A 72,089-nucleotide genomic window follows, 5' to 3' on the forward strand; every position below is an offset into this window, starting at 1 on the left:
AATTTGAAATAATTTTGGATTTACAGAAAAGTTGCAGAGTCCTTTTACCCCGTTTCCCTTAATGTTGATTTTTTTGGCATAATTATGGTAGACTTGTTGAAACATTGATGAATTACTATTAACTAATCCAAACTTTATTTGGATTTCATCACTTTTCCCTCTAATGCCCTTTTCCTGTTCCAGGATCCAATGCTACGGTATAGCATTCAGAAAATTTTATTTTTGTGTGTAAATTCCTTATGCCAGGTACTGTTTGGTTGAGTTTATGAATCAAAGAATGGTTCATGGCCCCCACTCTCCAGAAACACATGAGCCTGGAGGTAGAGCCATATGCACAGAAAAAGTCAAGCATCCTTGTTCCTAGATCATCAAGACATAATGCATGAGGTTTGGGGGCAAATGGTTCAACCTGGCCGGGTAAGGCCTTGTGTATTGGCAGCCTTGAAATGTGGTGGGTATGTGGACTTCTTCGCTTCAGATTCTCTGACCAGGACCACTAAGTGTATGGGGTCAGTAAGTCAAATTCCTGAAAAATAGCTCAGCAAGTTGCTCTCCACCATGTATCCAATATATCTTTCTTTTGCTTCTTTGCATTAGGCAGACTCAACTTGGAGTGTATGGATAATTACTCATTTTCAGAAACAATACCCCAAATAAAATTGGCAAAACTTTTTAAATGATTAACATCAGTTGTAGTTAGTGTGGGAAAATGGACACTCCACTGAACAGCCTTTGGAAGAAAAACCTGATGCATTCTTCAAGGGAATTTGTATTTTATGTCATCAAAATATGCCTACTCATTGACCCAGTTAGCCCAAAAGTTACTCAGTATGGTATTGTTTACAATAACAACACATTAGAAGAAACAAACATTTAGCCAAGATTATTTAGACAAAGTATAGAATACACATATAAAATTAATGCATACCTTAAAAATGAATTATAAAAAAAATGTTTCATGACACAAATGGTTATATAATACTACTTCAAAGAAAGAATTTTACAACTAGTTATATACAGTATTACTTATTCTTATTTATATATATATTTGTATCTTGAACATTTCTCTTACTAATTATATCAGTAGTGCTTTTCTCTGGGAAGTGGAAATTATTAAAACCAGCTTTATTGAGATAAAGTTCACACACCACACAATTCCTACAATTAAGCTTTTCAGATTTTAGTGCAATTCAGATTTTAGTACAAGGTTGTACATTACAACCTGTAAAAGTGAACATACACAGGTTGTACATTTTCATCAAAGATGAAAAGATGGTGGAGTAGAAGGACATACACTCATCTTCTCCTGCAAGAGCTCCAAAATTGCAACTCGCCACTGAACAACTGTAGACAGGAGAATGTTGGATCCCTGAAAAAAGATACCTCACATCCAAGGGCAAAGGAGAAACCTCAACAAGATGGTAGGAGGGAAATTCTAAATGTTCAAGCTGGATTTAGAAAATGCAGAGGAACCAGAGATCAAATTGGCAACATCCTTGGATCATAGAAAAAGCAAGAGAATTCCAGAAAAATATCTACTTCTGCTTCATTGACTACACTAAAGCCTTTGACTGTGTGGGTCACAACAAACTGGAAAATTCTTAAAGAGATGGGAATACCAGACCACCTTCCTTGCCTCTTGAGAAATCTGCGGGTCTAGAAGCAACCAGACATAGAACAATGGACTGGTTCCAAATTGGGAAAGGAGTATGTCAGGGCTGTATATTGTCACCCTGCTTATTTAATCTATATGCAGAATACATTGTACGAAGTGTCAGGCTGAATGAAGCACAAGCTGGAATCAAGATTGCCAGGAGAAATATCAATAACCTTAGATATGCAGATGACACCACCCTTATAGCAGAAAGTGAAGAGGCTCTAAAGAGCCTCTTGATGAAAGTGAAAGAGGAGAGTGAAAGAGCTGGCTTAAAACTCAACATTCAAAAAACGAAGATCATGGCATCTGGTCCCATCACTTCATGGCAAATAGATGGTGAAACAGAGAGAGACTTTATTTTCTTGGGCTCCAAAATCACTGCAGATGGTGACTGCAGCCATGAAATTTAAAGATGCTTACTCCTTGGAAGAGAAGTTATGACAAACTTAGACAGCATATTAAAAAGCAGAGACATTACTTTGCCAACAAAGGTCCATCTAGTCAAAGCTATAGTTTTTCTAGTAGTCATGTATGGATGTGAGAGTTGGAACGTAAAGAAAGCTGAGTGCCAAAGAATTGATGCTTTTGAACTGAGGTATTGGAAAAGACTCTTGAAAGTCCCTTGTGCTTCAAGGAGATCAAACCAGGCAATCCTAAAGGAAATCAGTCCTGAATATTCACTGGAAGGACTGAAGCTGAAGCTCCAATATTTTGGTCACCTGATGCAAAGAACTGACTCATTGGAATAGACCCTGATACTGGGAAAGATTGAGGACAGGAGGAGAAGGGGATGACAGAGGATGAGATGGTTGGATGGCATCACTGACTTGATGGACTTGAGTTTGAGCAAGCTCCAGGAGTTGGTGGTGGACAGAGAAGCCTGACATGCTGCAATCCAGGGGCTTGCAGAGTCAGGCAAGACTGAGTGACTGAACTGAACTGAGACTTATCATCACAATCTAATTTTAGAACACTTTCTTCACCCCAAAAAGAAATCTTGCAATACAGTTGCTCCCTATTATACTTTCCTACAAGTCCTGGGAACCTGAACCATTAACTTACATTTGTTCCTATTGTTTTGCCTGTTATGGACATTCCAGATCAGTGGAATCAAGATGTGGCCTTTGGGGACTGACTTCTTTCAGTTAGTCAGTTCAGCCATGGTTCAGCCATGTTGCAGCATGTATCAAGTAATATATTCCTTTTTATTGCTGGATTATAATAATACATTTTTTGTATATACCACAGTTACTTTTTTTATTCATCATTTGATAGATGTGGATTGTTCCTTTTTGTAGCTATTATGAATAATGCTGCTATGAATGTTTGTGTACAACATTGTGTTGGAGCTCTACTTTTACATATTGGGTATATACCTAGGAGTGAAATTGTGGGGTCACATGATAATTCCATGTTTAACTTTTTGAGGACTTCCATACTCTTTTGTAAAATGGCTGCAGAGTTTTACATTCACACCAGAAATGCATGAGGGTTTCAATTTCTTCACATTCTCATCAACACTTGGCATTGTCTGTCTTTTTAAATACATTCATTGTGTTATATGCCAAGTGGTTTCTTAGAGTTTTGGTTTGTAGGTCCTTAAAGTCTAATGATGTTGAACATCTTTATATGTACTTATTGGACTTTGTGTATCTTCTTTAGCAAATTGTCTATTTGGATTATGTGGCCAATTTTTAATTGGGCTATTCATCTTTTTATTATTAAGTTTGTTATTAAGTTGTATGAATTCTTTTGAGCTTCTCTATATATTCTTGATATAAGTCACTTATGAGACATATGATTTTCAAATATTTTCCCTCATTCTGTGTGTTACCGTTTTACTTTCTTGATTATATAATTTGTAACACAGAAATTTTTACTTTGACAAAATCCAATTTATTTATTTTTCTCTTTTGTCCCTGCTTCCCTGGTGGCTCAGATAGTAAAGAATCTGCCTGCAAGGCAGGAGACCGGAGTTCGATCCCTAGGGTAAGAAGGTTCCTTGGAGGAGGTCATGGCAACCCATCCCTAGTATTCTTGACTGGAGAATCCTATGGACAGAGGAGTCTGGAGGGCTACAATCCATGGGGTCACAAAGAGTTGGACACGACCAAGTGACTTAGACTGCATGCTTTGGGTGTTGCATCTGAGAGCATTTCCTAATACAAATCACAAAAATTATTGCATGCTTTCTCCTAAGAACTTTATAGATTTAACTTTTACATTTAAATTTATTACCAATGTTGAGTTATTTTTTACATGTAAGTGTGAGGTAGGGATACAGCTTCTTTCTTCCGCATGTGGATATACAGTTGTTCTAGCACCATTTGTTGAAAAGACAAATCTTTCTTTATTGAATGGTCTTGGCACACTTGTCAAAACTCAATGGAATCGTTGCATATATATATATACAAGGATTTATTTATTGGACTGTCTCTATATCTTATGCCACTACCACAGTCTCTTGATTACTGCCCTTTGTAATAAGTTATTAAATATTAAATTAATATTAAATTAATTATTAAAACCTTGTAGTAAGTTGTGAGATATGTGAGTTCTTTTCTAAGATTATTTTGGCTATTCTTGGTCATAAATTTCTGCAATTTCTACAAAAATGTGGCTGCATTTTGAAAGGGATTTTATCGAATCTGAAGACCAATTTGGACAGTATTAAGTCTTCTTATCCATGATCATGGGATATCTTTGCCTTTATTTATATTTTCTCTGATTTTTCAACAATGTTTTGTACTTTCCATTATACAAATTTTGTACCTTTTTGTTTAGTTTCTTTCTAAGTAATTTATTATTTCTGATGTTATTGAAAATGAAATTATTTTCTTAATTTCATTTTCAGACTGTTTATTGTCAGTGTATGGAAATTAAATTGTTTTTTGTATACTGATCTTATATCCTACAACTTTGCTGAACTCATTTATCAGTCTTAATAGGTGTGTGTGTGTTTATGTGTGTGTATTCCTTAATTGTTTCTGTATACCAATAGAAAAATTTATGCTTTCTCCTTTCAAATCTTGGTGCTTTTCTTTTCTTTTTAGTCTAATTTTCCTGGCTAAGACTTGAGTAGAATATGTTGTGAAGTGGCAAGAGAGTCCTTTTTCCTATCTTTATCTAAGGACAGAATACATTCCTCCTCCCACCATCAATTTTAATATTCTTGAATTTCTAAAAATCTTTCTTCCCTTGCTTACATGTATTTGTTAAATTTTATATAAGGTACTAGCACTTTTGCAGTTTAAAAGTTAGCAAGAAAAAGGGATAAATGTCAAAGATCTTAACAGCTCATATTCGGGGTTTGTGCTGGGACAAATATAAAACAAGAGTCTGAATGACCTGCTTTTGTTGTGGGGACCGTGTATTGGTGTTTTCATATTTCTGTTTTCCTGCTGATCCAAAGAAGCCAACCAACAAGCAGTAGGCAGAGAGGAGCAGAAGCTATTCATGAATCTGAGAACCAAGCCACACTTTCCAAGGAAGCAAGGGAGAGATAGTACCAGAGTCAGGAAATACACTGCTAAAAAATGGGTGGTCATAAGCAAATGAATTGGGTGTGGCCAAAAGGGCTTTCTCTGGTGGTTTAGTGGTAAGGAATCCACCTGCCAATGCAGGTGATGCAAGAGATGCAGGTTCAATCCCTGCGTCAGGAAGATCTCCTGGAGAAGAAAATGGCAAACCACTCCAGTATTATTGCCTGGGAAATCCCATGGGCAGAGGAGGCCTGGTGGGCTACAGTCCATGGCTTGCAAGAGTAGGACACAACTTAGTGATTAAATCATGAAAGCAGGTTGAGCTTCCCCCAAAGCAGACCCTGAAACAAGAATTTAAGTGCAAGTCACTTATTGGAGAGATGATCCTGGGAAGATCCAGTGTGGGAAAGAGGAGGTAAAATTGGGGAGGGACAGAACCAATGCAGAGTGTGTCAATGTGTAAGATATGTCAGTGGGCAACTGGGGACTCCAGAAAACTATGAAAACACCTCAGGGTGGTCCCATCTGAAGGTCAAGGAAGCTGGGGTGTTTACTGTCAACTTTCACTTGTCCTTTGAGACACAGGAGGCACATACCTTGCCCAATACATCAGGCCTGACTGAGGGGCTCAATGCTCCTGTGACGAGTGAGGACCTGCAGCAGAGTCACAGGGCTGACAGTGAAAGCCCTGTTCCTGTTTGGGAACTGGAAGTGCTGAGGGGACATATCATCTGCTAAGGGAGTGAACTGCTTTTATTCAATGGTCTTCTCTGTTGTAGTCAGTTGCTAAGTTGTGTCTGACTCTTTTGCAACACCACGAACTGTAGCCCACCAGGCTCCTCTGTCCATGGAATTCTCCAGGCAAGAATACTGGAGTGGGCAGCCATTCTCTTCTCCAGGGGTTCTTCCCGACTCAGGGAGTGAACCCAGGTGTCCCACGCTGCAGGCAGATTCTTTATCATCTGAGCTACCAGGGAAGCCTTACCTGGCTCTGGGTCATCCTTAATCAACTGGCTGTTTAAGGAATGTAAAATATAGTGTGGTTTCAGTAGTTTAGATGATCATACTTTGCAACAAACTTTGAATCTTTGGATAAGGGAGCCATTTATTATCCAACTCCCCTACCCACTCCCCTTCATTTGCATTTCACCTTGGGTCAGAAATAGAATGGGGGTGCCATAGAGTTTTGTAGACTTGACCAAGAAAACACAAATGTGTCCAGGTTACACCTCTGTAGTTGGCAGGTGTGAGTCTGGGGCCAAGTTTAGAAATAATGGGAAAGGTTTTAACTAAAACAAGCCAAGCACTGTGTCCCTGCTGCTGAGGTGGGGATGGATACAAGTGGGGGTACAGGCCTTTCAGTCTTTAAGAAAAGAGATCCCTATGTGGCCTATGACCCTGGGGAACTAGTCTTGTGAAAGATCCCTCATCAAGGCTCTTTCATAAACAGAATCATAACTCAAACTCACCTCGAAGGAGAGGGAATCTGTTGGCTCACTTCACTGGGAAGTTCCAGGGATGCCCTCAGACAGTCATCAACAAAGTCACTAGGATCCGGAGTGTCCTCCTCTCTGTTCTCCTTGCCTGTGGGCTTCACTCTCGGGCAGGATGTCCTCCGGAGGTGTCCCCTGGAGAGTCCAGAATGAGGTGCTCCAAGTCTATCAACTCCAACTGGGAAAATGTCTTCCTCCTTAGCTCCAACAAAAGGCAAGTGTTAGGTTACCTTGGCCTAGTTCAGGTCATCTGCCCTTCCTGCAACAGCAACCCTAGGGGGGCCATGGTCTGACTGAACAGGACTAGATTCTGCATTCATTCCTAGAGGGAAAAGATGAGGAAAGTTGAATGAAAACTGTGTGGACAGATAACAGAAGATATCTCCCCACTCCTTACCCCCAAAAAGAAAAAAAAAAAAAAAAAAAAAAACAGAGAGAGAGAGAGAGAGAGCTGCTGTCAGATGCACATGTGACAATGAGCCAGCCAAAATGACCGAGCTCCAGGTTGCAATCAAAGGCAGTGTTCTCCGCCTATGGGCACCATCTTCTGCCTTAAGATCCATTAATCCATTTATTCTTCCTTCTCTATTCTCTGTCTATATAGAGAGACTTAAATTTATATATATGTATATATATACACATATATATTTATACTTAAACCTATTATGTAACAGGCATTGAGCTAGCCAGAGAACCATCAATCATATTAACACAAGGCTAAGTGTATATTTAAATGCAAATGGTGTGTAGAGACCAGAAAGCTAATCTAACCACTGATCACAGAGGTTCCTCCCTTGTTGCCCATTTACTGATCCAGCTGGTACCAGCTGACTCATCTCCAGCAAGAGGGCTTGTTCTCACATTCAACCTCCCATGGGCCAAAGGTCCCTAAGGTCTTCCATGGCTGGGCAGCTGTCATATCCTAGACACTGCTCTAAACAATATAAAATAAATAAGCAAAATATTACTTATAAAGCATTGATGAATATATAATCATAGTAAGCTATTTGATGCAATCTCAGTAATTGCAAAGAAAGCAACAAAAAACATTAAGGATGTAGAGCATTTAAACAAAGCTTTTATGATATGCTCATGGTCATATATACAGAGAGTCCTAAAACCAACAAAAATAGAACATGTTATTTTCAAGCGTATGTGAAATACTAACCCAAATGACAATATTCCAGTTCATGAAGTTTGTCTCAGAAGATGCCAAAGTGTTAAATATCATAGACGCAACATTCTCTGACTATAAAGGAACCATTTTAAAAATTAGTAACAAATATAAGTTAAAAAAAACCCACAGTTTTAGGGGGAAAATACATGTTTCTAAATAAATCATGAGTCAAAAAAAGTAAAAATGGAAATTTGACAATATTTAAAGTTGAGCAAAAATGAAAATGCTACATACTAAGCCAGAGCAAAATATATACTCTTAAAAACTTGCGGTAGAGAAAGAATCCTGGAACATACTGAAAATTAAAAAAAAAAAAGTAGAGTAAATCAAAGAATATAGAAAAATAAGCAATAAAGATAAGAGAAAAGATCAATGAAACAGAAAACAAAGAAGTGATAAAAATAATCAAATCTTTTTTGTGTTTTTGAGAAGATTATAAAAATAGACAAACCTCTGGCAAGACTGAGCAAGGCAAAAAAAGATCAAGTACAAATAATTTTAGGCCTGAAAAAGGAGCCACAACTACAGATATTGTAGAGATGTAAAAAAATAGAAAATACTTGGAAATTTCACGGCTCTAAATTTGAAAACAGACAAAAAATATTTTTTTTAGAAAAAGACTTCTGAAAACTGACTCAAGATGGGGAGAAAATCTTTACTATGTATTTATATCTGTATCTATAAATAGATAGATATAGATAGACAGATATCTGTCAAAGGACTTGTATGAAGAATACACAAATAGCTAACTATCATTATATAAGAAGACAGCTTAATTTTTTAAAAAGGCAAAAGATTTGAACAGACACTTCAAATAAGGAGACATGGTTGCCAATAGTCACATGAAGAGTGCTCAATATTAGTATCTCTGATGAAATGCAAATCAATACAACAATAAAATATCATTTCATACACAGCAGAATGGCTAAAATTAAAATTCCCAAAACATCAGATGCTGGCGAGGATGTGGAACAAAAGAACTCTCTTATATTGTTGGTGGAATATAAAATGCTAAAACTACTTTAGAAAACTCTTCGGCAGCTTTTTTTTTTTATAAAGTTAATCAAGGACCTATCATAGGACTAAGCAATTATACTTCAAAGTAATTATTCTAAGAGTTGTACACCAACGTTTACACCAATTGTATACCAGAAGTACCTAATAACAGCCCCAAACTGAGATAACATAAGTATCTATCAAGAGAGAAATGGATAAACAAATTATGTGTATTCATACGGTGCAACTTTACCTAGCAAGAAAAAGAATGAACCACTGATAAACCAGTAACACAGATAAATCTCAACAAAAATTATTTTGAGTGAAAGAAGCCAGACACAAAATAATGCATACTCTGTGATTTTTTAAGATGATGTTCTACAAGAGGCAAAACTAGCTTGTGATGAAAGAAGTGATAGCAGTTATTGTCTGGGAAGAGAGTGAGGAGCATTAGCTCTGTAGGGAGAGATTTACATGAGGGATTTTTCCATAGTGATGAAAATATTCTATATCTTCATGGGGATGTGGGTTATGTGGGTGTATGCATTTGTCAAAATCTATCAAACTGTATACTTAGAACCTGCATGTCACAATATATAATTTATACCTCAATAAAATATCTTAAAAATGGACTGAACAAAAGAAAAGTAAAATGGTTAAATATCTGCACACACATATATGCACACACACATACATACTGGACCTTCCCAGGAAGCTCAGTGGTTAAGAATCTGCCTGCCAATGCAGGTGACACAGGAGACTTGGGCTTGATCCCTGGGTCGGGAAGAAGATACCCTGGAGAAGGAGATAGCAATCCACTCCAGTATTCATGCCTGGAGAATCCCATGGACAGAGGAGCCTAGTAGGCTGTAGTCCCTGGGGTCATGAAGAGTCGGACACTACTGAGCAACTGAGCATTCATGCATGTATACATACATAGAGTTAGCAAATGCGCCTACATGGTTTTACAAAGGTCTACCAACCCTCAAGGAATAGTGTCCTCGGTGGTAATGATTCCACAAGCTGGGGATACTTCCTCCAGGCCAATAGCAAGGATCATCTACACCTCAGTGTGCGGGGTAGGAAGGCTTATGGACCACAGCTATGTACAGGGAGGGTGGACCAGAAGGAAGCTGGAGGACTCCAAGGGCCATCCCTGCTGGGCCCTGGAAGCACATGGGGCAGACAGACATTGGTGGCCGACTGCTGAAATGTCACATCCCCCTAATGTCCCTTCTTTCTTGCTAATAAAACCTTAATTTCATTGAGGTAAGAGTCACCCTCAACTCCAGGAGATGAAGCTTCATTAGTGTAACCAATGGAAACACCATTCTTCTTACCTTGATTGGTTTCAGGGCTGACAGGGGACATGATTCTGGCCAATGGGATGTGAGTGGAGTCTGCTAGTAGAGAGGCAGGAGTGGGTGGAGAGGCTTTCAGAAATCTTTCCTGGACTTTATAAAGGACAAGGAAAAGGGATAGTCTGTCCTCTGGCTTTGGGCACTGCTGTGTGTCAATGTGATACTCCGAGTGCCTTCCTGCAGACATCTTGGGCCCTGGGGGACTATCCCCCAGCGAAAAGCCAATGTAGAGGATGCCAGGAAAGCTGGAAGGATGCTGCATCCTTGATGACATTACCAAACCACTAAATTAACCAATTCTTTATGGAAGATCATAAATGCTCTTGTTGTTTGAGTCATTTTAAGCTAATTCTGTTACTCTATCACTTGCTGCCCAAAGCATCATAAATAATTCTTCAGAATGAGGATTTGAATACTTATTTGATTTGAGTAACAAGAAACTACTTTTAAATTTTAAGTCCAGGATGGGACTGACATGCTTAGGTTATGGTCTAAAATGATCACTCTGCCTGCAGAGTGGACTGGGGGAGAAGGAAAGAAGAACTGATGTGAATAGCCTCCAGAAGAGATGAGGACAATGACACTTTGGACTTTGATGGTAGAAGTGATAATGGAGAGAAGTGAATGGATTCACACCTATTTAGGAAGAAAAATGTCCTATGTTGCTTCCTTCAGAAAGCCTCTGACTTTCTCAACCAGATTCTGGTTTTAAACTCTCCTTCCTCTAAGCCCTCCAGTGATGGTGTATGACCTTCGCTTTGGGCACCGATTTTGTCTTATATGGACTTCCTGGTGGCTCAGACAGTGAAGAATCTGCCTGCAGTGCAGGAGACCCAGGTTCAATCACTGCTTCGGGAAGATCCCCTGGAGAAGGGAGTGGTTACCCTCTCCAGTATCCTTGCCTGGAGAATTCCATGAACAGAGGAACCTTTCTATCTTATTCGAACATGCTCCCCCATCCCCCCAACATGACCTGTGAATTCTCTGAGGATGGAGAGCCAACCTCTTCCATTTCTTGGTCCCATGTGTGCCCAACACAGTGCCTGACACTCAAGATAAATCAGCCATTGCTCCGCTTGCCTGGAAGAAGACGGGCTCTGTGCAAGCTTCACCTTCACTCTGGTCCACCCACCCACCCATCCCTCCATACTTCTCAACAGGGATCTGTGCGCTGTGAGGCACAGGGCCAACTCAGGGGCGAGAGCAGCAGTGAGAGAGGCCCCCACGCTCCATGCACAGGTCCACGTGGGGAGACCAGCCGTGCCTCTGCAGCCTTGGGAAAATCTTTCCTGTCAAACAGGTGGGGCCGGGGTAGGGGCTGATCGCTAAGGTTGAAGGGTGACCTCCTGGGTGAAGGGTGGCCTGCCTTCTTCACAGGCTCCCGATGTCTCACTTTATTCCTGGGAAATGAGTTCCATTGCAAGAGACTAGGAGTGGCAGACTGAGGAACCTGCTCCAACAGAGATCCAAACGAAGCTTTGCATTGTAAAATGTTTCTTTCTCTACAGATTCACATTTTGTGCTTTCAGTGAGAAATGGAAAGCAGGGCTGTTGGCTTTTGAGGATTGTTTATTTCAAGGAAGCAGGTAGATGGTGGCGATGGATGGTGATGGATCCATTCTCAGACAATAGCCATTGTTTGTGGCCAGGCTGAACTCGTGGCTGCACCCCGGGTTCCTGGCGTCCCCTGGGCCCCTCTACACCTGGGGCACCAGAGTGGACAGACCCTTTGCAGGTTGCCCAGCTCCAAGACACACCAGAAGGACATAAATAATCAGCCACCGATCCTTCAGCTCGACTATAAAAAGCATGCATATGCTCTGTGCAGGTTTTCTTAAGGTAAGGGACAGAGCCTGGGCAACGCTGAGCTTCTGGAGCTGCCCATATGGGGAGGCGGTCTTTCACCGATGATTCTGCAGACAGAAATTGCCCATCTGCACTGTTTGCAGGTGTTTTGAATGATTATATTATTAGCTCTGTCTGTTCAACTTTGCTTTTTTATGGTGGCTTTAGTATTGCAGTAAAAAAAAAAAAGAGAAGAAGAAAGAAAAAAAAAAAAGAAATATAAAGGCAGCCATCTGGTTCTCGGTTTGTGATAGCACTCTGTCAGGGAAGGGGGACGAAGCATCCCCTGCTATCTGGGGGGTGGGGTACACACAGGGTAGACCCTCATTCTGCCCTTTTCCGAGACAGGAGAATTTGGGGGATACGAGGTCTTTCATTACACTGAAGGAAGCTGATTTATTTTCTCATTTCTCTTCTTCCCACCACCTTGATGCTTTGCCATTGCCTTGCAGCTCACCTGGGTACTGGAATTGGTGATCAGCATGTCCCCCGAAGTCTCAGCCTGGCCACGAGAACTGCCTGGGTATGTCAATGAGGCCCCAGGGGGCTGTGCTGAGCTGTCCATCCTCCCAATGGTTCTGTATCTTGATATAATCTGTGCTGTTACCTGGGATGCTTTGCAGGGCTCTTCAACTGCAGGTAGAAAGACAAAGATGTATTGGATTATCCGTGTATGGGTAATTCATCAGGGAAATGCTCTCTGTGTCAGATGGCGCTGAGCGGGGTTATTTAGGGTTGAGCAGGCCATCCAGGGCTGGCAGGCTGCCAGGAGCCCTGAGGCCAGCCAGGTCATGGTGCAGCCACACCGCAGGAGATTCCAGGCAGATCTCCAGTCACACTTGAGCCAGAGGGTGTCACCCAGCTTTCCACTGCTTTGGATGAAAAGAGAATTCTGTAGATTCCTTCCCGCCCCCCAGACAGACAGAAACAATGCTCTGATGTAATCTGAAGAAGCAAAAAGGAGTCTGACACCCAACCTGCTCTTCCCTCCAGGCGCCCCAGGCCAAATGTGCCTGCATGTTAAATAGCTTCAATAATATCCAACTCTTTGCAACTCTGTAGACTGAAGCCCAGGAGACTCCTCTGCCCATGGGATTCTCCAGGCAAGAATACTGCCATTTTCTTTTCCAGGGGATCTTCCCAATCCAGGGATTGAACCCGCGTCCCCTGTGGCTCCTGAATTGGCAGGCAGATTCTTTACCACTGAGCCACCTGGGAAGCCCCCCGGACCAGACAACCATTGAATTACATGTATCATTGATCCCTGTGGATTCTCTTCTGCAACATGCAGGTGTGCTGGTAGAAGGTGACGGGTGAATGCATAAGTCAGCGGAATGGCAGGGGCAGCATTAGGCCATGATATGTCTTAGAGATCCAAAAGGAGGAGGTGGGAGGAAGGGTCTAAAGAAGAAAGAGGAGATTCCTTGAAACCATACTTCCTTGATGTTTTGTTCTCAATGAACAGAACCCCACCCAAATGCACCAGAAACAGAGGTTTACTGGGCATCCAATTGGGATGGGAACTAAATTCTGTTCTTTTCACTTTTCTCTCCCCACTGCACTTCACTTCCAAAAACAAACTAAGCACTTTGTCTTTCCCTTTTCGGGTATACATGCAAGTTTAAAGCTGTGGGTAATCCCTCTTCCTTTGTTTTATGCAAGCTCAAGTCATGAGGACTGTGCCCGGAGTGGGGGTTCCTTAAGGTAGATGAAGACCCTGGAAAGCAGCTAGGGAGAGAGAGAGTGTCCCTCAGTCTGGAAAGGGGACAGAAGTTGGTGGTCCTCAAGTGGCCAGCGTGACCCTCTTGCTTGTTGGCAGTGCCTGAAGCTGATAAGGCCTTGAAGGGGATGACTTCATGGGGCACCTGGTGGGGATACAGCCAAGTCCTTATGGTTCCCAGGCTTGGCAACGGAGCACAGGAGTAGACGAAGTAACAGTAATCAAGGTACCATGCAACGGTGGACCATGGGCAAACGGGCTAACTGTTACTGAGGGAAGAAAGAAGGTCCTTTCCTGGGATGCTTTGCTTTACATAACATTTCAGAGGTTTGTCCGACCATGAAGAGGTGGGATAAGTATCAAAGAACTGTATAAAAATGCCTGAAATGGGGACTCCACTCTTCCAATGCAAGGGCCAAAGTTTCAATCCCCGGTCAAGGAATGCATGCTGTGTGTTGTGGCCAAATTAAAAAAAAAAACAAAAACAAAACTGAAATGGTGCATTCTTATTGAATGAAGTGATCGAGAATTAAGGGCCTAATATCTTTGATTGGAGTAATATTGAGAAATGAGCTACTTCTGGTTTTTGAGCCTGGAGCTGCAAATTCACACTTGACATTTGAGAGGTGTCAGAATAAAGCCCAGAAAAAGACAAAATCAGGAGCCACAAGAGCTGGGAGCAAGGGGACCCATGGCCTTCGACAGGAGGAGTCTGTGGAGGTAGGCTCCAAGGTCCAAGTCGGATGCACAGCACTACGTTGCATTGCAGAGAACAAAGCGTGAAGAGCAAGATACTGGCTGACGATTTCAGACTGTTGAGAACACCCTTAAGGGGGCAGACTGCCTGGTTTGAATTTTGAGTTTTCTATTTATTAGTTGTGTAACCATGAGTAAGTCCTTCCTTCCTCCCACTCTCTCTCCCTCCTTTCCTTCCCCACTTCTTTTTTCTGTCTTTGATAATAATGCTAGGATTGTTGAGAGGATTACTTATAAGACTTCCTGCCATGTGATGACTACTCAATAAAGATTAGCTAGAACTAGTATGATTGTTATTTTCTACATATCTGCTTCCTGGTGTTGTTTTTTTTTTTTTTTTCCCCTTTATACTGAGAACAATACCATGTAGAGATAAGAGAACAAACTTTGGAGCCATGCTTCCAGGAATCAAAACAAAATGCTTTAATCATTTAAAGTTATTAACATCATCATCATGTTCATTGAATAGTTGCCGCCCGTCCCAGTCTATGTTCTCATTTTTTCCTTCATCACTCTCTACCTTTGGCCTGCTGGGACCCCAGCTCACCCTCTGGAGTTCACCACTGTAGGAATCTTAGTTCTTTCCTTTTGGCCCCACGTCCTGCCTCCTTGCAGGGCTCAATTCCCCAGTGAGAAAAGGAACCCACATAACTGTCTTCCAGATCAGCTCACCCAGAGCCTGAATAGAGCACGCTTCACTTCCCGGACATGGCTCTTGCGAGGGCAGAGCCCTGGTCAAATCATGATGTTGACCAAGAGTACAGAGGGTGTCTAGGGGTATAATTTTACCTTTAACACAGCCACTCATCCTCAGTTTCTTCCTCATGATACCATTCCCAGGGAGTCTCCCAAGCTTTCCCCAGACCTCCCTGCAGGAGGGCCAAGATGCATGACCGTTTACTCATTGGCACAACTTTTACTCCTCAGTGTGGGGTTGAAGAAGCAGGAGGTTGTGCGTGCACATGCAGGCCAGCCTCAGGTAAACGCTGTGTGGTGTGGTCACCCCCAAGTGTTCCCTTGACTCCTCTCTCGGCCCAGATGGCAGAGACCTCACATGGTGCTGTTTCCCCTTCCCCACATGACCTCCCTCAGTCTCTTCAGAGCCTTTGGGAACCCATACATATTCCCCTGAAGACACTGATTTCAATTATAATTAGCAGCAAAAATTGCTTTAAAAGTTTATCCACCTCAGAACTCTCCCTCTGAACCATTTTATAGTAGAGTGTTGGTCACTCAGTTGTGTCCGACTCTTGCAACCCCATGGACTGTAGCCTGCCAGGCTTCTCTGTCTCCCAGATTTCCCTGGCAAGAATGGGAAACCCACTGCAGTGGGTTGCCATTTCCTTCTCCAGGAGATCTTCCCAAACCAGGGATCGAACCTGGGTCTCCTGCATCACAGGCATATTCTTTACCATCTGAGCCACCAGGGAAGTCCATACACTCAACAATTTTCATGTTCTTGATTTTATATTCCCAAAGCAGAAAATCAGATGGGCCCAACTCATCTATTCCAAGGCCCCCTTCTAGTTTCTCAGCCTCAACTAGGAAAGGGATGGAGGCTCATGGGGCAAAAGAGGTTGCCTCCCTAGGATGCAGATTCTGCTGCAGAGCTGGGTGAGAAGACTTCTCATCTTGAGGACACCAGGAGCTCTGCGGCAAGCCCTTGTCTTAACAGTTATCTTTTTCACATGAGGAAAGAATTATTCCTTTATAAAGGCTAGGAAAACCGTGCCACTGTGCTGTGCAAACTCAGCCAGTTGGAGACAAAGCTGGTCCAGATTTCTATCCCCTCTAGCAAGTTCATGCCTCACAAGAGACCCGCACACCCTGAGGTCTTAGAGAGCTCTAGAGCCATTTGTCAAAGTCTAAATGGTGGCCACAGGCTCAGATACCCCAGTGAAGCTTCCTCTGACCCCCACTGCAAGATAGGTTTTATTTTTAATTATAGGCTCTCTTATACCACGATTCTGTCTTTAAGAGCTTCTATGTCTTTATGATTGTATATTCCTCATTTGATTTTTCTTTCATTCAGCACATGCTTATTATTTTTTAAAGGAGTATATTTTCTTTACAATGTCATGTTAGTTTCTGCTGTACAACGAAGTGAATCAGCCATGTATAAATATTTATCCCCTCCCTCTTGGACCTCTCTCCAAGCCCACCCTGCAATCCCACCCCTCTAGGTCATCACAGGGCACCGAGCCGAGCTCCCTGTGCTATCCAGCAGCCTCCCACTATTTTACACACGGTTGTGTATATATGTCAATCTTAATCTCCCAGTTCATCCCACTCTCACCCTTCCATGTCCACACATCTGTTTTCTATGTCTGTGTCTCTATTCCTGCCCTGCAAATGAACACACAGGTCTCTCCTCTCATGGAGCTTGTGGTGGAGTGAAGAGTGGAGATGGGGCAACATCACAGCAGGAGGAGGACGGGAGGGCTGAGAAAGGGAGGGCTCCTATATACAGGACTCAGTGCAGACCTTTCTGACAACGGGCACTGCAGCAGAGATTGGGATGAACCAAGAGTGTGCTCTATGACAGTATCTGGGGGAGGAGTGTTCTAGGAGGAAGATCACTGTTAGTTGTTATGTGAATGACTATTTGTGATCCCATTGACTGTAGTTCTCCAGGTAAGAGTACTGGAGTGTGTAACCATTCCCTTCTCCAAAGGATCTTCCTGAACCAGGGATTGATCCCAGGTCTCCTAAGAAAGTACAAAGGCATTGAGACAGGGTTCTTTTGACTCCTTTCGGAAAGAGCAAAGAGGACAGTAGTGTGGAAGCTGAATGAGAGGTGTCTGTAAGCCAGGGAATGGGGCCACATAGGATTTTTCCCTGAGTGAGAGGAGAACTCTGGCAGAGGAGAGCCAGTGGACTCACTCCAGGCTTTAAGGGACCATGTTGCTTCAGTGCTGAGAACACTAGTTAGGAGACCTTTGCAATTCTCCATGTAAGCAACAATGACTCTGTGTAATAAGGAGGTAGCAGTGGGGGATGATTCTCTTACCATGTTCAACCAATGACTTGGTGGGGGTGGTGGTTTGTTTGTTATAGAAGCTAGCATGAATTATCCTGACTAATAAAAGCCCTGTCCATCATAGATAAGGTCCCTGTTTTCAGGGGACTTGCTGCCTAGGTGAGAACACAAACACTAATCAAAGTTCATTTCTTGTTCAAAATCCAGTTTGAGTTAAATAGCTCTGGTGGGAAGTTTCTTCCAGGTTGTTACTCAGGAATTCAGACTCTTTCTATATTATGTCTCTACCATATTGAAAATTTTCACATCCAGCCATGAGGATGGAGGAAAGATAGAGAGATCTAAGAAAGAATGCAGCCAGAGGACCTCAGAGACTCAGAGGACACATCTGGGGGAATGAGGCAGTGGTGAGGGGCTGGATATTCAGCCTCTGTCCCTGCTTTCATCAAAACAGTCTCACTTTTAACTGTTCCGCATATCAGGGTTCGGCATACGATTTTCTTTTTTAGATGAATTCTCTTGCTGAAATTTGAAAAACTCCAGATTTCAAGATAATCCCAAGATTCTAGAATTTCCACATATGTGTTGGGGAGGGGGTGTGGGGGAGAGTTGTCCTCAAGATCATTTGTTGTTTTTAATTCAAGTTCTAAAAATGATGGGAAAGCTGGTCTCTTTCACTCAAATAGTAATCAAAAGTTTGGTCTCTGTTTCAGAATGAAAGTTTGAAATGGTCTAGAAAATACCAAAGGGACAAGCTAATGCCCGAGCAACGAAGGGAGTGTAACAAAATGCTGGTGGCTCCGACGCCCAGGACCCACAGCAGGGCACCATGCCCTGTCTGTCCTCGAGCCCTGGCACTGCTTCTGAGCCATCTCACTCTTCCTGGTCTGCATTCTTCTCCCCCTCCCCTCGCCTCACCAACCATCTGAGCTGTGGGTGGACTGGGGACCACAGGGGTTGGCTGTCACTGGTATCTTGTCTGCCAGAGTGATAGAATGACTAGCGTTTTTCAGCTCATTCCTCCCAAACCCTTACTTGCAATTGCTCTGATGTCTACCTTGGAGAAGAGAGAAGAACTGTTCCTCTGAATCACTGCTCCCTCATCTGTGGATCACTGGCTTGGGGGGAAGTACTGGACCTAAAAAGGATCTTGTGGTTCCACTCCCAGCGTGGCACCATTATCTGTACAACAGTGGGCGATTCTATTAACTCTCCCCCAAATTCTAGTAGTTGAGAAGGGACCATTTTTCAGCTTCTAAAGATGAGAAAACCAAGGCAATGAAAGGGGAAGATATCTATAAATTCTCTGTGGGAATGATTCTATAGCATATAACTCTCAGATGATTTGATTAAAATCTAATATTGATTTCAAATTTTAATTCATGCCTTCCAAGTAATCATCATTATGTTGAACCTGATCAGAAGTCTTGGTTTGGACTTTCTTCTTTTCTTTAATTGAAGTACAGTTGATTTGCAATGTTGTGTCCATTTCAGGTGTATGGTGGGGGTCTGTCATCCTGGTACTGAGTCTCTTAGAGGGAACACCCACCACACAGACTGCAGCCACATTGGAAGTGCAACTGATAAAGGTACTGTCACCACCACTTTGGACACTTGGAATTAGCAAATGTACAGAGCTCAGAGGTTCTCAAATTGTCCTCAGGACCACACTCAAGGAGTGGAAATTTTCCTGATGATCAGAGTAAAGAAAACAGCCAAGTCCAAGTCCTCTCTCCCAGGGTCCTGAAGTTGAAAGCACACCAAGGCATAACTAGTCATACAATTTTATACAATGCAATTGTCAAAAACTGTACCATGATTTGTAAAATCCCATCACAGTAACTATGGCTTTGGATACAATACAGAATTAAAAACTGGGTCAGCCATCCCCAGACCCCACCCTATGGTTGATGCATTCATCCATTTATGTAATCAACAGACACCAGTCAAATATCTATGACATGGAAGTCACCACAGAGAGAAAAGAGAGGGTGGCTGCCCAAGGGACCCCAGCACAATGCCCATCGTGGACCACAGCACAAGGCATGAAGAATAAGGACCAGTGGGAAGTGAAAGGGGATTTGTTCTTCCAATGAGCAGAATTATTTGCATGTATGTTTCACCTAACAGGATAGTCAGATATGACAGTCTGAAAAATTGGGGGTTATCTAGTCTCATAGCACAGAGATCTGACATAAAATCCTCACTTCTCTTCTGATTATCCATTTGTTTTTAAAATATCAGCGGGCTATAAACAACAAGGGGTATTTTTTTTTTAATTGTTCTATAACTATTTCTTGCTCTTGGAAGCCCTTCACCTTGTGCATGTAAATTCTTAAAGTGGTTATATTGTTGTTCAGTCACTCAGTCATGTCTGACTCTTTGTGACCCCATGAACTGCAGCAGGCCAGGCTTCCCTGTCCTTCACTATCTCCCAGAGTTTTCTCAAACTTATGTCCATTGAGTCAGTGACGCCTTCCAACCATCTCATCCTCTGTCGCCTCTTCTCCTCTTGCCCTCAATCTTTCCCAGCATCAGGGTCTTTTCCAATGAGTTGGCGCTTCACATCAGGTGACCAAAGTATTGGAGCTTCAGCTTCAGCATCAGTCCTCCCAGTAAATATTCAGGGTTGATGCCTATGAGTTGAACATTTAGAATGCAATCAACTCTAAGATAGAAGCCCCATTCTCGGGGGTGTCACTAGGGTAGAAAGGCAGGCACATACCTACAGGACCATTCTCTCCCTGGGAACCAGGCCAGAGCTGAGGCCTCTTGGGGTTGCCTGTGCTGTGACCCTCACCAACTTTCTGAGCCCTTGAAAGGCACAACAATATGCAGAGAGTACTATAACCAAATTGGCAGTTTTGGCTGAAGCTGGAATGTGGGTTGGGCTGGGTTGGGCTTTGCCATCCCAGATTAAAAAAAAAAAAAAAAAAAAAAACAGAAAAGAAATAGTTAATAGATTAAAGCAGTCCATGATTTATGTTAAAATTGTTGAGCTGAAGCCATGAGACAGACATTGTCTAGCAAGCAGACTCTTTGGGTCTGTTCATTACCGAACCTAATGTGTAACCAATTACACAACCGAATGTCCCAAAATAAGCTCAGATGGAGGATTTTGCCCTCCTCGGTCTGACTCTCCCTTTCTTTTCTTCTCTCTGTCACTTTCACTGTTTCTTTTTTGAAATATAGGTCCAATGGAAAAGTGTATCATTTTGGATGAGGAAAAGAGAAGGGTTCTGGCTTTTTTTGGACCTCAAAAGATATCAAAGGCAAAGCCTAGAACTTTACAAAGGACCATTTGGAAGCCTCCACCTTCCTACTCCCATTAATGCTGTTTCCTCCCCCTCCTCTCAGATCGCCAGCTCCTGTCTCACCTCCGCAGGGGAAGAGGTGAAAGCACCCAGGCAGTGGGGAGGGGGCTGGCAGAGTCCCAGGCTCTTCCACTTAACACAGTTGATACCTTGGTCAAGTGCCTGAACATATCCGAGACTCAGTTAACCTATCCATAAGTAGGCATAGTGAACTCTACCTCAATAGGTTGTTATAAAAGCTAAAAGGCGTGAGGACTCTAAGGCATCCCAGGGTGTCATGTGCCATGCCTCCCAACCTCATGCCTGACAGTATTGGGTATCTGGTAAGGCTTGTTGTGGGACCAGAGGACAAATAGGCTCAAGCCATCATTAGCTGGCAGATTTTCTGTGGATGAAATGATCAGCTTCTGGTTGTATTGGATGAGAATGAAGATGTCTGGGTTGTATTCTCCAGCTGGGATCTGAAGAGTGGTCCTAAGTGTCTCCTATCAGATCAGACCCGAGGATGCTCGCTGTTAAGAGTTTGGGCCACATAAGCAGGGCACAGATACTAGCAGGGCTGGAATTTCAGTTTATACTATTCATGCTTTCCAGGGGCCCATCTGAAGTAAGGATGCTATTTGGGATGGGCTTTGGGTTGATTGGAAAAGGAAAGGGACTTGGTTGACAAGAGGGTGTAAGACAGAGCCAAAAGGACCCCTTGCTCAATGTGGCATAGCCAGGATCGTCTGGGGAGAAGATGAGCTACTGTGAGCTACTTGCTTTAATAAATGAGAAGTGCCCACACGTTCTAGCTTGCTGGTTTGGAGACACCAGAATCTGCGAGGAGAAAGCTGAGGTGGATCTGTAAGGCAGTCTACCTTGTTAACTTGGCTCCCATGGGTAGGCCGGTCCTGCAGAGGGCTTCTAAGTGCCACCAGTGACCGCTGATCACAGGACACTGAAGTGAGGCCTTCTCCTTTCCTTCCCTCTGCCACTTGGTCCCGTGTGCTGTGGGCGAACCCTTCCCTCTCTTGGGTCTGTTTTCTGACGTGTAGCGTGAGGATCCCCACTACACCAGAGGTGAGCATCTTTGCTGGGGGTTGGTGACCCAGCCTTCAAGGGGTAAGCCCTCTCTTGAGTCAAATGTTCACAAGAAAACTATCAAGGACCAGGTGGGGCCCCCGAGAGTCAGGGGTGTGAACAGTCCCTGCCACTCTGCCTGGAGTCCTCTCTGGGCTACGGCCATCTGTGCATTCCTGGGCCAACCATCAACCTGTAGACATCCATGCTTCTCTTTCAAGGAGGGACATGGCCCTCAGCTTAACACTGGGCCTGGGTAGCATTCTCCAGTTCAGCTGGCCACATGATCAGATAACTGAGCTGATGGTTTGCCCAAAAGTTCTCAGTACCAGCCTGCCCCTTGGGCCTCCCCTAAGCCCACTCTTCCCATGGTTCTCTAAAGTTTAACCTGCAGAGAGCAATGGTCCAATAAGATCCAGTTTGGCCTGGGCTGTGCTTCAGATGTACAAGATAGAAACACTCCAGGATGTTTTTAAGGAATTTCCTTCTCCAAGTTACACTTTTCCCTTGTTGTGTACTAGTTTCGAAAGAAAAATAGAGTCCACACATGCAGGGATTTCTGAAGATTCACTCAGTAACTTAGAGGAGAAAGTAGAGATTCTTTGATAAAACTTTAGAGGGAGTCTCTACATCTCAGGACTTCAGGAAATGGGTATAAACTCCCCTGTGTAAAGGGCTTCCCAGGTGGTTCTAATGATAAAGAAACCACCTGCCAATGCAGGAGACTCAGGGGACCCAGTTTTGATCCCTGGGTCGGAAAGATCCCCTGGAGGAGGGCATGGCAACCCACTCCAATATTCTTGCCTGGAGAATCCCATGGATGAGGAGCCTGGCAGGTTACAATCCATAGGGTTGCAAAGAGTCAGGCACAACTGAAGTGTCTTAGTACATACACACCCTGTGTAAAACCACAGGAGAGCCTGATCTGGAGCTTAATATTTTATGTTCCATAGGATCTTGGAAGAAACACCCAGACAGCTGCAAGAACAATGCCTCAAACACAATACGATCTTGTTACAGCTGATATTTATTTAGTTCTTGCTCTGGGTGGGGCTCTATTTTAAGCACTACTTGCTTATTAACTCATTTAATCCTCATAACAGTCCTCAGAACTAGTTAAGTTATTGGATGCACAAGGCGACTCTCTGCTGCTGAATAAAGATGAGATTTTCATTTTTTTTTTTTGCAAAACATGCCACTTAGAAGATGTTCCATTTAAACCAATTCAACAACCTCATGCACCACTGCATGAGTTCTGGAAGCAAGAAATCTTTCCCTGAAAGAATGTGACTTCCTATAGGGAAGTAAATCATCTGTCTTTCATACAAAGAACTGAGAGGACACAGAAGAAATACCAAGTATATGAACAAGTGAGTCACCCCTCTGTGCTTCTATGCCCAAAGCAGACATCACTAGTCAGTCAGAAGCCTTCTTTCTTGATGAACCCAGATTCAGCCTCAGGATCCTTCTCAACATCATGTCCCTGGAAGCCACTTTTAGTGACTTCTGTCACTGTTTTTTGACATCCTTGAGATGTGCTTTTACAGAACAAAGTTTGCCTGTATCCTTTCTCAGTATGTCTGCTGGTAGCTCTGGGAAAGATGCAGATAGGATTCATTATCTCCAAAATAGAAGGCAGAGGAGTGATGCCCAGAGAGGCCAAGTGGCTTTCCTAAAGTTGCACAGCTACTCTGGGGCAGTATCTAGTTGGTCTCATTTGGGATGCATGCCTACTGCTTGGCCAGTCGAGCTGAGACACCTTAGTGTTCAACCCATTAGACTGCAGGTGTGGGAGTAGAACTCATTTCTAAAGAGACACCCATGCACTTTTACAAAAACAAAACAAAAAAATTTTTTTTGCTAAATATTGAAGAGTCAAAAAATGTTCTCCTGTACCCTGAGTATGATTTTGATACAACATAGCTCCACAATGTCTTTTTAGCTTGAATTTGAACTCATCTCAAGTTCTCTGTTGAGTTTCAGCATTGGATCTGTTCCTGGTCTTGGCATTTCTACACCGACCATAAAAAAGTCTATTTATTTCATTTTATTTAACACCTATTAAGAATCATGTGAGGCACTTCTGGGTGAGGAAACTGAGACTTAGAGACTTAAGAAATGCATTCAAGGTCACTCACCTAATAGGTTCTAAAACTGGATCAAGAGTCTTCTCAAGGTCTTTCCATAAAGTCTAAGATCCATTTATGTATTAAATAATTAATTCACTCATCATGTGTTGAGCACTGAATGCCCTTTAGACTTGCCTTCTTTTGTGACTTTGCTCATAAAGGCCATCCCTTTAGGAGTAGCTCTATCTCATCTCCATGGAAACCTAACCCATCTTTCCAGACCCACTCTCTGGGTACCATCTTCAGACAGAAAATGATTTTATATTGTTACAGCCTCTGTTTGAGCTCTTCTGGCACTATTCCATCCAGTTAGTGTGAGAATCTTTGTTCACTGTTTCCTCACCCTGTCTCCTCACCCTAAGTTCCTGCAGGCTGCTGCTATGTCCCCCTCATTAAACACAGAGCCCCACAAGCTTGGAAAACTCAGTAATGGGGGCGGATCTAAGCTACTGAGGTGGGACTATTTGAAGTTGCCAATAACCAACCATTTTTTAACCTGCAAAAATTGCCATCTCACATAGTTCAACCAAAATAAATTGCATCTGACCTTATTGGGGTTTATGATTTATCAATAAGCAATTCTGGACTTTATACACTGGGATTTGTGATCTCCAGTGCTCAAGATATTTCCTCAATGTAGCACCCTGTTATCAGAGAAGCATAGATTCTACTTTTAGTTTTTCATGTTAAGCATCTTAAAAAGGTAAAGCCATATACAAAAGTAGAGAGAAGAACATACTGAAGACCCAGACACTCCTCAACCAGCTTCAAGACTGTCAAATTCATATTCAGTCTTATTTCATTCCCAACACCCCCCATCCACTGCCTCCTTTCCCCATGCCAATTATTCTTACTCAACTCCCAGATACCAGGATATCAAAGTATTGGAAAACAGTTCAGCATGTGTTTCTAAAAAACAAGCAATCTTTTAAATATATATATATATATATAGCCAAAATATTTTAAAATAAATTAGTGACTTTCTTAATATTGTCAGATTTAGTGTGTGTGCACACACACACACAGACACACACACAGAGAAGAGACACTTGACATATATATCCAATAAAGTACAGTCAGACAAAAGATAGTTTGAAGCAGGGTCTAAGTTAGTTTCACACATTGTGTTTGGTGGACATTCCACTAGGTTTCTTTTGGTCCTTAAGTTTTCCCTCCCAGATACTGCCTGAACCAAACAGTTCTCTAACAGTCTCCATTGACTCAGTGGAAACTGGTGCCCTTGAGGTTAAGCGGGTTGTGTCCAATGTCCCAAACCAAGCCAGTGACACAGGCCAGGGATGGAGCCCAGATGTCGGGCGGTGCGAGCCTCCCCATCCCTCACCCGGAGGCCCCACCCAGGCGTGCTCGGAGGCGAGGCCCGTCCTGGGGTCAGCACCACTGCCCCCTACAGATCACCACTTCCTGTTTATCTTTCCAGGAGGCAGGGAGCACTGCTGTGAAAAAGGTTCAATGGGTTTCCTGACACACAACGCCCCTAAAAGGCAATATTTTGATGATTTAAGTATAAATGATCAGAAACATGTGGATTTCATTTCCTTCAGAATACACTTGGGTATGAAAATTAAGGGGAAACGTGCTTGGCAAAGTACAGCCCGGGCTTCCTCAACCCCCTGATGGGGTTTAAGATGTTTAGTGAATCTGAAGTGTGGTTCCCGTTTTTCTCTGCACTCTCCCACCAGGCTCATGCTCATTTGGACTGGACCTGCTACCGCGTGGGGCTGGGACCTTGTTAAGGAAGGCAGAGGAAGAGGAGAAGCAGGAAAAAGAGGAGGTGGAGAGATTCTGCTAACTGGGCTCTGCCTTGCCCAGAAGAAAGCTGACCTGTCTTCAGAATCAGCCCAAGGGAAGTCCTTCCAGGTCCCCCTGACCTTATGCCCTTAGGGACCAGCCACACTCTGGCCACCTCTTCATTTCTCCTGAGGATTACCATGTGGAATCACACAAGAGGCAAAGCAAACACTTGGGGGATTTCCCCCTTCTTTACTAGGGTTAAAATAGCGTTGATTCCATGACACAGGTAGATGGTCTCCAACGCTCCAGATAATTCAGGCCACTAGGCAACCATACTTTCTGGTGTTGGAAGAGGAAAGGCAGAAAGAGGTTCTGAAGAAAGGAGACTGCAGTGGAGAAAGAAAGAAGGAGGGAAGGCAGAAAGAGAAATGGAAGGAGAGGAAAGGGAAGGAGGGAATTTGTGCAGTGTTGAGCGAGAAAGGTGGCCTTGGGATTACCAGTCAGGGTTGCTGACCCTAAAACAGGGTTTGGGGACTTTCCTAGTGGTCCAGCTAAGACTCCACGCTCCGAATATAAGGGACCTGGGTTTGATTCCTGATCAGGGAACTAGATCCCACATGCTGCAACTTAGGATCCTGCATGCTGCAACTAAGACTTGGTACAGCCAAATGAATAAATAAATATTTTTAAAAATAAAATATTGTCTTGGTCAACAAGCTATTTCCAGACCTCTTTTGGTGCACACTACAAATAATGCAAGGAACAATTCTGGGGAGAAATTTGGGGGGAAATAAACCAGGACAGACTTCCTTTCTCTCTGTTTTTTGTTTTAATCATCACAATCAGTAAAAATGCCTCCAGAGACCTTGCTGCTTGTTCTGAGGAACGGACGCTAGACTTCTCTGTGTCCTGGGGCACTCACCATGGTGAGGGCCATGCAGGATCCCAGAGCAACCACCCATGTGGTCAGTAATCACGGGTGGGGCCTCCCAGGTGTCCCAGCCAGATCAACACGGAGGTGGGCACATCCCATGTGTTAGGCATTGTTGTGAGGGGGCCCAGGGAATGGGATAGAGGATAAGAAAGGCTGGGCTTCCATTCCTGGAGACTTGCATGTGTGATAAGTCACTTTAATCATGTCTGACTCTTGGTGACCCTATGGACTATAGCTCTCCAGGCTCCTCTGTCCAAGGGATTCTCTAGGCAAGAATACTGGAGTGGGTTACCATTTCCTCCTTCAAGGGATCTTCCAGATCCAGGAATCAAACCCTGCATCTCTTGTGTCTCCTGCACTGGCAGGCAGGTTTTTAACCCTTAGTGCCACCTGGGAAGCTCTCCTTGGGGCTTGGGGCTTACATAGGACAAAATACCTTTTTGGTGGGGCAGTGGGAACAGAGCAGAAACATCATATTCCCAGTCACATTCTAGCATTAGTCAAGGTAAAAATGACTTGACTTCAGGTTCCCCTGAAAGAGATGCCCAGACAAGAGGAGCTGCTGGGGACAAGTGGTATAGGTGGGATGACTCCAGGAAGCAGAGTGAGAGTGGGCAAAAGTGAGACAGAAAAAGCCAAAAAGGCCTTGTCAGTGAAGGCTAGTGCTGTGGGCAGCTGAGGCTCAGTGACATTGGGGTTCCATGGACACCTCTAGAGCACCCCTAGGACGGTCCCACCAAGAGGTGAGCAGCTGGGATGTGTATCCTCCAGTTCATTGGTGAGGGGGAACTCCTGGGGCTGTAAACTTCCAGCTCTCTTGTCCTTCCTCCCCAAGGACACTTCCTAGGCCCCTAGAACATCTTCGGGTGGGAAGCTTTGGGTTGGATGGAACGGTCTACGGGTGGCCTCCAGGGTGGGCCCAAGGGAGTCTGAGCAGGGGTTCTATATTAGCTCCAGCTTCCAAGCAGACACCAGCATTTGCCCAGATGAGCAGAGTGGAATCTGGGGGTGGGAGATGGAGGGCGAGTAGCAGATACCAGGAGTCGTGCTTCTCCCAGCAAGAGATGGGGTAGCAGCCCTACCCCTGGGCAGCTGCACACACTGATGGACTTGGCCCCCATTCAAGTCACCGCAGCCCCCTGGACTCCAGCTCTTCTGCCCAGAACCAGGCACAAGAAACAGGAAAGTGCTTTTTCCCTGGGCTCTGGGTGGCCTGGATCAAGTTCACAGTCATTAGAAGGAAATGTGGAGCATTATTGTGTATGAACCTTCAGTGGCCACATTCATGAGAGGAATCACTGGCAGATGTTTTGTTTTTGTAGAATTTTCATGAACGAGGGGCATTACCGTCCATTATTCATTTCCTTTCAATTGCAGTGAATAGTTTCAGTGACAAATATCAAATTTCTGTATTTACAGAAAACCGGCACATGTGTTGATAATGGTGCAATCCAGTATTTACTCTATAAAGTGCTGACTTGTTTTTCATTAATATAGACATTTGGTAATTATTACTATAACTATTCATTAAAATGTGAAAGTAGCTAAATAATAAGTTGATAGGCCATTTATTCTGTGCTCCCACGGAGGGAAAAAGTAGCCAGCTTCTCTTTGATAATCCTCGTTTTTTTAGATTTTGGACAATTCAACTTCTATCTGAATGAGCAATCTGGAAAAAGCACATCCTTGGCACATGGCAGATGATCAATAAAAATACTTTGACAAATGTTTATTGGTTGACCAGGCTCCTAAGAATCGGCTTTATCCTTAAATCCTCTAGGCAGAGTTAATATCAGTCCATGAAGTTTCCACCACAGGTACAGGCACTGCATCCATGCTAGGTGACAAGATGAAGCCTGGATGCACAGTAATCGCTCGATCGCATCTTCAACTTGGCAAGGATCTTGAGTAGGATCATTTTAAAAAGCACTTTAAAGGACCAAAGGTAAATAACTTCAGTGTCTCATAAGAAAATCCTCCAAGCTGACTGAATAAGGGCTCCCATGTCTGGGCCTCGTAGCCTAGGAAAAATGTACCTATAACCACAGTCCCTTCATTCATTCATTTGTTGGTTCATTCATTCATTCATGAATTCTGATGGAGTCTCCTGCAGGAGGGTAGCACACGGGGTGGTAAGGAGCCAAAGAAGAACAACATAGAGCCCTGTCCTCCAGGGACCCAGGGCTTAGGGATAAGGGGCCTTCATATTGGAAAGGGTCAGGGATGACAACGGATTCTGAACCTATCCCCTCAGCTGAGCAAAGGCAGCTGTGCTGTTGGGCTTGGTCGCTCAGTCGTGTCTGACTCTTCGCAACCCCATGACTGTAGCCCGCCAGGCTCCTCTGTCCATGGGGATTCTCCAGACAAGAATTCTGGAGTGGGTTGCCATGCCTTCCTCCAGGAGACCTTCCAAATCCAGGGATTGAACCCAGATCTCTTGCATTACAGGCAAGATTATTTACCATCTGAGCCACCAGGGAAGCAAGGCCCATGAAGATCTGGAGGTTCTGTGCCAGAGGTTGGATCTCTTTCATTCTCCATTTTGACATTGATTTGCTCAGTGCAGTGAGTGCAGGTACATACAGGTGGAGGCCCAAGAGATGGATGTCAAAGTGATTGTATCAGTTTCAGGAGTCCAGTTGTAAGTTAGGAACCCTTGTTTACAGATATTTACTCTTGAATCTAAGTAGAAATGAATGATTTGTCCTGTAAGTTTCTGAATTAAAACTCATGTCTCCCAACTTTCTTACATTTTCAAAGTTTATATATATATATGTGTGTGTGTGTGTGTATATATATATATTTCTATTTGTGCATATGTATATATGTATATATATATTTATTTATAGTGTATGTATGTAGATATGTTTGTAGAGTTTCCTGGGATGCAAGGCCCAAAGACACAACAGCCTTTTCAATTGACCCAAAGGCTTCACCTTGGACTTGGTCCTGAAAATTAGCTTTTTGAATTTTTGTTGTTGTTGTTATTTAAACAGCAGCTGCTTCCAATGACTTTTCAAGTTTTGCTTCCTCGTTGCTAACACTCCAAAGCAGTCTAAAAACCAATTTTACACTTAATAAAGTTTAACTATTCAATATTTTTCATTTTAAAACTAAATAACAGACATTTAAAAGAATATTTCTTTTTTAATGACACTCATGCCACTATTTTATAAAACCAAATGACATCCACTGTGCATTCCTATCTCTTTAACTGCCAAATACTCTATTAGTCAAGTTTGCTCATATTTACAAGATTTTGGAGCGGGGGGATGTTTTACTGCTATCAGAAGATCTAACATCTGTTTCTCCAGGGATTCTCCATGTGTTCTGTAGTTTGCAACAATTGAAACCACTGTTTTCAAAATGCGTTTGGATTAAAGGCAATGTACTAAGACTGGATTTCACTTCACAGGAGCCTTGCACATACATCTGGGGCTCTCACTTGTGTAATTTTTCTGAATGGCAAGACATTCACTCTGGATTTAGGTAGGTGGCGTGCAATAATAGCAGAGCCCAGTGGAGTGCTTGTGTAAAATAATGTAGGCGAGGGCACTTGGGTGTGGGGAGAGTTTTCTGGGCATCTGTTTCTGCCTGGGGCACCACATTGGAAAGGGTGTTCCCTTGGTTTTGTTGCTTTAGAACCCAGAGCAGCAGGGGCCCCTCCAGTTCATCTCCTTGCATTCAGGCAGGAAGGAGGTCTTACCTAGCTATTTATCAGCAACACTGTCTAGTAGAATTTTCTGCCATGATAGAAATGGTCAATTATATATTTGCACTGTTCCTTTGATAATAGGATGATGTTGCTTCTAACCCCATGTGGTTATTGAGTACTTGAAATACGGCCAATGAGACTGAAGAACTGAGTTTTTCTTGCATTTAAATTTTTTAAATTTCAATTTAAATTCTAATATCCAGGTGGCGCTAGTGGTAAAGAACCTGCCTGCCAATGCAGAAGATGTAAGAAAGGCAGGTTCGATCCCTGGATCAGGAAGATCCCCTGGAGTAGGGCATGGCAACCCACTGCAGTATTCTTGCCTGGAGAATCCCATAGACAGAAGATCTTCAGTCCTCTGGCGGGCTACGGTCCATAGGGTCACAAAGAGTTGGACACAACTGAAGGGACTTAGCATGCACACGTCTGTTTATAGCTAGTGGCTACCACACCAGACCACGCATAAAGAGCTCGGTCATGCTAAGTCAGCCATCCTTTGATGTGTCTGGACTTAGCCATCAGCTCACGGGAGCGGATAGCACCATTGGTCCAAGATATTTACTACTGTGCCCAGTGCCAGACTAGGTGTCACTCGTGCAGATCAAGAAAAGGAGCTCTTCCTAAAGATATTTTTCTCTTATTTGTTACAAAGTGACATCATAATATGCAAAGCTGCCATGTCAAGGCTATGGCAGGCACCCCCTAAGCTTCTGCTCAACCGTATGTAAGAGTCTCCTCTCCATGTGATTTCAGATACTTGGATATGGGCATAGGCTGCAGGCTGCTGGCTCCAGAAGAACAGAGGCAGATGACCCTCACTGCATACCCCAGGACAATAAGCAGGAATCTAGACAAACCACAAAGAGGCTTGGTAAGAAGTTGACTCTGGGAACTCTTCTTCCTGACCAGAAGCCCATTTCCTAGAGGTCTCCTTTCTATTGATTTTGTGATGGACTATCATAAACTCTCTCCTGTAGGTTATCCCCACAACCTTTCAGGTTTTGGGAAACAGTTACAAAGCACCCCTTTCAGCCTTATGTTCTCTGGAACAGGAGTCCTGGGATAACTTCCTCTGCTCCACATACTTCTCTTCCTCTATCAGAGGAGCCTGGGCTTGTTCCCATGATGGAGGCAGAGGCCAAAGTATGTAAAGCCTCTTGAGGCCTCGCTCAGAATGGACAGGACACCACTTCTATCTTGGCCTTTAGCCAAAGCTGGTCACAAAGGGTGGAGAAATGCATTCTGATCCCTGAAAGGAATTTCAAAGTCACATGGCAGAGTACGAGGAGAGAGGAGATGGGAAGGAGAGAGGAACTGGCTCTTAATTCGCCTATCACAAATTCTAAAATAACACTAGTTAAGCTAGCATTATTGAGCACAATTATGGAGTACTCACTGAGCACGCTGAATATATGCTCAACGACTGAGTACATACTAGTGAATGTGCTCAGTCATTCTGTCATGTCTGATTTTGTGACCCCATGGACTATAGCCCTTCAGGCTCCCCTGCCCATGAAAATTTCCAGGCAAGAATACTGGAGCAGGGTGCCATTTCCTGCTTCAGGGAATCTTCCTGACCCAGGGATTAAAACTCTATCTCCTGTGCTCCTGCCTTGGCAGGTAGATTCTTTACAACAAACGCCACCTGGGAAGTGTTATCTTTTGGCAATAAGAATATAGGTGATTCTTTTTATCTTTGCTTCATCTGTAGTTTATTCTTTGTTATTGCGTTTTTGAATTATATAATAGGTGCATTTTAATGTTTGCTAACAAAGGGAATAGATTTGTGCAAATAAATTGAAAAATATAAACAAGTAGGAAATAAACACCCAAACTGTACTTTTCACCAAGAGTATTACTAGCATTGCGACACAGTGTTTGGTTGGAGACTGTCAGATGTATTGCAGGGTACACATCTTTGACTCCCCTCATATCCAATGATTGTAATGGCCTATGCCATTCTGACAATCAATCCCTCCACAGCAGCCACCATCACTCATGTTTCCAGTGGCTTCTTGGGTTCTTCTCCATGAGAAACATTAAAAGCCACATTTACCCTTTGGGTGTGCTTTTTTTTTTTTTTTTTTTGGTATTTCTGTGCATAGCATTAATTCATTCACTCATTTAAATAATTTTAATGTTTATCTTACTTATTATTATACTTTTTTCCAATGACATAACACATCACATGGTTAATTTTTATTACAGTTATTTTTCATTTAATTTGATAAAATGTTTTTTTTTTAAACATGCACCCTAGATGCTCTGAAGTCTTCTGACTTTCTAAAGTTATGTTTCCTTTAACTAAAACAAAATTTTTCTAAGGTATCCAATTTGCCACAAGAAGTCAGGTCAATGCCTTCCTAGGGATATTTATGGATTTCTAGACGGGAGAGAGGCACCTGGATTCTCCTCATGGCCGTGACTATAGTCACCCCTTCCCATTGTGTCTTCCCCATCATCCCAGGCACCTCCTGTGCTGCCCTCTTTACCACCACCTTCCAGGGACATTTCTCCTCTCTTCACTTATTTCCAAGGAATGTTTTGCTGAAGGGACCTGTTTGTATACAGTTCTGGTGATAATGGGTGGTGACTACTGTGTGGAGTTGGGAACAACTTGGATGTGCATTTCAGGCATCACAGGTGCCTAAGTTCACTGGCCATAAAATGTTTTAGGGCACTCTTGGAGTATGCAAGGAGAACTGCATCATACTCTTCTTGCCTGTAAGTTTTGAGTTAATTGAGAATCAGATGAAAGTTTCAATGTGATAACCAGATAACAGCTAAATTATTGGAGTGAATAGCTTGGATCTAAAGCTGAAGTCAATATTCTGGTATTTTCCCTCAAAGTTTTGTATCGAAAGTTTTGCACCTAAGTTTTGTACCTAAATCTTGCATCGAAAAAGCAAGAGAGTTCCAGAAAAACATCTACTTCTGCTTTATTGATTGCACCAAGGACTTTGACTGTGTGGCTCACAACAAACTAAAATTCTTAAAGAGATAGGAATACCAGACCACCTTACCTGCCTTCTAAGAAATCTATATGCAGGTCAAGAAGCAACAGTTAGAACTGGACATAGAACAACAGATTGGTTCCAGACAGGGAAAGGAGTACATCAAGGCTGTGTATTGTCACCGTGTTTATTTAACTTATATATAGAGTATATCATGTGAAATGCTGGGCTGGATGAAAAACAAGCTGGAATCAAGATTTCCGGGAGAAATATCAATAACCTCAGATACACAAATGACACCACCCTTATGGCAGAAAGCAAAGAAGAACTAAAGAGCCTCTTGATGAAAGTGAAAGAAGAGAGTTAAAAAGTTGGCTTAAAGCTCAACATTCAGAAAACTAAGATCATGTCACGTCATCTGGTCCCATCATTTCATGGCAAATAGATGGGGAAACAATGGAAAGAGTGACAAGGTTAATTTTCTTGGGCTCCAAAATCACTGCAGCCATGCAGTGGTGATTGCAGCCATGAAATTAAAACATGCTTGCTCCTTGGAGAAAAGCTATGACCAACCTAGACAGCATATTAAAAATTAGAGACATTAATTTGCCAACAAAGATCCATCTAGTCAAAGCTATGGTTTTTCTAGTAATCATGTATGAACGTGAGAGTTGGACTATAAAGAAAGTTGAGTGCCGAAGAAATGATGCTTTTGAACTGTGGTGTTGGAGAAGACTCTTGAGAGTCCCTTGAACTGCAAGGAGATCAAACCAGTCAATCCTAAAGGAAATCAGTCCTGAATATTCATTAGAAGGACTGGTGCTGAAGCTGACACTCCAATACTTTGGCCACCTGATGCAAAGAATTGATTCCTTGAAAAAGACCCTGATGCTGGGAAAGATTGAAGGCAGGAGCAGAAGGGGACAGCAGAGGATGGCATCACCGACTCAATGGACATGAGTTTGAGCAAGTTTCCGGAGTTGGTAATCAACAGGGAAGCCTCCTGTGCTTGCAGTCCATGGGGTTGCAAAGAGTCAGACACGACTGAGCAACTGAACTGAACTGAACTGAACTCACCAGATGAATGGGAGAATTATGACCCATTTCTCAGGAGAGGCCAGTTGCAGAAAATGTGTTATGGGAACTGAATTAGAAGATGTCATTTAGAGCAGCCACCAAGAAATTTCCCCTTCAACACCTATCCCCCACTCTACACACCTATAAACTGAGCATCCATCAGCTGAATCTGAGAAATGCCTTCTAAGGAAAGAAAACCTCCTGGTAAATTGTTAATAGGGACTCATGGAAGGAGCAGAGGAGGTTAATTTTTGTACAAAATTTCTGTTCAATTGTTCTGTTTATTTTCTGTTGGGCTGTCTTCTATCTATCTATGAAGAAAGTTCTTCACATATTCTGTGTAGAAATAATTTGTTAGTTTTGTGTGTTACAAATACCACCTCCCACTTTGTGTCTTCTAAGTTGTGTATGGTATATATAATTTTCTAATTCTGATATGGTATACCAATCTCTTTTCTTTGTCTTTAGTACGTGTTGTGCCTGTTTAAGAAGACTTTTCCAATACCAAAGGTCTCGCACATATGCTCCCATATTATTAATAAATTTTCTAAATGTTTTACAAGTTTTGCTTTTCACATTTAGCTTCATAACACATCCAAAGTTGACTTTTGTGAATGGTGTGAGGCAGGGATCTAATTCCAATTTTCACTTCCGTAAAAATACTATATTTTTCTAGAATAATTTACTTAAATATAGATGTCTTTCCCCATTGCTCTATAGTAATATCTCTGTGGATTTTTCCATTCTATTGTGTTCATTTGGATATCAAAGACTTGTTATAAAACTAATGTGATGCTGGCCACAGATGGATAAATACATTGAGTCCTCTCACCATGTTCTTCCCTTTCAAGAGTGCCTTGGCTATACTCAGCATTCTACTTTTCCATACGATTTCAAATCACCTTGTCAAATTCCACAAAATCATTTTGGGGGAAATTGGCATTTTAAACATATTGAGTTCAAGCACTACCCTTTTGTTCAGCTTTTATTACTTTAAGTATGACTTAACAAGCAGAGTGTCAGATTTTGTTGGTTAATCCTGAGAGTTCCTGACCATTCGAGCTACTCCAGCAAAGCTGGAGTGCAGCTGTTTACATTTAGAGGAGTCGTGAATAAATTTAGTTTCATTTCCTCCGTCTAACTTTATGTTTAATGCTGGTTGCACACTGCGGTGTCCTCTTTCCTTTTCCTTATTTAGCCAGTTTGATCATGTTGCTATTCAGTCCACTCTTGCCTCTGCTATAAAGAAGATCTACTGCACTTTTCTTTTACACTTATTGCTAATTTCCCTTCCCCTGCTCTTTGATTCAAATATATATTACTTCACCATTATTCAAAAGTCAGTTACCATTTATTTCCTATGTTCTTCCCTCATGAAGCCTTAATTACCCCATTTCAGAATTTCTCAATGAGAGGCATAATTTCACTTACCCCAACTATTCCCAAGCCTTCCTTTTGTTTAGGATGTGAATTTTGATTTTTTTTTCCCTCCCTCTTCTCTCCCTACCACTCTCACTTGTAGATTTTATTAAAATAGTTCAGCTACTGTGTTCCTTTTATTCTGTATCTTTATAAAAATAATTAAACTTTCTATGTATACACATACATTTATGTTGAATATTTGAATATTTATATATTAGCCAGGTTCATTGTTCATGGCATTTTCCTTTTATCTACATCTTCCCTCATCTTTATTTTTTTTTTCATTAAAGTCATTTTACAAGTATTCTGCTCAGATAGGATATTTGGGTGATGTACTTTCTAATTTTTTTAGCACATTTCCTTCACACTACTAGATTTGTGCTTTGTCACCAGGCATAGAAATTTCTCATTATAGGTCTTTCTTTATTGATCTATAGAAACAATTCTATTGCCTTCCTGCATTTAGTAGGGCAGATGAAAAGTCTGATGTCATTAGTTTGTGCTGTTTACTTGGAAGCAAGTATAATTTTAATTTTTCTGTGAAATTCAAGAATTTCACCAAGTGGGTCTAGACATGTATTTGTGTGTATATGTGTTTCTTCATTAATTTATTTCAATTTGTTTAAGCACTTTAAATCTGCAGACTTTTCTCAGTTCATGGAACGTATACCTTTGTTAAAGTTTACTAATGTCTCTTGTATATCAGCTGCTTCTTTTCCCATAATTTCTGTCATTCACACGTTAGATCTCTAGGATTTATCCCTTAATCTTCTTACCTATTCTATCAAGTTCATAATCTTTTTGCATATTTTTCTGTTCTTTCAAGTATCTCTTACTCTTGACTTGTGACAGCATTAATTTAATCTTAACAGTGATAAATTGATTTATCACTTGATTTGTTGATTTATCATTTGATTTATTTACCATTTTTTCACTTTATTTTAAGCCCCCCCAAAGTATTTTATTATGAAAATTAATTTCCTTAAATCGCATGCTTCTTTTTTTATCCAGATATTCACAGCCTCCTCCAGCAGTATTTTTTTTTTTAACTAGGTTTTCATAAAAGTGTTCTTCCTGATTCTTCTCATTAAGGTCTCTGGGATCTTTTAATTAGAATATTATTCTTTCTGGATTTATATAGTTCAGTTAGCTACAGCTGCTGTTTTTTTCTGAACAGCAGGGGTTGTATGGATGATGAAAAAATGTGGTAGTTCCTGACCCCAAGAGCCTGAAAAGTAAAGGTAATTGTCACCTGCTACTAAGGCACCTGGAGAGATCTCTTGCTCATGAATGTCCCAACACAGGATGTTGAGCATCAAGATCAGGAAAGCCTCAGTTTACCCATTCATCTTACTCCTTGACCTTCAAGAATGTCCCTAGACAACTCTCCCCAGGTCACATTGCACTCCTATCCTGCTCCTGAGCTGCATCACTGCTCTTTGTTCACTTATTCACCACCTATGCTCCCTGCAGGGGCCTTTAGTTTCCAAAGACTCGTGCCACTAAGCCAACCAACTCCTGTAGATTCCAGAAGGTCTGTGGTTAGGAGAGGCTGGTACCATGGATTAGGTTGTTGAGGCAGAAGGGAACTGAGTTCAAAGAATCTTCTTTATACTGTTGTCCAGGAGAACCCAAATAATCAGAAAATTTGCAGATAAACTTTCAGTGGAGCAAGGTCCATAGACTGTAGGAAAGTAATTTTGAACCTAGAAATCTGTATCCAATCAACTAACATTATTGTGAGGGAACCATGAAAATGTAGTCATCTGATATACCTATAAACAGATGTTTATAACAAATTTTGTTCATAGTTGCCAAAACCTGGAAACAAGTCAAATGCTATCCAATTTGTAAATGGATAAACAAATAGAAGTACCTCCATGCAGTGAAATACTCTTCAACAATAAAAAAGAATAAACTATTAATTCATGCAAAAACTTTATGGCTCTCAAAGGCATTATGCTGAGTTAAAAAGTCAGTTTCATCCAACCTGGGCTGGATCCCTCTGGGATCGGCTGGAGAGGGAGGTGGGAGGGGGATCGGGATGGGCAATACATGTAAATCCATGGCTGATTCATGTCAATGTATGGCAAAAACCACTACAATATTGTAAAGTAATTAGCCTCCAACTAATAAAAATAAATGGGGGGAAAAAAGTCAGTTTCAAAGGTTACATACCATCTGATTCCACTTAAATGCTATTCTTGAGAAGTCGAAACTACAGTGATGGAGAAGAAATCTGTAGTAGTCAGGGATTAGGATGTGGGGAGTGGATGTGACTGTAAAGAGATAAAAAAAAAAAAAGGGAGGGCTTTGTGTGATGGAATTCTTTCATTACAAGTTGTGGGAGGCATTGCATGAATCTATGTATGTGTCAGGTTTTTTGGAAATGTGCACAAATGTCAGTTTTACTCTAAATTAGTTTCGAAAAGAAAAGGAAAGGAAAGAAAGAAGAAGAGAATAGAAACGATAGGCATAATGGATCCAACCTGAAGTCATGCCTTTAGACAAATAAGAATTCCAGAAATAGAGAACTGAGAAAACAGAGGGAAGAAAAAATTATATTGAAAACATAATAGATTTCCCAGAACAGAACCTTCAGTTTGAAGTACTCCACAATAAATGAAAATATCACTTCATTTTCCATATCAGTATATTCATAGAAATAAGACATCTTCCACAAAGCATTAACCTGGCATCACATGTCTAATTTTCTCTACTGGACACTAGAAATAAAAATGGAGCAAAGCCTTCAGAGTTCTTAGGGTGACTCAGGAATTGACTTTCAAATTGGAAGTGTATAGCCAAGCAAGCTATGAGTTAAGTGAAAGGGAAGAATAAAGATATGTTCAGACGGCACAGACCTGGAAACTTACCTCAAATACACTTTTTCTTTGGGAATTATTTGATGACTCTAGCAAAACAGAGTAAAGCAAGAACCAAAAAAGAGAAAAATATGTAATCCAGCAAACAGTGTATCAAAACTGAGAAATAATGATGTCCTATTTCAGAATCCTTGCAAGCAGCAAGCACAGAGACCAGTAAGTCCAGACCAGGGTGGGAAGGTGAGTCCAGAATAAAAGAACAGTTGGAGGATTATGTAGAATGATTAGAACATCTCAGGTGGTAAAGAACCCGCCTTCTGACACAGGAGACTCAAGAGAAGTGAGTTCTACCCCTGGGTGGGGAAGGTCTCCTGGAGGACAAAATGGTAACCCACTCCGATATTCTTGCCTGGGAGATCCCATGGACAGAGGAGCCTGGTGGGCTATAGTCCCTGGGGCTGCAAAGGGCCAGACACTATGGAGCGAGCAGTGGGGTGGGGGTGAGAGTGGGGGTGGGGGGCAGAATGACTGAGACCTTGGAAGAACTATGGGGCTTGCTAAAGACAATTGGTGATGTTAGTTTTTGAGAATGAACTTAAACTTGACTTTCGGTACATTCTTCTTCGAGTGGCTTTGTGGTCAAGAGGTTGGTCTGGTGAAAGAAATGTATCCTGTTACCTTACTTTGTTCTTTTGTCAGAAATATTCATATAATCATAATAAAATCAAAATCATTTATTAGCCTTTGACTTGCAAACTCACCCCATAAATGAAACACAGAAGATCCAACTTTTATTACACTGCAAATATTGTAAATCTTGGCCAAATAAAAGTTCATTTGAAAGAGCTTGGGAGGTGGAAATATTATCCTCATTTTAAAAGTTAAAATTCAAAAGATTTAATTCAGAGATTGAAGCTATCATTGGTTAAATAAGAAATAGAGACAGAGAGGACAGAATAGTGGCTAAGAGCATGGGGTCTCTAGGTTTGAATCCCATCTCTGTCATTTATTAGTTGTGTGATCTTGGACATATTACATAATCTTTCTGTACTTCAGTTGCCCCATCTGTAAAATGAGGGTATTAATCATAACCAGGTTAAATGAATAAATCTATCTAAAACACTTAGAATAGTGTATATAGCACATAGTATTATATATACATTTGCTAAAAACTCAGAGATGAACAATAAAGAAATTAATAAAAGTGAAAAGTATTTTTTGAAGAAGGATAGAGATATTACTAGATATCATATAATTGAACAAAAGCATCATTAAAACATGGCAAAAAGTTATTAGACAATATCTATAGCTAACAAGTCAAAATGGTGAGTTAAATTTCTAGAAGTAGCAATAAGAAGATTTAAAGAGATTAAAGGGTTTACTTCTGGAAAAACAGGCTGGGATTTGGAAATATAGGAGGTGAACTTTTTGCTTACAAGAGTAAGAGCTTCTGAACCATTTGATTCTTCAGCCATGTCCATGCATTATTGTGATAATCTTTTTTTAAAGAATATGTCAGACAAAGAAATACAAATATCATATGATATTATGTATATGTAGAATATTTTTTAAAGGGTGCAAATGAGCCTATTTACAAAACAGAAGTAGAGTCATAGATCTACAAAACAAACTTATGGTTTCCTGGGGTTAAGAGTGCATGTGTACGTGCTAAGTCACTTCAGTCATGTCCGACTCTTTGCGATCCTATGGACTGTAGTCCAACAAGCTCCTCTGTTCATGGGAATTCTCCAGGCAAGAAAACCGGAGTGGGTTACCATGCTCTCCTCTAGGGGATCTTCCTGACCCAGTGATCGAATCCACATCTCTTATGTCTCCTGCATTGGCAGGCAGGGGTTTTTGTTTGTTTGTTTGTTTTACCACTTCTTGCTATCTGGGAAGCCTGGGGGTAAGAGTGGGGAGGGATAATTTAGGAGATGAGAACTGACATATACACAGTACTAAAATAATGACAGACTTTATTTTGGGGGCTCCAAAATCACTGCAGATGGTGACTGCAGCCATGAAATTAAAAGACACGTGTTCCTTGGAAGAAAAGTTATGACCAACCTAGCAGCATATTAAAAACAAGAGACTTTACTTTGCCAGCAAAGGTCCATCTAGTCAAAGCTATGGTTTTTCCAGTAGTCATGTATGGATGTGAGAGTTGGACTATAAAGAAAGCTGAGTGCTGAAGAATTGATGCTTTTGAACTGTGGTGTTGGAGAAGACTCTTGAGAGTCCCTTGGACTGCAAGGAGATCCAACCAGTCCATCCTAAAGGAGATCAGTCCTGGGTGTTCTTTGGAAGGACTGATGTTGAAGCCGAAACTCCAATACTTTGGCCACCTGATGGGAAAAAGTGACTCACTGGAAAAGACCCTGATTCTGGGAAAGATTGAACGCAGGAGGAGAAGGGGATGACAGAGGATGAGATGGTCGGATGGCATCACTGAGTCAATGGACATGAGTTTGAGTAAGCTCTGGGAGCTGGTGGTGGATAGGGAAGCCATAGGGTGCTGCAGTCCATGGGGTCACAAAGAGCAGGACATGACTGAGCGACCGAACTGAACTGAACTGAAATATAAAATAGACAACTAATAAGGACCAGCTGTATCACACCGGTGAGTAGAGATAACTCTACTCACTACTCTGTAATGACCTATATGGGAAAAGAATCTAAAAAGAGTAGATATAAGTAATGTATAACTGATTCGCTTTGCTGTACACACCTGAAACTAACACAACGTTGTAAATCAATTATGCTCCAATCAGAATTTTTAAAAATTACATGCATCAAACTATATGTCCAGATGAATAGCATAAATGTCTATCTTTTAAATCACCTTTGTGATAAAACTGAACAACAAAAAGTTAATCCAATAGAATGCAAGAAAGAAATACAAACAAAAATTGGAAAACACAAAATAAGATGAGAGGAATTAATCTAAGCATTTAATTAACAGCGTTAGGGTACTTGCTCAGATTTCCTGTAATGAGGAACATAGTGGCTGACTAACCCCTCTGGCCCTCTCCAAATCCACTGCTACATTCCTCCCAAGGCTGACCTTGCCCTGAGAAGTCCCCAAGGATACTCATACAAACCACTTCTACAGAACAATGAGCCCTATTAGATGCAGCTTGGGCTGCGGTCTCATATTAATCATGTTGGAAATTTCCTGGACCTGTGGACTGAGTCAGAGACTCTTTTTCCCATATTCTTCTTCCTTCCCCTCTGCTTCCATATGGGGCAGATCTGTTTTGCTAGAGAAAGTTTGTCCTTGCCTTTTCCTGATTATGATACTTTTATCCTTGACCTGCACTCCCCCAATAAAAGTGGTGCAGGTTACTGTCTTTTGTTTGTTTGTTGGAGGATTCAACTGATCTATCAGAAGACAGAGTTCCCAGATTTAGTTATCAATTAAGATGCAGTATGTAGGTGTCCTCAGAGATAGAACTTTACAAAATAGAACAGAAAGGCTGAAAGTAAGGGGTCGGAAGAAGTGCATAAGGTAGATATTTACAAAATAAAGAAATTTAGATAAGGATATTAACCAGAGCAAAACAGAAAACAGATGCAGTCAAACTGGTATTTAAACAAATGAGAAATGGACAAATCCTTGATTACAGATAGAGACACAACTTTCTGAGAAATACAGATTAGTTCAGTTCAGTTGCTCAGTCATGTCCGACTCTTTGCAACCCCACAGACTGAAGCACGCCAGACTTCCCTGTCCATCATCAACTCCCGGAGCTTGCTCAAACTACAACACAGATCAAGTCAACCAAGTACAGATCAAATTAACCAAAATACGCAAAATATGCAAGGATATGGAGAGTGTGATTAACACAAATAACATGCCTTAGACATGAATGAACACTCTTCCTCATCCCCCAATTTTTAGTGCCCAAGGAATATTTCCAGTTGTGTAATGTATTAATATTAAATAAAAATTTTAATATGTTATAAAAAGCATAACTCATTAAAGCCATTTTTCTCTGGCCATAACAAAATTGAGTAAGAAATTAATATCAAAAGAGAACAAGAATGTGGGATGGTGATCAGGAGGGAGGAGAAGCAATGATTCATCTGAAAATTTTTTTCAATTCTTGATTTAAAGAAAACAGACCCCAAATCATGAACAAGTTATAAATGAACAACAACAAGTATTTTACACTTCAAAATAGGTGATCATGACCAAAGTAGAACTCAGGAAAAAACTATAGCCATAAGTGTATTTTAAAAAGACAAAATAAAAAATCTTACATTAAAACAAAGCAAAACAAAAAACAGACATAAATGAGGAAGCAAATAACAGACAAAATAAATTCTAAAGAAATTTAAAAAAAGATAATAAAAAGTAACGAAGTAGAACAGCAATATAAAAAGTACACTTTATCTATCAGTGAATCTCAAAGCTGATTCTTTCTATGACAACAAGAAAGACAGCCACCAGAACTGCATGGAGCCTGACTGCTCATCCACATTCTTCTGGAGTGATTTACTTGCAATAACCTAAGTCATCATCACCTCTATTAATGTGGATGCCTCATGGTGGATACTATTATGTAGCACAAATTCTGTGTGTTTTCATAGTCTTGGTTTCCCTTTTTATTTAGTGATTCATTCATTCATTTATTCATTCAACAGATGTCTCAGTTCAGTTCATTTCAGTGGCTCAGTCATGTCCAGCTCTTTGCAACCCCATGGACTGCAGCACACAGGCTTCCCTGTCTATTATCAACTTGCAGAGCTTGCTCAAACTCATGTCCATCAAGTTGGTGATGCCATCCAACCATCTCTTCCTCTGTCATCCCCTTCTCTTCCTGCCTTCAATCTTACCCAGCATCTGGATCTTTTCCAATGAGTCAGTTCTTCACACCAGGTGGTCAAAGTATTGGAGCTTCAAATTCAGCATCAGTCCTTCCAGTGAATATTCAGGACAAATTCAACAGATGTCTAACACCTATCATGTACTACGGCATATTTGGGGAACTGGAAAGTTGAACTAAAGAATTGTTTCATATAGTCATTTTGGGATTGCACTGAAAAATATTGATCACAGCTGTTATGTTGCTATTTAAATTGTTATTGAAACTCACATGCTTTAACATTTATATATATTTTCCTGTTGATTTTTATTGAGGTGTAATTCATATTCGATGAAAGTCATCATTTTTAAGTGTACAGTTCATAGTAACACATTATGTGTATAGTTGGTAATCACTGTATAATCAAGATATAGAACATTTTTATTCAATCCCCCAAATTTTTCCTGCCTTTTTCAGTCAGGCTTCTCCAGTCCCTGGCAACCACTCATCAGTTTTCCCTAACTATAAGTTTGATTATATAAAATATCATGTGAATAAAATTATGTAGTGTGCAATCTTTTATGCCTAGCTTCTTTTGCTTAGCATAATGCTTTTGAAATTTACCCATATTGTTGCATTTATCAGTACCTCATCCTTTTTCATTACTGAGTAGTGTTCCATAGTGTGAATTAAACACAATTTGTTCATTTCTTCTGTTGATAGGTGTTTTGGTTGTTTCCATTTGGAGCTATTATAAAAAAAGTGCTATAACAATAAATGCAGTTATAGGAATTTTGTGTATACATATGTTTTTATTTCTCTTGCAAAAATACGTAGAAGATGAGTGGTAGGTTTAGATAGTAGGTATATGTTTAGCATAATAAGAAACAGCATTTTCTTTTTCAGACATGGGTGTAACTTTTTGCATCCTTACTGCCAATGCATGATGGTTACAGTGTTTTCACATCTTTGGAAACATTCAGTAATTTCACGCCTTTTAATTTCAGCCATTCTAATGAGTGTGCAGTAGTATCTCTGTGATTTTAAATTGCATTTCTTCAATGACAAGTGAGGTTATTGCCTTTTCATGTACTTACTTGCCATTTGCATATCCTCTGTTAGTGAAACATCTTTTCAAAGTATCTTGTATCCTTTTACAATATATTTGCTTTACTTATTATTCACTAGTAAGAGTTTTTTATATATTTAGGATACAAAATATGTTTTGTAAATATTTTCTGCCAGTGAATGACTATAGTTCCTAAAATTTTGGTTTAATTAAAGCAGAACACAAGAAAAAAATGTTTATGCATACAGCTGGTAGTTGTGATTTTCCAGTTACTTTTTGTATGGTCAATATTCTTAGTTGTGAAAACCTCTGGTGTAGATTTTAGGCTGAACTATTGAATCACAGGCTCACCAGGAATTTGTCTTCTTCCCCCTGCCTCTCCCCCGCACCCCCCGGCCCACATTCTTAACTATGTCTTTGTGTAAGAGCAGTATATTGCAATCTTGACTAAATCAAATTTACCCTCTTTCATTCTTTATTTTATGTTTTTTGCATCGTATCTAATAAAATGTTACATAATTTGAAGTTACAAAGTATTTTACTTATATTTCTTTCTAGTTTTTGTTTTACCTCTTCAGTTCAGCCGCTCAGTTGTGTCCGATTCTTTGTGACCCCATGAATCGCAGCGCGCCAGGCCTCCCTGTCCATCACCAACTTCCGGAGTTTACTCAAACTCATGTCCATTGAGTCAGTGATGCCATCCAGCCATCTCATCCTCTGTCGTCCCCTTCTCCTCCTGCCCCCAATCCCTCTCAGCACATTTAGACAAATGACCTAGTTTGAGTGTGTGGTGTGAGAAAAGGGTTAAATTTTTTGTTTTGTTTTTTCCATATAGATACCCAATTGTTCTAGTATTTTTCTTGAAAGACTATCATCTTGGAGAATATTCTTCTCTTCATCGAATCACCTTAGTACCACTGTAAAAAATCAATTTACCATGTATGTATATGTCCAGTTTTTGCTTCTCCGTTCTCTATTTTGAAGTTCTATTGTTATGTACATAGACATTCAGAATTGCTATGTCTTCTTATTAAATTCACCAAGAATTTTGTAATGTCTTCCTTTACCATTTTGTAATGTCTTCCTTTATCATTTACAGTATTTTTTTATTGAAAGTTCATTTTGTTGATATTAATATAACCACTCTACTTTTCTTAAAATTAGTATAGGCACATTGAAATATTTTTCTATCCATTTATTTTTAACCTATCTATAATCTTTATTCTTAAAGCAGATTTCTTGAAGACAACATCTTGCTTTTTACCTAATCTGATAATTTTTTTGCCATTTAAATAGGGGAATTAAGATAAATTATATTTAATGCTCTTACAGATATTGTTGGATTTAAGTGTCTCACTTTCCTAGTTGTACTCTTTGTTTCATCTGCTATTTTATCCTTTTCTTTCTATTTTTTAAACGATATTTATTTATTTATGGCTGTGCTGGGGCTTCCCCAGTGGTAAAGAATCCACCTACAAAGGAGGAGCTACAGGAGACACAGGTTCAACCCCTGAGTTGTAACCCACTCCTGGATTCTTGCCAGGGGAATCCGCATGGACAGAGGAGCCTGGCAGGCTGCAGTCCATAGGGTCGCAAAGAGCTGGACACGACTGAGGGGAAGGCATGCATGCGTGGCTGTGCTGAGCCTTCATGGCGGTACACGGGCTTTCTGTAGTTGCAGCAAGTGGGGGATACCCTCCAGTTGCAGTGTACAGGTTGCTCATTGTGCTGGCTTCTCTTGCTGAAGAACAGAGGCTCTAGGGTGCACGGCCTTCAGTAGTTGTGGCACACGGGCTGAGTAGTTTTGGTGCACAGGTTCTAGAGCGCGCAGGCTGCAGTAGTTGTGGTGAATGGGGTTAATGGCCCCATGGCATGTGGGATCTTCCCAGACCAGGCATCAAAGCCATGTCCTCTGCATTGGCAGGAAAATTCTTAACCACTGGACCACAAGGGAAGTCCAGACTGGGTATTTTTATAATTCCATTTATCTCCACTATTGTTAAATTTTCTAGTGGTTTCTCTATGGTTTCAGTATACATCTTTAATTAATCACACTCAAATTATTTTATTCTGCCTCATGTATAAAGTAAGAAATTCACATTAGTAGCCTTACAATTCCTCCCTTCCTTCTTTTGTGCTAATTGTTATTAGTAGTTTCCTTTTTATGTTAAGTTCCAACTCAGTCAGGTATATTTTAGAATGATTAAAAATAAGGGAAATGATGTTTTAATTTTTTTTTTTTGCTGTTTCTAGAGATCTTCATTTCTTTATGTAGACTGAAATTTCAGTCTGATGTTGTACTCCTTCTGCCTTTAGGGTTTCAGTATTTCTTGTAGCTCCAGTTGATAAACAGTGAATTATCTCAGTTTTTTTCCCCTAAAAATCCTTTGTTTCACTCTCATTTTGGTAAGTTATCCTAGCTGGATATAGAATTGTGAGTTAGTAGTGTTTTTCCCCAATACTTTAAAGAGACCATTCTACTGCCTTCTGGCTTCCATAGTTATTGACAAGGATGCTGCTTCAGTAAGTTTCTCTTTTTCATTATGGCCTTCAACATTTTCTCTTTTTCATTTTTTCCTGCAGTTTCACAATGATATACAGAGGGCATTTTTGTTCTTGCTTTTGGAATATATCTTGATTTGTGTTCTCTGAGCTTCTAAGATCTTTGATTTGGTGTATATCACTTGGTGTATATTTTTAAAGAATCTTAGTCATTTTCTCTCTAAATATTTTCTGTGTCCCATTCTCTCTTCGCTTTCTGGAAGTCGATTTACATATATGTGTGTATGTGTGTGTGAGAGTGAGTGTGTGTGTGTGTGTGTGTGTGTATGTATTTGATTTGATATTGCCCCACAGCTCCCAAAGAAGTGCAATGCCCAAGAATGTTCAAACTACCACACAATTGGGCTCATTTCACATGCTAGCAAGGTAATGCTCAAAATCCTTCAAGCTGGGCTTCAGTGCTACATGTACTGAGAGTTTTCAGATATACAAGCTGGGTTTTGAAAAGGCAGAGGAACCAAAGATAAAAATGCCAACATTTGTTGGATCATAGAGAAAGCAAGGGAATTCCAGAAAAAAATCTACTTCTGTCTCACTGAGTATGCTAAAGCTTTGACTGTGTGTGGAACACAACAAACTGGAAAATTCTTCAAGAGCTAGGAATACAAGACTTCCTTATTTGTCTCCTGAGAAACCTGGACATGGTTCAAGGAGCAACAGTTAGAACCAGACATGAAACAACCTACTGGTTCAAAATTGGGAAAGGAGTATGTCAGGGCTGTATATTGTCATGCTGCTTATTTAACTTATATGCAGAATACATCATATGAAATACCAAGCTGGTTGACTCACAAGCTGAAATCAAGATTGCTGAGAGAAATATTAACAACCTCAGATATGCAGATGGTACCATTCTAATGGCAGAACATGAAGAGAAACTATGGAGACTCTCGATGAGGGTGAAAGAGGAAAGTTAAAAAGCTGGCTTAAAGCTTGACATTCAAAAATCTAAGATCATAGCATCCAGTCCCATCACTTCATGGCCAACAGAAGGGGAAGAAGTGGAAACAGTGACAGATTTTATTTTCTTGGGCTCCAAAATCACTGAGGGTGGTGACTGTGGCCATGAAATTAAAAGATGCTTGCTCTTTGGAAGGAAAGCTCTGACAAACCTAGACAGCATGTTAAAAAGCAGAGATGTCACTTTGCCCACAAAGGTCTGCATAGTCAAAGCTATGGTTTTTCCAGTAGTCATGTCTGGATGTGAGAGCTGGACCATAAAGAAGTCTGAGCACCAAAGAATTGATGTTTTCAAATTGTGGTGATGGAGAAGACTCCTGAGAATCCCTTGGACTGCAAGGAGATCAAACTAGTCAATCCTAAAGGAAATCAACTCTGAATATTCAGTGGAAGGACTGATACTGAAGCTGGAGCTCCAATACATTGGTCACAAGAGCTGACTCATTGGAAAAGATCCTGATGCTGGGAAAGATTGAGGGCAAGAGGAGGAGGGGCGACAAGGAGTAAGATGGTTAGATAGCATCATGGACTCAATGGATATGAGTCTGAGCAAACTCTGGGAGATAATGAGGGACAGGGAAGCTTGGTGCACTGCAGTCCATGGGGTCACAAAGAGTCAGACACGACTGAGTGACTAAACAACAACACAGCTCTTGGATGCTTGGCCCTGTTTTATCTTTCATGTTATTTTTCTCTTTGTCCTTCAGTTGTCATAATTCCATTGAACAATCTTCAAGTTCACTAATTCTCTTTCCCCTGCTGTTTTGAATCTACTGATGGGATCATTGAAGGAATTATTCATCTTTCACACTACACACTTTGAAAAAGTCCAACATATTCATTAGACTTTTTCTTATAAATGTCTTCTTTTTGCTAAATATCCTCACCTGATCATGCATGAAGTTTATCTTTTCTATTAGATCATTTAATTATTAATTACAGTTTTATGTTTAAATTGTTGTTTGATGATTTCAATATCATAGTCATTTGTGAATCTGGCCATGAATTGTGATTTTGTTTTAGACTTTTTTTTTCAATTGAGAGAGTAGGTTGTATTGCTTTCTTGCATATCTTGTCATTTTTCAGTAAATACTGACATTGTATGTTTACCGGTAGATACCGAGTTGGGCTTAGGTTTTATGGCTTTCATGATTTACCCTCAGTACCCCATAGTGTTAAATTTCAATTAGCAATGAGCAGTTATAGTTTTATACTTGGGTGAGGCTGAGGGGCCAGAGGCTATTTCTTAGAATCACTGCTCCTTCACCTTCAGATTTTCAGCTCTTTGCTCATTTGTGCCACAGAAGTTTCATTCCAAGCTTTCACTCCTCCAGTGGTAGGTCACTGTTGTCTGATTTTTGTGCTTGCTAAGCAAGCAGTGGGTAAATTCAGGTTTCTCTCTTGTCCATTCCTGGTTTTAGTTTTTAGTCATATAGAAAGGTCCTTTATGCCTGGGCTCAAGGATAATTAGCAAAGAAGATACACAAACAGCAAACAATCACATGCAAATTACTTGACCTTTTTAGTCATTAGAAAAGTGCAATTTATTTTTCCAGCTTCATTGAGGTATAATTATACAAAATTTTATGTATAAATGTATAAATAATGCTATTTATTAATGCATAATTATACTAATATTCTTTAAAGTATATAATTTAATGGTTTGATGTATATATGTTTACTGTAATCAAGCTAATTAACACATATATCATCTTAAATAGAGTGTATATGGTGAGAACTCCTCAGATCTACTCTCTGAGCAAATTATACATATATAAAATAGTATTATTAACTACAGCCACCACACTGTACATTAGATCCCCAGAACCTATTCATCTTATAACTGAAAGTTTTGCCCTTTGACCAATATCTCTTCATATCCCTCACTTCTAATCCCTGGCAAGCACCATTCTACCGTCTGGAGAAATGCTATTCAAAACACAATAAGATACAACTGCATGCCTATAGAATGGCTAAAATTAAAAAAAAAAAAATTTTTGTTGACTCATCACAATATTGTAAATTAATTATCCTCCAATTAAAATTAGTTATTAAAGATAAATCAATAAAATTTTAAAAATCTTGAAAATACCAAGTGTTGACTAAGATCTAGAGTTAATAGAATTCTCCTACATTGCTGTTGACAATGCAAAATGACGCAGCTACAATACAAAATGACACAGTTTGCCAGTTTCTTATAATTACCACATAACTGAGAAATTCTTCTAGGTATTAGAAGAATAAATTAAATTAAAATAAATATAAAATAAACAAATTTATTTAAATAAGATAAATTAAAATATATGTCCACACAAAGACTTTTTCATGTATATTCATAACAGCTTTATTCATAATAGCTCCAAACTGAGAACAACCCAAGTGCTCATCCACTGGTGAATAAAAAACAGTGGTATGTCCATGTAAAGGAATATTACTCAGGAAAAAAACAGGGATTATCCAACAATATGGAGGAATCTCAAAAGTATTATGCCAAATGAGTTAAACTAGACATACAAAACTGCGTATTCTATATTTCTGTTTTCTAATGTGATTTGAGAAAAAAAGAAAACTAGTTAAAGTGATTACTTTCTGGGGCCAGATTGGTAAAAGACACTTATTGTAAAGAAGCCTGAGAAAACTTTTAGAATGATGGAAGTATTCTACATCTTGATTGTGATGGTAGTTTCAATCATATGTATTTGTCAAAATGTTCAAACTATGCACGAGGAGTTGGTGAATTTTATTGTATCTAGATTATGCTCAGTATATATGATTAAAATAATAAGATGGAAAAAAGACTTTCAATGAGTAATGAAGTAATGAATTGTTTTCAAGAGAAGGGCCAAAATAAGTGAGAGGAAGATTAAATACTGAATGAGAAAGCAGAATTAGAGAAATAAAGCTAGAGAACAAGAAGGATGAGTAGAGAGAGCAGTGGGGCCTGAGTATTAAACATCAGAAACAAGGAAGGAAACCTGAAGAGAGGGAAGTAGGTTTTAGCAGCAGATGGATGAAACAGGCAGAGAAATTGCAGTTCTCTTTCATTTTCCATCCTTGTTAGGAGGCTCCTATTGGCCTCCTCAGGCTTCCCAAGTGGCATAGTTGTAAAGAATTTGCCTGCCAATGCAGAAGATGCAGGAGACACGGGTTTGATCCCTGGGTTGGGAAGATTCCCTGGAGTAGGAAATAACAACCCACTCCAGTATTCTTGCTTGGGAAATCCCATGGACAGAGGAGCCTGGAGGGCTACAGTCCATGGGGTCACAAAGAGTCGGATACAACTGAGCAACTAAGCACGTGAACACTGGCTGGCTCATCTACCAGTCATCTTTCTGGAGTGAAGTGGATTAGGTACTGGGTCTCATTTCATCAATATTAGTGCCAAGTATTATTGAGTCCCTTTTTGGCTATCATCCAAATATTCAGTCAAAAAATAAATAAAATGAGTACAAGGAAGTGAGCAGAATGTAAATGCGAAAGGTAGGCTTGTCCTAAGACTAGCAATAATCATCATAATAAAGTAGATAGATATACTAGTAAAGTCAGGACACGGTCAATGGAGGCAAGTCTATGCCAGTGCCTTCCTCTTGAGCTGACATGCCTCTGAAGAACCACTAAGCTTCCCTAGATACTCAGGCTGGAAATCCTTCCCTTCCATTGGAATACGGGAAATGAGAGCCAGAGGGGACATGGATTTCAAAGGTCATGAAGTGAAGTGAAGTCGCTCAGTCGTGTCCGACTTTTTGCGAGCCTGTGGATTGTAACCTACCAGGCTCCTCCGTCCATGGGGTTCTCCAGGCAAGAATACTGGAGTGGGTTGCCATTTCCAAGGTCATAGAGTTCTATAATCTAAACTCTAAGACTTTAACCAGAATTATGTAAGGAAGGAAAATATTTTTTTACAGAAAGAGTTGATTATTTTCCATGTGTCTCTTTCACCTTCTAGATATTTTTTGAGAATCAACTAGCTACATGACATTAAGCTAGCTACTGGAGTAATACATTAAAAAGTCACAAATCTGACACTCTAAGTAGTTTCTTTTGAGGAATGAAGTTCATGTACTATTTATCTTTTCCAGGAGTGAGTCCATGCCGATATCACAGGCACATCTTTTACTATAGCAGCTACAATACAGAAATTCCACCTCCTGAAAGCCACCCCCTGTTCCAGTCTGCCCTGGATGCAATGCACTTAGGTTATCACTGGGAAAGTACTCAGTGAAGGGGCCTGCATTCCGAGGTGTCGCTGTGAGAACAAAGCGTCTGGGCAGGTGTTGGGATGTGGCCACAAGCCCTGGGGACTTTCACACTGGTGACTGAAGTGGAATTTGGGATTAAGGAAGCTCACTCAAATCTTCTTCCAGGAAGAACCACCATCCATTTTCTGGCATCTCAAGTTTGCCTAGAAAGACTATCATAAATTTAGAACATTGATTTTAAAAGTGGTGATTCTGGAACTCTCTTACCTTTTCCTCTTTAGCCAAAGAAGTCATTCTCAGAGTAGAGGTGTTATCATCAGAATTACTCCTGTTGGTCCAACAGGGCCATGTTTCCCATCAACCTCCCACCTTATTTCCTTTGGGCCTTAAGCATTGTATGTCTCATCTCAAGCTCACTTTGTTGCTCTTTTTTTTTGTCTCTTTCTTTGCCTTAAAAAAATTTTTTTTTTGCATGCTTTTTTTTTTTTTTTTTCCTTTCTGAGGGAGGAGGACTGGGGAGGAGAAAGCCATTGTCAATTAATAGAGAGACATTTTCACCAGGTATTTCTCAATTATCACGTTGGCAGTCAGCCCCTTCTGTGTAAATTGTATTTAAAAAAAAAAATCCTTCCAGTGCAGAAATCCTCCTTGGGATTGTAACCAACTCAGTGTCTTATTTTCTCTGAAGAAAGATCGTCCTCTGGGAACAGCCCTGCTTAGAACTCTAAGAAAAGCCAAGGTTGCTGCCTCCTGCAACAGCATGATTTAAATGTGTTAAAGTGTGTGATTATCATCAAGTCTTAAACACTCTAGATTTGCTCCTTCATTCTGCACAAGTTTGAGAAATAAACCTGCGACCAGTCTCCAAGAGAGATTGATGCTTATTCTGTGTCAGAGGCCTGGTCTCCAGACGTCCCCATAAATTTGTCTGCTGGAAGACCATAAACATAATTCTGAGCATGGAAGTTATTTCGATTTGAATTAATTGCTTTTTCAGTTTTTTCAAATATGCAAATTGGAATAGCCAAAGAAACATGCTCATAAAAAAAGCAGTCCATTCTCTTGGAGAGATTCTGGAGCGTCCTTGCCAAGGTGACCTGCTTCTTCTCAATACAAAAGCAAAGGTGTGTTTAAAAAAAAAAATGATGCATGTGTGTGTGGGTATTTCCTCTTGGTCTGACATTTTCCTCATCATTAAGTCTAGAGTTTTGTGTTTCTCAGAGCCTCTTTGACTTCAACAAGTTACCACAAAATGAAATAAGGCTGTCAAGTCAACTGTGCAGAGAAAAACTCTTAAGGCCAGTCCTTGGAGCCTGCGGAAAAAATGATTTTGTAGTTAAGGCTAAATGTGAATGCAGGAGAAGACTCATTCATTATCTTAAAGTTACCCTTGACCCAGGTTGGCCAACCACCACTCTTCTCATCAGGCTCCTCGGTGAGGTTAAGAATGTCATTGCTTATAGCTGCTACAGCCCAGCAGCCTGGCTTCCTTGGAGACCCCAGGAGCCCTCCTGGGGGGGAACATGATGGCTCGTCTGGACCACAACTTTTGTAAACATCCTCAAACTGGGGATTTCCCATAAACCTTCTGAGCCTGCAGAGATGCCCAGCTTGTGCCAACTCCTGTATAACAAGCTCCAGGTGCTTTCCTGTCTGCTGTACTGAGTGGAATTCCCTGAGCTCTGCCCTAAAACCATTTCATCAGAGCCCAGACCCAGGGGTGGGAAGACATGGGATCAGGTCCCTAAACGGGGCAGCACGGCTCATGTATTCAGACTCTCCGCTCACAGTATGGATGCCCCATAATCAGCCACAGAAAAGAACTCACCTTCCACCCCCACCCCCCAGTATCACTAGGGAGTAGTCAAAGGCTGCCTGGATGATCTGAGTAGTCAGGTTTGTGAAGACATGAGTTCAAGTCCTGAACCAGGATATACAGTCAGAGAAGGATGGAACCATAAGCTCTACTCGTTGTGTTAGGTCAGGTTTCCTGGAAGCAGATGCTGAGGTGGGGATTCTGGTGCTAATGACTTCCTGGGGGAGTGCTCTCGGGGTTGGGGCGGGGGGGGCACCAGTGAGGGATGAGGAACGCAGCTCAGGGAAGGGGACACAACCAGGCAAAGATCTGGTTTTAGCTGAAGTACCCGGCCTCAGCTTGAGCACTTAGGAAGCTCTAGGGTAACGCGGGCTCCTCGGCTCCCCAGAGTTGTCCTGCTCTGACCCCATGACTTCCCACCCCTGGCTTTGGGCTCTAATGAAACGGTTTTAGGACAAAGCTCAGGGAATCCCACCCAGTGCAGCAGAGAGAAAGCACCCCGACCTTGTTATACAGGAGCCGGCACGGGCTTTACACCTTCAATGTCAGTGGCTGACTGGGGACACCCCATCTCCCACTCCTACCCACCCAAGAAGGAGTATGCAGCTCCAGAAACTCCAGACCAGGTAACTCTGAGGGCAGTTCTCTTGAGAAGAGTGCTTCTGGGAACCATGAGCAGGCTGGCTACTGACTGAGTGCTGAACCCATTAAAGGGCTTTTGGGCAAAGCATTAGGACACTGATGATACAGATGTAGGAGAGAACGTGGTCTAGATGCACAGCCACAGTGGGCCTCCTAATATGACTCCCCAAGTCTCAGCCTTGGGAGGCCACAGAGCGTGGGAGGGATGGGATGGGATGGTTGTTTCCCAGGCAGTTCACACAGGACCAGGGTCTGGCTCAACCCAGTAGAGGACAGAAGTGACTTTAAGACTGTCTTGTCTGATGGAGAACCCCCCGGATGGCTGAGTCTTGCCGTGCTCCCAAGAGGATGTCACACTTTCCCTCTGTGTGACAGCTGCCCCTAGAAAGAGAACAGAGGACAGCAGTTCCTACCCAATCATTTGCAAAGGCAAGGGTTGATCCCTTCAAGGTTGGTGGGAGGGTGGGGTGCATAGGAAGGGCAGCAATCTGGAGAGAGAGTGCTGGGGTTGAGCCAGGAGGGATGACACAGGCCAGGAAGGATAACTGGAGTGCAACTGATGTCCAGCCTACTTCCCTGGCTCTTGAAGCAATGAGATGGCCGCTCTTCAGGCATGCTGGGGAAAGGCCAGGCCAGGACAGGCCTGGCTTCAGTACTACTTATGCACTGGAGTCTGCAGGCCCTGAACTGAAAAGTCCTCAAGGGACCCTTCTGGAGCAGAGTTGCACTCTGCTGTGAAAGTATATGTGTGTGTGTGTGTACATGCTCACTTAAAAAAAAAAAAAGAGAGAGAGAGAAACCAAAATCTTGAGACAAAACTTAAAAATCAGAAGATCTCACATAATGCCTAAGCTTTTCTTAGGTGTTTTGCCATTGCTATTTTATGAATCTGAGTCCTTGTCACGTGGCCTCGGCTTCCCAGTGACTGGACCATGAGCAGCTGAGCCTGTTACTCAGGGCACTTGCTTCCCAGCTCATCAAGACTCACTGCCTGGGCCCTGAAAGCATCCAAGGGTGTTACCAAGGAATCCATGCATGGACTGGAGGCTGACAGACATGCACTGAAATTTGCAAGCTTATATAGTGAGAGCAACAGAGAAGAACTGGTGCCCCGAGAAGAGCACCCAGTGTGGCCAGGAGCTAAGACCTAGTCTGATGGATGATCGAAGCCACGTTTTCACTGTTCTGACATGGGGTAGAGAGTGAGAGCAGATGCAGAGCAAAAGGGGTATGGGCATAGCTGAGCTGAGGGAAGGATCAGCCTCTGCCTCCATCTCTGTGCTGCTGTCCCTCCTCACCCAGATCACACGATCACTTACCTGGATCAATGCCCTTGTCCTTGTAGGCCTCCCCACTGCATCATCCTCCTTCCCACCTCCAGTTTTGCCCAGCTCTGTCCCAGCCTCCACTGCTATTTGCTTTCAGCTCAGTCCAGATCATATCCCTTCTTGGAAAAAAACCCAAGGACCCCAAAGTCTGGGGTGTGGTTTGGGCTTCTTAGTCTAGTGGTGAAGAGCCAAGGAAGCTGATAGTGACTTGAGCATGTGTGTGTGCTAAGTCGCTCAGTCGTGTCTGACTCTGCAACCTCATGGACTGTAGCCCACCAGGCTCCTCCTTCCATGGGATTTCTCCGGCAAGAATACTGGAGTGGGTTGCCATTTCCTACTCAAGGAAATCTTCCCAACCCAGGGTTCAAACCTATGTCTCTTGTGTCTCTAGCATTGGCAGGCAGATTCTTTATTCCTGGGTCATCTGTCATCCACGTTCAAGATCAGTCCTGATGTCTCAGGACATTACATGGAGGAAAAACTTCAGGATCTCAGGTAACCCAGGAAAGTAAAAAGTCTCAGCAAATGCCTGGCTCAGGAAAAGCATCGTGGGGCAAAGTTCAAAGTGGGTTTCACAGAATAGGTGTATTCTTTGTCTGCTTTCTCCACTGAGGGATGAAGGGAAAAAGCAGGTGAGAGAGGCTGGTGAAGAGGTTGGGATCTATCCTGGGAGGAGCCACACCTCTTTACTCAAAGTGCAGGCGCTAGTGCCAAGCATGCTCTGATCCCCAGCCCAGCTCACCTGGCCGCTAAGCACCAAAGCAGAGGGAGACTGTAGCAAATGAGCCGCAAGTTAGAGCCTGAGAACGCAGCTGAGGAGACTTCCTCCAGCACAAATCCACTCTGGTGTGTGCAGCCATGATATTATACAAACTATCTATCTACCTATCTATTTACCTATCATCTATCTACACAGTATATTACTGCCTTCTTTCTGTCGTTGATGCTTTATGCAAATGTACATTCCCAGATAAGAGTTCATTTGGAAGCTTCCAAAACTTCCCAGTTTTCACTCTAAGCTCAGCCAACCTCAACCACAAGTGCCTGCCTCTGTGATGGAGGGAGCATTGTTTCCAGGGCAAATTTCCCTTCTATCAAACTAGAGAATTTCAGGCACATGCCTTGTCTAAGGTAATGTCAAATGGGCTGAGGAGGGTACAGAATCTCTCCACAAAAGTAGAGTCACTTCCTGGCAGCTTACTGTGGCTCCTTGGAGCTCATTGCGGCCCAGGGGCAATGACCGATCTAAGGTTGGGGCTAAGTACCTCATATTAATATTCCTTAATTAATAGATTGGAGAAGGAAATGGCAACCCACTCTAGTATTCTTGCCTGGGAAATCCCATGAACAGAGAAGTCTGGTGGGCTACAGTCCATGTGGCATGCTATAGTCCTTGGGGCCGCAAGAGTCAGACACGACTTAGTGACTAAACCACCAATTAATAGATGCTGAAGCTGAAGATGAGGGAGTTTAGGAAAGCTGCTTAAGCCAGAAAGCATGTATAAATTCAGTGTAATCCAAACAAGATTTTATTTTTTGGAAACTGATAAGATGGTTGTAACTGCTGTTTGCAAGAATAAACATAGAGGCTACAATGGTGATTATGAAATCAATCAAAGTGCATAAAAATAAAGATCTGCAATTATGATTATAGAATTAGTCAAACATGTAATAATATAATGATGGAACAAACAAAAAAAGTGATCAGAAGCTTGCTCTCTCACTAACAAAACACACAATAAAGCTACAGTAACTAAAATAGGGTCACACTAGTACAAAGAAGTATTTCATAAGCAAATATAGTAATTTTATCTGTTCATTGGAACCATCTTGAAGTTTAAGAAAAAAGAAATAGATGCCCAGCTCTCACCTCCTGCCCAAGAGATGCTGATTTTATTGTTCTAGATGGGGTGCAACCCGGGCTTCCCAGTTTGTGAGTGCTTCTTGAGGTGATTCTAATGAGCATCTGGTGGTTGAGAATGACTGGTCTAAACAGAATCATTTGGGGCTCTTGTTAGAAATGTGTATCCCTGGACTTGAGGTCACAGGTTCAAGATCCCTGAGGAGAGGGTTATATTGAAAGCAAGGTACACAACATACACTGAAGCTTTAGAATCATGAAGAAAACAGTACTGAGATAGTTCCAAGTGCATGGAGGAATTTAGTATATTATAAAAGTGGCGTTTCAAAAAACTGGAGGAGAGATTATCAAGGATGTGGCTTAATTGATCAACCAATGGTGATTAAGTTACATCTTGAGTTTACTTCTTTCTACAGAAACCATAAAAGAAAGAAGGCTGGCTAATCTATAATGTGGTAAGGTAAGCCCATTTAGACATTCCAAGAAAGTCAGAAACTTTAGAGTAAACAAAAATTTGATAAATTTGACTGCATAAAAGTGAAATTTTTCATAATTTATGAACTGAAAATACATACAAATAAAAGTGACTAAGTACAAAAGATAAAGTTGCCACACACATTACTGAGAAAAAGTTAATAACCCTAATTTGCCAAAAAATAAGCTTATGTACCAAAAGGAAGAAAATATTCAGTTAAAAATTCAGTAGTAACTACAAAGAGACAAATGACAAAATAAAATGTATGAATTGCCAATACATATTGGGTGTTCTCTCTCATTAGTAATCAAAAGTGTTAATAAAAATAAAAATGACTCATGCTTTTTCGCTCATCATATTGTAAAGGAGTAAAAGGTTGGTGAAACCCCAAAATAGCAGGAAATGTGAGAAAATTGAGATTCTTTTGCAAATTGGTATTCTTTTCTGGAGTTTGTCGACTGAAGTCAACTTTTTGTTTTTGTTAAAGAAACACATCTTTGAGCCAGCAATCCATACATTTAGGAACTTATTCTAAGGAGATAATTGCTAAAGGGTGCAAATATATGGGCAAATGGCATCCATTAATGCTTTTAATAATGAAATTCTGGAAACAACGCATCTGTACCTAAGTGAGTATAACAACATACACACAAAAGCCCTCCTATTTGAAATAATGCATAATGCTGTAGATTTCCATTTTCTAGAAAGATGACAATTTTTCATACCTCTTCCTTTTGTATACAGCTATTCCTCCTCCATGGGCTGACACTCTCCTCTACTTCCTTATCTGATTCATTTCTGATTAATTCAAAACCAGTTCAAATTGTCCCTTCCTCTGTGAAGTTCTTCCTGTCCTTCTGAGCCACATGAGTAGCTGCCGCCTCTGAATGCTCAAGGCATTCCTTTGCTACTTCCACGTTAGCATTGTTTAATCATTTAGTCTACAAATATTTTATTGAGCACCTTCTATGATTTTGAGCACCTCTAATGTAATTGCTTCTTTACATGGCCAACCCTCCCATTGGATTGTGAGTCCCTTCATAGCAGGAGTTGAGCTTGATTCATCCTCTGACCCTGGATTTCAACCTGGAGCTAAGAATGAGAAATATAAGCTTTTTGAGTTAAAGGGGAAATAGATGGATAGATAGATAGTTAGATAAGTGATAGATGAAGGTGGATAGACAAACCAAGGATGGGTGGATGAGGGATAGATAAATGGAGGTGTGGAGGGATGGATGGATGGAAAGACGGAGTGATTTAAAGTTAGTGATTTAATGAGTGGCAGGCTGGTTAGATAAATGAATGTAGAAAGATGGGTGGTTAAGTTGATGGACTAGGTGTGTGAGTTAATGAATGGATAAGCAGATGGGTGGGTAAGTGGACTGGGCTTCCCTTGTGGCTCAGCTGGTAAAAAATCCTCCTGCTATGTGGGAAATCCGGTGGCTCAGCGGTAAAGAATCTGCCTGCAGTGCAGGAGCTACAGGAGACACAGGTTTGATCCCTGGGTCAGGAAGATACTATGGAGAAGGGCATGGTAACCCACTCCAGTATTCTTGTCTGGAGAATCCCATGGGGGTCGCAAAGAGTCAGATATGACTGAAGCGACTTAGCACACACACATGGGTAAGTGGACAGAAGGAGTGAAATGTCCCTGAATCCATCTGAAGGGAACTATGAGAAGGGAAATGTTACCCACTCCAGTATTCTGGCCTGGAGAATTCCATGGATACAGTCCATGGGGTCTGCAAAGAGGCGGACACGACTGAGTGACTTTCAAAAAAAAAAAGTCTTGTTTTCTTTGTATTTTTTAAGTCAGTATTTTAAAAATTATTCTTAATAACTTTTATAATAAAACTGCAATATGCATTTAATGAAACCCCCTCTGACTAGAGCCACAGCTCGGAAGAGGACAAAGGAGTAATAGGATTGCTGAAACTAAGGGCAGATAATGATTGTGGTCCTTCTCTATGTGGTGCTCCGCTCAGTGACTGATGAACTGGACACTCATGTCATGTCATGGCGCTCATCTGTTGGAGCTCACAGACTGGCTGGAAAAGAGGGTCTTAAGTTGTGCCTCTAAATCTGTCTGTGTTCTTCTCTCTGCATGACCCCGCTCTGGTGTCATAGGTACAAACCCCCATGGTCCACAGGGGCATTAAGTCCTTGCATCAGGACCATTCACAGGTATAATTCAGTCACAGGTATACTAGCTAGAGTTCTAACTGAGCTGGAGAGAGACAGGGAGAGAGACATGCATCATAAGGAACTGGTAAACTTGATTATGGAAGTGGTGGGCAAATTCCAAGATCCGCAGGGTGAGTTGGTAAACTGGAGACCCAGAGAAGCTGACAGTTTAAGCCTGGGTTCAAAGGCCTGAGAATCAGGCAAGTCAATAGTGCAAGCTCCCATTGAAAGGCCAGTAAGCCAAAGCCCCAGAAAGAGCTGATCAAGTTCAAGTTCAAAGGTAGTCAAATAGGAAGAATTTCCCCTTACTTGGGGGTAGACTCAGTCTTTTTGTCCTATGTGGGTCTTCAACTAATTGGATGAGTCCCAACCCTCATTGAGGGCTTCCCTGGTGGCTCAGACCATTAAAAAATCTGCCTGTAATGTGGGAGACTTGGGTTTGATCCCTGGGTTGGGAAGATCCCCTGGAGAAGGAAATGGCAGCCCACTCCAGTATTCTTGCCTGAAAAATTCCATGGACAGAGGAGCCTGGTGGGCTCTAGTCCACAGAGTCACAGAGAGGTGGACACGACTACGTGCTAATACTTTCACTTTCACCATCACTGGGGAGAGCAATCTGCTTTGTTCAATGTGCCAGTTTAAATGCTACTCTCATCGAAAACATCCTTACAAAACACTCCGAATAATGTTTGATCAAATATCTGGGCACCTGAAGTCCAGCCAAACTGCCAAAAATAATCATCACAATACCTAGCGTGTGCATAGAAATTTTGTATTTTTTGTTTGTCTTTATTGAATATTGGAGTGGGTTGCCATGCCCTCCTCCAGGGGACCTTCCCCAACCCAGGGATCGAACCCAGGTCTCCCACATTGCAGGTGGATTCTTTACAGTCAGAACCATTAAGGAAGCCCCAAAATACTGGAGTGGGTAGCCTATCCCTTCTCCAGGGGATCTTCCCAACCCAGGAATTGAACTGGGGTGCATTGTAGGTAGATTCTTTACCAGCTGAGTTACCAGGGAAAGGCAATGCCAAAGAATGTTCAAACCACCACACAATTGCATGCATCTCACATGCTAGCAAAGTAATGCTCAAAATTCTCCAAGCTAGACTTCAACAGTATATGAACCAAGAACTTCCAGATGTTGAAGCTGGGTTTAGAAAATGCAGAGGAGAGTTCCAAAAAAACATCTATTTCTGCTTTATTGACTATGCCTAAGCCCTTGACTGTGTGGATCACAATAAACTGTGGAAAATTCTGAAAGAGATGGGAATACCAGACCACCTGACCTGCTTTCTGAGAAATCTGTAGGCAGGTCAGGAAACAACAGTTAGGACTGGACATGGAACAACAGACTGGTTCCAAATAGGAAAAGGAGTACCTCAAGGCTATATATTGCCACCCTGCTTATTTAACTTATATGCAGAGTACATCATGAGAAATGCTGGGCTGGAGGAAGCACAGACTGGAATCAAGATTGCCGGGAGAAATATCAATAACCTCAGATATGCAGATGATACCACCCTTATGACAGAAAGTGAAGAAGAACTAAAAAGCCTCTTGATGAAAGTGAAAGAGGAGAGTGAAAAAGTTAGCTTAAAAGCTCAACATTCAGAAAACTAAGATCATGGCATCTGGTCTCATCACTTCATGGCAAGTAGATGGGGAAACAGTGGCAGACTTTATTTTTTTGGACTGCAAAATCACTGCAGATGGTGACAGCAGTCAAGAAATTAAAAGACAATTACTCATTGGAAGAAAAGTTATGACCAACCTAGACAGCATATTAAAAAGCAGAGACATTACTTTGTCAACAAAGGTCCATCTAGTCAAGGTTATGGTTTTTCCAGTAGTCATGTATGGATGTGAGAGTTGGACTATAAAGAAAGCTGAGCACCAAAGAATTGATGCTTTAGAACTGTGGTGCTGGAGAAGATTCTTGAGAGTCCCTTGGACTGTAAGAAGATCCAACCAGTCCATCCTAAAGGAGATCAGTCCTGAGTGTTCTTTGGAAGGATGATGTTGAAGCTGAAGCTCCAATATGTTAGCTACCTGATGCAAAGAACTGATTCATTGGAAAAGACCCTGATTCTGGGAAAGATTGAAGGCAGGGGGAGAAGGGGATGACAGAGGATGAGATGGTTGAATGACATCAGCGACTCAATGGGAATGAGTTTGAGCAAGCTCCAGGAGTTGGTGTTGGGAAGCCTGGTGTGCTGCAGTTCATGGGGTCACAAAGAGTCAGACACAGCTGAGTGATTGAACTGATTTACCTTTATTTACTTGTTTATTTATTTTTAATTTGATACAACTTCAGGACATCTCTGGGATTCAGTACCTGCTAAGAAAATGCTAAAGCAGAAGGTGGAAGATGAGACTCAGGAAGCTTCAATCAAGTGCTTTTCTGGAGGGTGTTTATGACCTTGGAAGAGCCCTGGGGACCCCCCTGCACCTGTCTGGGTCTCTGAGTCTTTTCTATGAAAGAAGGGATTGGCAGATAACCCTGCAGACCTTTCCAGTTCTCTAAGGCAAAATGCATCCTCTGGGCCTACATTCAGTTGTAATGGAGATTGTGAAGCAATGATCTAAAGCAAAGGACAGCGAGCTTTTATTGTAAAGGATCGAATAATAAATGTTAGCCTCTGTGGCTCAAATTGTCTCTATTGGAATTATTCAGCTTCGCTCCTGAACACACACAACAGACACAGACAATGAACAAATAAATTGGACTAGCTATTTTCCAGGAAAACATTATGTACTAGCAAGATGGGTTGGATTTGTCCTATGGGCCATAGTTTGCAGACTCCTGATTTAAATAAACTGTGTTCCCAAAGGCTTAATTAGAGACTTTGATAAAGGTGATACAAATTCAGATGATAATGGTGATGAAGATAATACATACCTCTTTTCTTCCTTTTATATCAGGTGTATGTGCATATTCCTCCAATGTTAAAATTATTAACTTTAACTGTGTTCAGCAGAGTAATGCCACCTGCTTCCATTGATGCCCATGCCCTAATCCTCAAAGCCTGTGACCATGTTACCTAAAACATGGCAAAGGAGACATTAGAGATTTGAGTAGGGTTATGACCTTGAGATGGAAGATGACTCTGGGTTATCTAGGTGGATCCCATCAAATCACGAGTCCTTAAAAGTGGAGAACTTTCCAGCCTAGTCCAAGAGATATGGGGGTAAGAAGGATTCAACCCTCTGTGGCTAAGAAAGGGGCCAAGAGAGCCAAGGAATGCTGGGTCACTAGGAGCTGACAAAGGCAAGGAAAAGATTGCTTCCTTAGAGCCTCTGGAAGGAGCAAAGCCCTGTCCAGACCTTAATCATAGCCCCTTCAGACCTGGAGAACTGTAAGATAACAAGTATGTGTTACTTAAGTCACTAGGTCTATGGTAGTTTGTTCAGCAGCAGTAGAAACCTAAAATGCTAAATCCCCGAGAAAAATTTAGAAAACACAGAGTCTAAAGTATCACCCATAATACCACTCAAGGACACCCACTACGAACAGATAAGGCATTTTGTTTTCAGCTTTTCCTCTATGGATCCAAAAAGTGAGTGAGAGAAAGAGAAATATAAATACCTTAGTTACATTGGCTATAATTTATATCCTACGTTGTTTCACTTAACATTTTAACAGAATTTTCCTGTGCCAATAAATTTTCTTCAAAAACATGTTTTCTAGTATAGATGAGTCATAATTTATTCACTTGCCCCCTTTTAATTGTTTCTAATCTTTTCACCAGAATAAAAATTGCTAAGGAGAAAATTCTTGTACATATTCAAGCATTAGGATGTTACAAGGTTACTATCTCTTTTTTTGCCATAAAACTTGAAAATATTTTTTCAGTTTTGTTTGATGTTAATTTATTCAAGATCACTTTTTTTTTTTGGTCATTTTTGACAGATAGAAATCTTACATTTTGTTTTAGTCCAATAGATCAATGCTGCTCCATCATATCTTTTCTTCCATAACTGGAAAGGCAAATTCCCATCTCAGGTTTGTGTTTCCTTCTAGTTCTTTTGAGAGTTTGTGTTTTCCATTTTATCTTTAGTCTGCCTGGTGTTTAACTTCCCAATTAATTAAACGTTACTCAGCAGTGTTTCTCTCACCATCTATTATATGATTCTTAATTTGTGCATTTGATATTTGATAGCTGTTACTAAACCCTGACAGTGAAAAGGGCTTCCCTGATGGTTCAGACATAGAGAATCTGCCTGGATTGAGAAGATTCCTTGGAGAAGGGCATGGCTACCCACACTAATATTCTTGTCTGGAGAATTCCATGGACAGAGGAGCTTGGCGAGTTACAGTTCATGGAATCGCAAAGAGTCAGACATCATTGGATATTTGATAGCCATTAAAATCCCCATGGACAGAGGAGCCTGGTGGACTACAGTCCATGGGGTCACAAAGAGTCAGACATGACTGACAGACTAAATACAGCATAGCACCATATTCTACTGCTCCTGAAATGCAGATTTCCCCAATGTTGGCATCACCAATATTTGGAGGACCTTACAGTTACTAGTGTCTGAGGTCTTTGCCAGCTCAGCTAGAAGGCTGGTTGTTCCAGAGGTTTGCACTGGTCTTACGATCACCTGGGGGCACCATGGGCCCAAGACCACATTAGCTTGCAGCCTGAAGTTCTCTTAGGCTTCATTCTGCATCACCAGATGGATATTGGCTCCAAATCTTAGTCTCAAGGGAGGGATATTTTCCTCCTCTGCCCAGGGCCAAAGTTAAGATGCACAAACATTTCTTTCTTGTTCCATTCTGCACAATGGGTTTCTTTCTTTCCTTCTGGTGGGCATTTACAGAAGATGTAGCCCTTGGTGTCAGAGGAGTTCCCCTATTAGATTCACCTTGGGAATTTTTCCCATTATTGGTACATAAAGTAATGATGTGTCTTACAATCAATAATGCATCTTAGAGTCCAGGAAATATGGTATTTCATACATAACATGTAGTATAATCTTGGGTCCAGTTTCTGAATTATCTAGTTTGTTTTACTTTGCACCAGTATCATGGTGCTTTGAAGTGTTTTTTATTTTAATGTATAGTAGAACAATTTCTTCCTTAATAGTCACTCTTTCTAAAAATGTTCTTATCTTTTTCATTCCAGATTAATGTTAGAATTAATGCTTCAAGTTATCACACATCATCCATATCAATAAGTGAATAATTTAAAATTAAAAAAGAAAAAGCTTTGCTGGGATCTTTACTGGATCTTTATTAACCCTATGGATGAATATAGGAAGAACTGATACCTTTACAATATTTAAAAGCTAATATATTTCCTAATCAAGACTCAATATATTTTATTAAAGACTTACATATTTTGTTACATTAACATTTTATTCATATAAGTTTCTCATAGTTCTGGTTAATAACATTTTTCTAGTTATTACATATTTTAGTGCTACTGAGAATAGATTTTTGTTTTCATTAATTTTCTAATTGGCTATTTTTGGCATACAAGAAAGCTGATTTTTTTGTATTTTGATTTTGTAACTAGACACCTTTCTGAACTTTCTTAATCTTTTTCAAACTATATTTTCATGATTTTTAAAAACCATCATCTTTTAGATTGATCAAAGTTTTAAATATCAATTCTTTAAGAAAATCAAAGAAACACTGCCATGTTCAATGAATACATTGTTTATTAAAAAATGCATTTTGATGTTCAAAAAGTCCTACGTTTGAGAATGAAGGAATTTAGATTTTATAAGCAGAACAATCATATTATTGGCATATAGTGATAGTATCATCTGTTCTCCTAGTTTCCCCTCTTATTTCTCTCATATGTGCTATTTTACTGGCTAATATTAGTGATATTGTTCTTGATTTTAATGAGAAAGCCTCTAGTGCAGTGGTTTATAATTACCTAATTTTTCTTGAGTGTGGGGAAGGTCGTGGACCTTTTGAAAATCTGCTGAAAAATGTGCATTCTGTCCTCCAGATAAAAGTAAATGTGCATCCACACCCAGACTCCAAGTGTCTAAGCTTTCAAAATTCTCCCAGCCCCCATAGATTTTCACAAACCACCAAAGTCCATGAAACCTGATTAGGGATTTATTTTTTCCAAGGTTTTACCTTTTGGAAGAATGTTAAAATGTTAATTTAAGATAGATCATCTTTGCCTGATTAGGATATTATCTTTATTTCTGTTTTATTTTTCCCCCTTAAAGTCAGTTGTTGTTGTTGTCTGCATGCTCAGTCCTATCTGCAACTCCATGGACAAAAGCCTGCCAGGCTTCGCCTGACCATGGAATTTTTCAGGCAAGAATACTCATCAGTGTTAATTCCAGTAAACACCATCTGGGTGGGATGCATCACTCCTCCCATTTCTCCAGCTTGTCTTGTATTCAAACCTTTGCAATTTTTCCAACTAAAGGAAGAGTAGGTTTCCTTGCCCTATTGTCACTGGGCCCAGACCTGTGCCTTCTTTGGCCAACTGGATGCTAGTTGAATGATATAAGAAGTTCAAGATGTACATGTGTGGTGGATGTTCCATCTTGTACTTCTGATATTATCACAAGAAGAGCATATTCCAGAACAATCCTCTATTATAAAGAGAAAGAGAGACAGATGAACAGACTGGCTCTAAACTTTGGGGTGGAGCCTAGACACAGATCAGGGACCCCTCTCAGCTCCTGGGGATCAGCTTCAGTTCCTTGTTATGCAGCCCTTTCCAGGGAGCCATGTCTCACAAAAAGGGAGCTTCATTCTTCAGGGCCAGCAACAAAGGGTGAGGAGTGCGAAGGAAGAGTCTCTTCTTTTATAAAGGGCTTACCTGATCAGGTCAGGTCCACCCAGGATAATCTTTTTGATTAACTCAACATCAACTGATTAGGAATTCCAATTACACCTGCCAAACCCCTTTATCTTTGCCATAATCTGTTGATTAGAAGCAAGTTACCATGGTGGAAGCTCCTCACTTCTCGTTGATTAAAAGCAAGTTGCCATCTCCACCCATTTTCAGGGTATAGGAATTATACAAGTTCATTGGGGATTACTTTAGAATTCAGCCTTCTACAATCATATATTTGTTATTTTTATCTATTAATGCCATTGTTTCACTATTTACTATGTCACTAATATTAATATTTTGTTCACGGATACAGCACATAACATAATGAACAGAATTTTCATTAATTAATTAATAATGGCTAATGGGTAACATGTAAAGATTATATTAACACATTAATAAAATTAACCATATTAATAGATGGATATTAATTAATGTGACTAATTATGTTAATATAATCTTTACCTGTTAAACCTCTTTGCATTTCCTGGAATAAATCCTGTTTGGTCATAGTTAATAATTCATTTAAAATGCTGCTCATTATATTTCACTGGTAGTTTCATTAGTTCTCTTATTCTCATATTCAAATAGGAGATTGACCCATAGATTCTTGGCTATCCTTGTTGGGTTTGATAACAAAAATCGAGGATAACATTGTGAAACACATTCAGAAATCTATGGTATCTTTCAGGGCTCAGTAAGAAAAACAGGACTACCATAGTTATTAAGAAAAAATGAAAGTTATATGGATAGGAAAGGATCGGGGGAAGTGAAGGGTGAAATGTGGGAAAAGTTGGAGGATTAAAGAGACCATTACTGACCTCTTCAGCCCGGCTGGCTGGCTATACAGATTAGGGCTTGTGGGAAAATCTGAAAAGCCATAATTACCCCTAGCTTGGGCTTCGCTGGTGGCTCAACAGTAAAGAATCTGCCTACCAATGCAGGAGACATGGATTCTATCCTTGGGTTGGGAAGATCCCGTGGAGAAGGAAATGGAAATCCACTCCAGTATTCTTGCCTGGGAAATCCCATGGAGAAGGAATCTGGTGGACTTCAGTTCATGAGGTCACAAAAGAGTCGGACACAACTTAGCGACTGAACAACAACAACCCATAGCTTATGTAGAGTATGTGGCCACAGGTGTGGCAGAACCCATGCGATGCTGCATGGGGAGCTCATCAAGAAGTCCTGAAAGAGCTCTTTCTGGGGGAACTGTGCCTCTGCACGCATGTAGCCAAGCAGTGCAGTGGTCTTGTGGGTGCTGTGGGAAGATAAGCTAGGCTTAGAGTGAGAGCAGAGGGAAGACACCCCGGTTCCCCCCACCTGCTAAGCAACTCCGCATCAGTCTGTCATGTTGCCTACCTTAACCTCCTCCTCCTACCCAGGCTGTTCTGGGAGACGCTCGTCCCAACCTCAAACAACAGCGACAGAGCCAAGCTGACATCTCACAATCCAAGACACCGCACAATCACAATCTACCCTCATTTTCTGAGCTCAGAAGTGATTCAGATGCCATGGAAATGGAATACTCCTTGAAATACGGAAAGGACTTATTCATAAACCTGTGGATGTTGGACAGGGTGACAAATAGGCAAGAAGCAAGAGACACAGAGGAAACGAGGCTGAGGTCTGGCAGCGGGAGGACAGACTTCAGGCTAACGAGTAGTTCTCTGCATTTTCACAGGAAACACAGATTTCTTATTTTCAGTGTAATCCCCACAGTGGTCAAACTACTCTCTCAAGCAAAAGACAGATAGGTCCATGCTTGTAGAGTGCATAGAATGGGAGCCTTCTTTATAGTGGTGATCTTTGCTTATCAAATTTTAAGCTTTAGTTTTTTAAGTAGAGATTTTAAGCAAAGAAAACAAATATTGTCTTTAATAGGAAATATGAATTCATTTATCTGATTGTCAATTTTTGGTTACCGAGTTAAAGGATCTTCACTCAGTCAATTTGCTTGATGATATACTCTTGCCTCACAAGTTCTTTTATTTTCTGCTTTCTGGATTATATATTATCTTAGTGCCTTTTTGTTATTTTAAATGTGTACATGAAGACATTAATTCTAGTAGTGATTTTCTTTTTTTTTTTTTTTGACATTTTTTTGAAAGCTTTTTATTTATTTTTTTTTCTTTTTTTTTTATTATTATTATTTTTTTTTTCCAGTGGGTTTTGTCATACATTGATATGAATCAGCCATGGATTTACATGTATTCCCAATCCCGATCCCCCCTCCCACCTCCCTCTCCACCCGATTCCTCTGGGTCTTCCCAGTGCACCAGGCCGGAGCACTTGTCTCGTGCATCCCACCTGGGCTGGTGATCTGTTTCACCATAGATAGCATACATGCTGTTCTTTTGAAATATCCCACCCTCACATTCTCCCACAAAGTTCAAAAGTCTGTTCTGTATTTCTGTGTCTCTTTTTCTGTTCTGCATATAGGGTTATCGTTGTCACCTTTCTAAATTCCATATACATGTGTCAGTATGCTGTAATGTTCTTTATCTTTCTGGCTTACTTCACTCTGTATAAGGGGCTCCAGCTTCATCCATCTCATTAGGACTGGTTCAAATGAATTTCTAAAATTAGAGAAACAAGGATTGAAGTATGGTACTAAATATTAGAAAACATAACTAGACCTGACTTCATACTTGCTGTAAATTCCTTGTCTGATGATTCCAAACTCTGTGTCATAACTGAGCCTCCTTCTGAATCTTGTTTTGTCTCTTTAGATCGTGTTTCACCTTGCCTTTTAGTGTGCCTTGCAATGCTTTGTTGAAAGTCAGGCATGTAATGGGCAGTAGAAGCTGATGTAACTTGGCCTTCAGTGTGAGAATTTATGTTTCTCTAGCTAGGACCTCGGCTGTGGTTAATGTTTGTTCTAGATGTAAATACCTGAAGCTTCACGTTCTTCCAGTGTTCTTGTTTTTGTCTCCCTTCTCAACTTCAGGCTTCCCTATGTAATCCTCCTCAGATAGAGTCTGCATCTTGCAACTCAGAAAGCTATAATCCACTGTTACTGTATTAACCATGTTAGTACATGGTGGCGGTGGTGGGGTAAGGTGTGGGGAAGGGGATCATTCCATAATCTTTTGATAAAATCTCAGGATTGTAGTGTTTGTCAGTGTTGTGACCTTCACAAATATTTCTTGGGCGGCATAGTTTTTCTCCTCTGTGCCTAGTTGCTTCTCTGGTTGTAGCATTTCCAAGCAATTTCCTTGAAGCCTGTCCCAGGCTGGAGGGGCCTTGAGTGGAGAGAAATGCCCTTCCTCCAGCTGCAGTAAAGTTTCAGAATTGTGCTCTGGCCAAGTACTTTCCCCTGGAAACTAGTCCTTGGATATGGAGAAGACTTTGGGAGTATTACACATGGATTAGGATCCCCCCCTCCTACTGCCAGAGCCATGAGGGAATCTTTCTCTATTCCCATTCACCATGAGAACTTGGCAGGGTCCCTGGAGATAAAGCTCATAAAGCTGTGGTGGCCTCCCTAAGACTTCAGCCTCAGATATTCCTCACTCTCACGTCAGCCCACGCTCAATCTCCAGCAAAGTTGTCACTTGGGGTTTCTACCAGTTTATAGCTCCAGTGGCTTCAGCAGCAGTTAAGCAGGTTTCTGTTGCTGTATCTCTCTGGATGCATCTGTCTCTCTAGACTTCAAGAGTGGCTCTGTCCTATGACCTCATTTCTTTGATTCAAGAAAAGTTGTTTATTTTTAGTTTTTACTCCAACTTTTGCTATTGTTAGGACAGGAACAAGAGCTTTTCATATTGAAGCTGAAACCAGAAGTCTTCAGTACTTTTTAACCTAGACACAAAAAGGAGTCTTTTATAGATTATTTTGATTAATTTTGCTTAATTCTGATGCAGACTCTAACCACTGGCTGGAAAAGTGGAAATAAGCAGCTTGGGGTTCATTGCATCAATTTAGACACATCTTTGTAAAGGTGTTTCTTTTTAGAATGAGAAGATATGCCAATATTGGCCGAGGTGGAAGCATTGCAGACTTTTCAATTGGCAGTCACTGGTCATGTATATTACAATGTAATGTGTGGGTATATCTTCCTTTGTCTGCTCTTAAAGACATCATCAAGCTAGACTTCATGACTTCCTTAACAGAGAAGGAAATGGTGTTATTAGTGATGTCTAATGGCTCCCCTGAAGTCACAGAGCAAAGATGCCCATCTTGTTCCTATGCTCCATGAAGCTGGAAGGAGACTATCTTGATAAATAGACATTGCCAAAGGGAAATGCCAGAATTTAATTTCAATAATGATAAACAATAGTTATTTCTCAGAAACAAGTATGAGAAATATGAACTTTGAAATAAATTGAAATGAGATTTAAGATGCAAATGTGCACCATAAAGGCCTGTTGAGATAGAAATTGAAAGGCAAAATGGAGTGTTGTGACCAGAGACCAGCCCACAGTATAGCATGGCCTAGTATTAACCAGACTTCCCAAAGATAGACTAGGTATTTGCCTAATGTGGCAAGAGTAGAGAATTTTAGGAGGAGGAAACTAACTTTGGTTGAATATTTACTGAACCACATTTTATTCACTCATTTATTCACTCATTTGAATGAATTATTGAGTTCCTATTACATGCCTGCACCGTTCTTGGCGCTGCCAATTGAAAAGTCAGTGTGATCTGGTCTGTTCCTTTGGGGAGAATACAGTCCAGTGTAGAAGGAAGTCAGGCAGCCAGGGAATGACATCG

Source organism: Dama dama, chromosome 4, assembly GCF_033118175.1.
Source record: "Dama dama isolate Ldn47 chromosome 4, ASM3311817v1, whole genome shotgun sequence".
Taxonomy (NCBI): Eukaryota; Metazoa; Chordata; class Mammalia; order Artiodactyla; family Cervidae; genus Dama; species Dama dama.